General features: G+C 43.4%; 1 protein-coding gene and 1 pseudogene across 2 annotated transcripts in view; both read left to right on the plus strand.

Annotated features, from left to right (window-relative positions):
- Positions 1-824: 824 nt before the first annotated feature.
- On the plus strand, positions 825-47199 carry htr2cl1 (5-hydroxytryptamine (serotonin) receptor 2C, G protein-coupled-like 1; the record flags this gene model as incomplete). The annotated part of the gene is made up of 6 exons (XM_080450814.1): positions 825-1293; positions 16018-16218; positions 33749-33912; positions 34168-34333; positions 39855-40084; positions 46492-47199. The coding sequence occupies 6 exons, from the start codon at positions 825-827 to the stop codon at positions 47197-47199; spliced, it is 1938 nt and encodes a 645-aa protein (XP_080306940.1).
- Positions 47200-60120: 12921 nt separating this feature from the next.
- Positions 60121-72089, plus strand: part of LOC308102010 (actin-binding protein WASF3-like) — a 66400-nt pseudogene continuing 54431 nt past the window's right edge. The window contains exon 1 of the transcript XR_013934990.1: positions 60121-60257. The product of XR_013934990.1 is annotated as an actin-binding protein WASF3-like (transcript). The remainder of the gene's footprint in view (positions 60258-72089) is intronic.

Raw genomic sequence — 72089 nt, forward strand, 5'->3', positions numbered from 1 at the left:
GCAAGTTCATATTCTATACTAGTTCTACTCATTTAAATATCTTCTCTCTTTTTTACTTTCTCTTCCAGGTCTTGACCTCTAGCTGACATCCTGATATAAAGAAAAAGAAGAACAGGTTCAACCACCTGCAAAAACACTGTCTGCTACATTGTCCCTTATACCCAGCACTCCTATCGCTAATCGCTGTCAAACTGAAAAAGGATTCGATTAAAAAAGAAAAAGAGGAGGTGGCTAATTCACCATGAATCGCCTGGATCGTCCGGATTTTGGCTTCATTCTTGGGACTCGAGGCTGTCTGGGCCCAGAGGAACAGTGGTTTTATGACTGAGCCCTCATACTCTGCCAACGTGTCTCAGAGAACACCGTTGGACCTCGCTCACGGCCACAGTCACTGAGCAGATCGAGCCAAAAAATTAGTCTGTTTGGCGCGTGTGGAGCTAGCGCAGATTCAAACACAGGACACCTCAACTCCTTCCTCCCAACCCCTCCTTTCCTAGTCCCCTCCCCCTGCCACCCCCCCATCTAATCCTCCCTCCTCCCCTCTGTCATCTCTCCACAGTCTATTCGTAAAAAGCCTGTTGAGATCGAGGAACTCGTTGGGATTGGAACATTACAAACATTTGCTCAATAAGCCGACTCTCCTGTCGGCTCCCTTAATGCCGATTAGGGCGCCACCCCGCCCCTCTGCCTCCCTCCGCTGGTGACAGGGGGTGTAGTGCAGCCCGAAGTGCCGTCCGCCCTCCCCTCTCTCCCCGCCTCTCCGTCCGGTACGTCCGGCGAGTAGAGGGAGGGACCAAGGCGGGGGGGAGGGAACTCGGCGGCAAATGGGTGGCCCGGGAGGAAGAGCTCTCCTGGGCGGGTACGGCGGCTCCACCACCTCCTCCCTGGAGGTGGGCGGGTGGATGGCGTGGCCCGCCAGCAACAACAGCTCCCTGGACCTCAACCAGAGCTCCTCCCTGCCCTCCTGGGGAGTGGGCGTGGTGGGCGTGGTCAGCGGGATCGGCGCGGGCAGCCTCGCCGCCGGAGGCCCCCTCCTGCCCGACGCCAACCTCACCGCCCAGCACGGTGGCGGGGTGTCGCTGCAGGCGGCCATCAAGGAGAAGAACTGGCCGGCGCTGCTGATCCTGGTGATCATCGCGCTGACCGTGGGCGGCAACATCCTGGTGATCCTGGCCGTCTCCCTGGAGAAGAAGCTGCAGAACGCCACCAACTTCTTCCTGCGCTCGCTGGCCGTGGCCGACATGCTGGTGGGCATCCTGGTCATGCCCATATCGCTGATCAACATACTGTACGGTAAGACTACGTTACCCATGGTGCACCACCACTTTGTGCCTCATCATCATCATGTTGTGTTGCACAAGGAGTCACTCACAAGCAAGTGGTCACATACAGTATGCCGTTGCTGTCGGGCAGAAACCTCTTATCTCCATATTTTAACTTTTTGTGTTTTTTCGTAAATTAACGCCCTGCTTGAACATACTATACGCGTCACACGAAAGCACAAAAAGTAGCAGATCTGCAAGCTCGAGCTTGCAGATCTGCTACTTTTGCCATTTTTTTATTTGAATCCTGAAAAGTAACAGTTTTGGACATATGAGGTTTCCACCCGGCAGAGACGATATAAGTGTTTCCCAAACATTTTTAAGGGTCACCAGTAAATATCAATATCAAACTCTCCTTACAATGGTCAACAAATCGATAAAAACACAAGGACATAGAGGGGTATATATAGACAGGGAACTAACTACACACAGGTGAACTCAAAGTACAATCAACACAGGATAGGCTGGGATAGTGGGACTAACAGGACACAGTTAAGTAAGGTTAACAATAAACAGGGTGGTTAGACAAGATAGGTAACGGTTACAAGGGCAGACCGGAAGACATAAGAACATTACTGCAAAAATAAGATAGGCTTCACAAGAAACACATCAACAACCGCTAACACAGAACAAGAGGGCCAACAGAGACTAAATAAACACCTAAACCAAACAGAACAGTAAATGTCCAAAAACTGAGGAGTACGGCCTATGGCTAGGGGGCTGAGTAACGGGCCGTGACACAGAACAAAAATAGAGCTGAATAATTGAATAGTGGGCTTGATCTCTTGGCAGAACCCAGTCATGTTGCTGTCACAACTCTTTTTTGTTTTCTCCCCTCAAAACGTTGGCACATCCTGCTTTACATTCACCTACAACACACATGGGCAACAGACCATCTTAATACGACCTGTGACGTCCCTCAAAGGAATACAAAACAAGGCAGAGACATTCGTTTGTCTGGCTCTGCGAAACAGACTGCCTTGAGTCCATATTCATAGCATAGTGCAGTGTATTTCATTAGTGACCTATGAACTGGTGCATATTATCAGAAAACTGGCAAGATGTAAATAAGTAGGCTCATTTAAAACCTGCTTTGGAAGTGGATTGTTTTATAGAAGTAGTAATCTTTTCAATGTAACTTCAGAGTACACCAGAGTGACACATACTATCTAAAATTCATGTTATTTCAGTTATTTAAATTGTGGTCCTTCGTTTTCTTTTCAAATTAAGTATGGCCCTCTGGGGGAAAAAATGCTGCCCACCCCTAGAACTAGAAGCTTTTTCCAGACTTTCAAAATGTTCATCTCCTTCAGGAGATTTGAAATATTTAACTATAAAACAGTTTTAAATTAGGTCCTGTCATGTGTGATGCAAAGTGGGCTGACACAAACGCACCAACTTTGGAGAGTTGGGGACAATGGATGATATCATTCGTTTTGACATGGAACGTCCCTGTGTCAAGACCGATTCATGCTTAGTCGCTCTCTTAACAAGCTCTCTTGGGAGCTTGTATAGGTCTGCTATTTTCGGCACGGAGGAAACACTAAGGAGGCGAAGGAGAGTAGATTATAGGCTTCAGACGTCAACAGATTGAGCCCACACTGTTTCTCCACAAACAGTTACGGTATAATTACAATTGGTAGTGAATAGATCCAATCACAAAAGCTAGGAAACCAAGGATGCATGCACGCACGCAAGCGTCCGCGCGCGCGCGCACACACACACACACACACACACACACACACACACACACACACACACACACTTTATTTATGTCCACATAAACGGAAGTACAATAATGCCTTGTGCAAAGGACATGAACACTGCCAAGCAGTCAGACAATAGGAAAACAGCCAGTTACAAAGTGCATAGACGGCAGAACAATACAATATAGTTGACATACAGTACTTGTCAGACACAGCAGACATCAATCATGGATAAAGGAAACAACTCCTCATCCAAATTGAGTGTCTTCCTATAATATACTGAGCAGTACCTTGCTAACTGTTTGGCCCTCCATTTGGAGAGGCCGGTCATTTGAAGGCCCCTCACAAACAACCTGTGCACATGCCCTAGGCTACCAACGATAAAAACTAAAAGTTTACTCTAGCCTAGCTGTGAGATGGTCTGCTCTCTCTCTCACACACACACACACACACACACACACACACACACACACACACACACACACACACACACACACACACACACACACACACACACACACACACACAAATGTAAATTTGCCTTCATATTTACAGCAGCTGTCAAAACCCCATCCCACTGGCCAGCTGTCTCTATACAGTAGCACACCATAGCAAGCTTCCTCTCATTATGAGAAAGACCTTTCTCTCTGTAATTAGCGTAACAACCTCCACTTCCCCCGTTAGCGTGCAACGAGCTTCACACAGCCTTGCCATTTAAGCCTCAAGACCGAAGAACATGGAGGTATCATGTATGTATAGGTGCTTTATTGCCCTAATGCCACTTCATTACATTGACATTTATGTGTGTGGTGGCATTTGCGGTTCAGTTCTGTCGTTCTTTATGACCATGCAAGTTCCTTCCTACTAGTTGCGTCTTTTCACACCTACCAGTTTAATTGCTTCAACTACCGTACATGAGCCCTAGGGTCCCCTTTCTGCATGTGTTAGGCGAACATTCTGCAAAAAATGCTGATCTACATCTACAAGCTCACAAAGCGTTGCAATGTGACATGGTGTGAGCTTGAAGATTTGCTTATGGATATAAGCCCGTTTCTGACGACAGCAACGATATTGAACAGGGTAGCAGTAGATAGTGCAGCACAGCAATTATCTTTCTCTCTCTCTCTCTCTCTCTCTCCCTCTCTCTGTGTCTGTCTCTCTCTGTTTATCTGCTAGCTCAAGCTGTGCTTTCCGTTGATGGCTCCCTGTGTTCATCGACTTTAGACGCACAAACAGATATACAAAGAAATCTCTATTTTTCTCCATGTTTCCTTATCTCCTCTACCTTCTTACACATCATGTCCAGAAGCCTACTACCTCACTCGTGTTTCTCTCCTTTCAATGCATTCACTTACGCAAGCCCACAGCCCTGCAGCGTGCGTGCGTGCGTGCGTGTGTGTGTGAGACTGAACAAACAGTGTAAACCATCAGTGTGGTATTTATCTTCATCGATTGACTCAGTCACTGATGCTGTACACACACACACACACACACACACACACACACACACACACACACACACACACACACACACACACACACACACACACACACACACACACACACACACACACACACACACTAATCATAGGGGGGAATGATTTATCAAATGAATGTTTCTGCTATTATTCTACACAAAATGTTCGTTTGACATCACCACACACACAGTGGTTGAACCTGCTTAAATTACACTGTGTGTACATGTGTGTACATGCGTGCGTGTGTGTGTATGTGAGTATGGGTGTGTGTGTGTGTGTGTGTGTGTGTGTGTGTGTGTGTGTGTGTGTGTGTGAATGTTGTAAATGCACACCCTGTTAGGTATGAGTCATTAGTTGTGTCCAGAGGATCATTGATTAAAGTTGGAATGTGTTTTAAAGACCTATTGATCATTGCCAACTGTCAGTTCTTAATTGATGTAACCGCTGGTCATTCCAAAGTGCCGGTTAAAAAGAAACAGAGACTGGTCTTTTGCAGTTAGAGCTCTGACACTTTGGAATGCCCTGCCTGCGGACATCAGACCTGAGCACGTGCCTTGTTTTTAAATCTCTTTCTAAAACACACATTTACAAAGCTGTTTTAATCACTGAACCCTCCTAGATTTAATTTAATCACTTAAACCCAAGCATCCGTATTGTGGGGAAACTGAGACACCTTTCTGACGCCTAACAGAAAACTGAAAAGACACTAGAATAGAGCTCTGAGGGACTCCGCTCAACCATTATGGTTAAGTTGTATTGTCTCCGCCAAGCCGAACGGCCGAAGGCTGGAGACTATAATGTTTTCACTCCTGTCCGTCCATGTGTCCTTGTGTGTGTCAGTCTTTCTGTGAGCAGCTAATCTCTGGCACTGTTTGCTTTTGCCTATCCTTGTGAAAAGGATAGGCAAAATAAGCCATGGCTTCAGCCTACATCTTTTTGGTCTAAAACATATGATATGACATGACATGATATGATGAATATTGAATTTTCCTGTTATGACCAAAATAAATTACTACTGTTGGGTCGATTGGCATGAAACTTTGCACGCACACTCCCAGTAAGCCGATGAAGAACCTTCACAACCTTTGTTGGTTCAATTCGGCCTCATGGTGGCGCTACAATAGCCCACTTCACGTTTTGGCATAACTCTTGAACCGTAGGTCAACAATCAAAATATAGATTTTCCACCATTTCTTCCACTTTTTGTTACTACTACTCCTACAAATTGCGTCCTAACACTCACACCAATTGTTACACATGATCATGTGATCAGTCAGAATTTGCTAGCGTCTGCACGAACACAATTGGCCCGCGTGCGGGGGGAAGGAAGCCGGGCGGGCAGGTAATCCTATGGGCTGGGGCGGCACCTGTCAGCTGGGAGTGTTGGGCGGGAGGAGTAAGACGAAGGCTCTACGTCCTCCCGGTGGGGGCTCCTCACTGGCAGGTGAGTCAGTAGGATACAACAGCAGTAACAACACAGAAATATATGAGGGGGGAGGAGTCAATTGGCATGACGACTAAATTGGCGAGAAAAAGGGGTAAAAAGCAAAAAATATAAAACAAATTCTGAATACATTCCTATTGGCTATGAATGCCTTTGCAGGCCCTGAGTGCGTTCCATGCATGCGCACTCAAAGTAGGTGACGCACCATATTGTCTTTCTGTCAGTAACCTGCTCTGGTAGTGACGTCACACAGTCTATCCATTTTCTATTTAGAATTCAGTCTGGCATGGTAATACCCTCTGGGACACACAACCACCCCGGCCAATCGACAGAGAAAGCCAATTTGCCTTTTTTTATTGCCCCGGAGAACGGAGGAGAGAGCAAAGTTGGCAGCCAAGATTGCGGCCTTGAAAGACATTCAACCAGGCTCAGTTGGTGGCCTTGAATCACTGTCACCAGGCTGGTGTTGGCAGCCATGAGAGAAGAGATGGGGGGGGGGGGGTGTTTTTGGCAGTAATAGAGGAAATGAACTAGCTGGAACACGTGTAGAGAGAAAGAGAGAGAGAGAGAGAGATGGATGGAGAGAGACGGCAAGACCGCCCAGCCAGGGGTCCACTAGTAACAGCAGCAACACCTATTTCCTTCCGGCCTCGTTGTACAGTCTTTCCCAATCTTTCACAGAGGCAGCATCCAGACATTGACCCCCTAGAGCTGCGTACACACCCCATGTGTTCACCAAGGATCCTCGCTGGATCCCAAAAAGGAAAATTGGGAAAAGAGGTCCCGCGGTGCAGTCTCGAAGAAAGAGAAAAGAGAAAACCATAGGACAAGACAAAGAAGACTAGACTAAGACAACAAGAACTCAGTCACACTGTCAGCCAGTCACAACAGGAGAGAGTAGAAACTAAACAGCTCCTTCTAGGCGAGCCATCTAGAAGAGGATCTTTAGGTGTCTTGTCTTGTCTGTCTGTCTGTCTGTCTGTCTGTCTGTCTGTCTGTCTGTCTGTCTGTCTGTCTGAAAAAGTACTCAAATGTTTTACTTAAGTAAAAGTATAAATACTGCAATGTAAAAGTACTCTGTTACAAGTAAAAGTCCGGAATCCAAAATTTACTTGAGTAAAAGTACAAAAGTATTGATATCAAAATGTACTTGAAGTGCCAAAAGTAAATGTACTAAAATGTTTGAAAATAGCCGATCTACAAACTCCCAACGAGTCGCGATGCGACGCGTTGTGAGCTTGTAGATCTGCTATTTTCAAATAGCCTTGGTATAAAATGAGGCTAAAGTGGTTAATGTATGTTTTTCAACTTAATAATTTATATCTGCAAAGTAACTAGTAGCTAAAGTTTTCAAATGATTGTAGTGGAGTAAAAGTACAATATTTGCCTCTGAGATGTAGTGGCGTAGAAGTAAAAGTATAGACAATTGGAAATACTCCAGTAAAGTAAAAGTACCTCAAAATTGTACTTAAGTACAGTACTTGAGTAAATGTACTTAGTTACTTTGCACCACTGTCTGTCTGTGTCTGTCTGTCTGTCTGACTGTCTGCGCCTAAATTCACAAACCACTGCACTGATCAACGCCAAATTCCGTGTGCACGCCGCCAGTAGGGCAAAGAAGTACTTCCATGCATGTTTTGTGTTCTTGTGGACCCCGAGATCCTTACTCCTTAGTGAACACTGTAGAGAAAGACTGTGGGCCCACAAAGAGAGCAGCATCACAAAGCCCTGCCAGAGGCCCATCAGAGAGACCCTGTGGAAGGTTATCTATCAGCTGCCAACAAGAAACAAGACAACAGCCAGAGGCTACAAAAACAAGCCACCCGCACCAGCTAAGCATTTGGTTAAAAGAAGCTTGTGTGTGTGCGTGTGTGTGTGTGTGTGTGTGTGTGTGTGTGTGTGTGTGTGTGTGTGTGTGTGTGTGTGTGTGTGTGTGTGTGTGTGTGTGTGTGTGTGTGTGTGTGGGCGTGCGCGTGCGTGCGTGCGCACTCGTGTTTGTGTTAGTGTGTGTGCGCGCGTGTTTGTTTGTCTCTGTGTGTGTGTGTTAGTCTGTGTGTCTTTGTGTGTGTGCCCAGAGCTAATCTTGCAAACCGCTGGCTGGACCGATCCATGTGCACACTGCCAGTAGGTCACATTCGCAAACGTTTTATACTTTTTGGGCGGTGAAACCGCCCCTATAAGTGAGATTTGGAAAAATGTACAAATATCTTGCGCTGTGATCTGGGCCCAGGAAATTTGTACAATTATCCTGCGCTGTGATTGGCCAATCACAGTCTATTCAGGACTGTGATTGGCCAGTGTCACATGACACATGTGCATAGCCCTATATAAGAAACCATAACTTGAAAAAAACCATAAATTGGTTTTTTTCAAGTTATGGTTCCGTCCATCATAAAGAGTGTTTCAATAAATGTATTTATTTTTTGTACATGATTGGTTGACTCCATTCAGTATTGTGATTAGCTAGCAAGACACCGCCCACTTCACACAGGGTGTGATTTTTTTTTAAATATTCTTTTATATGTTATAATTGAAGTAAAGACGTGGCTCTGATAAGGCTGAAACCTTGCCCAAATTTGCAATATGTCAAAGACGACTGACATTATAGATTACTGACATCAACACATGAAGTCTGAGATGCAGACTTTTGTTATTATGCTACATAATCCTCCCCACACATTTCTGTGGTTTGCCACCCTACTGGCTCACCTGAGGATGGATGCAGTGCCTCAGTCCTACTCCTCCCCATTCAACACACCAAGCACCACACTGAATCATTGTCTTTCTGTCATTTACCCCGTTCCCTTATCGAAATCACATGGACTATATCCATTTAAAATGTACTATTCAGTCTGCCGTGGTGAGACCCTCTGGGACGCAACCAACCACCCCGAGCAATCTACAGTACAGAGCATGGCGCTTGGCTTGGTGATTGGCCCAGGGAACAGTGGAGGAAGTTAAGTTGTCAGCCGTTGAATGACAGTCACCAGGCTGAGTTGGAAGCCATGAGGGAAGAGATGGGGGGAGAAAAATATCTTTGGCAGTAATAGAGGAAATGTACCAGCTGGAGCAGAGAGAGCTAGAGCTAAATGGAGAGAGACAGGAAGACAGCCCAGCCAGGAGCCCACCAGTAACAGCTTCAACAACATTTCACTAGGAAGGACCACACTACAAATCAATAGTGTGTAAGTGTTTTTATTGAAGAGAACCGATGAAACGAATGAGGGACTTCGGGCTGAGTCTTCGATGCCGAGTCGTTGATGCAGAGTATTTGATGGCGAGTCTTCGATGCAGAGTCTTCGATGCAGAGTTGTTGATTCTGAGTCTTCGATGCCGAGTCGCTGATGCCAAGTCGTTGCTGCCGAGTATTTGATGGCGAGTCTTCGATGCCGAGTCATTGATTGCGAGTCTTCGATGGCGAGTCTTCGATGCCGAGTCGTTTATTGTGAGTCTTCGATAGCGAGTCTTCGATGGCGAGTCTTCGATGGCGAGTCTTCGATGGCGAGTCTTCGATGCCGAACTTGCTCTGTTGGGAAGCTTCAAAGGGGGCCCGCCGTAGCTCCCGGGCACGACGAAACCCCCCAGGGCCCTACAGAAAGGAAAGAGTAGGGGGCACAGTGTGGCGCAGTCGGTAGCGCTGTCGCCTCACAGCTAGAAGGTCCTGGGTTCGATTCCCGCAGGGGACGCTGTGGGCGCTGGGGGCATGTTATCTCCTCCACGTCATCAGTGCCCATACCCTAGGTGGGGTTGGCGAAAGGGCCTTTCTGTGCGGAGTTTGCATGTTCTCCCCGTGTCTCCTAGGGTAGGTACCCTCACAAAAACATGCAGTAATCCTGGACACTATACTGCCTCCCCCTGGCCAGCCCGGGGCGCCTGATGGAGGGGAACTGGTTGGAATAACGTGTTCCTTCCACACGCACAAGAAGAAGGTCAGTTGGCTCTCATGCATTGAAGGAGGCATGAGCTCGGCCCTGGCCTCCCTAGGTTGGCAGAGGGAAGGTAGTGCCCAGGATTACATAGACAATTGGCACTGGGTGTAAAAAATAGGGTTACAAAATCGTGGGATAAAAATTAAAAAAAAAAAAAAAAAGAAAGGAAAGAAAGAGTAGAGAGAAGGAATATGGAAAGTAGCGGGGTGGGTTGGAGGGTTGCAGAATGCGTGTGTGTGTGTGTGTGTGTGTGTGTGTGTGTGTGTGTGTGTGTGTGTGTGTGTGTGTGTGTGTGTGTGCGCGCGTGCACATATGTGAACACGCAAAAATAACTCAGACCCCTCTGAAGTTAACTGTACCCAGACCTGAGTGTATCATTCACTTCAACCTTTGACGTTGTATTTTATGCCTCTAGGCTTGCCAACGGCTGCTGTGCCAACCCTAAAAATTAATTGCACTATAATAGTGTGAACGGAAAGAGGACTCCCTTCTGGGAGTGCAGTGTTCTTGCGGGGCAATGGGGTACAATGAGCTCTTTAAGATGACCGTTAAGGGCTGCGTAGGTGAGAAGAAGCATTTTAAATTCCATTCTGGAGACTCAAATATGAGAGAAAAATTGTCTCTTTTCCTAGTTGTTGTCAGTACAACACGCCCAGCAGCACTCTGCACCAGATGGAGGGTCTTTAGAGACTTGCTGGGACAGCCTGATGAAAACAAATTGTAATAATCCAACCCGGAGGTAACAAATGCAGGAGGAAATACCGCTCTCTGCTCATCTATCATGCCTCGTCCCCCAAAGCAGGGTTGTACTGGGTTATTTTGAGGAGAATATGTTGGCACGAATGTATGAATAGTGTTATGATCTAATGCTAGAAATATTGTCCCGGCCAGGTTGATATAAAGAGATAGACTTGTGGAAAAAAACACTAAAAATGATGGCAAGAAGAGAAATAGTAGGCTAGTTTAGAAGAGAATACCTCTTACAGCATATACGACAGTACCACTGTACAGTAAATGTATGTTGCAGTATGATTGGAAAACCTGTCAGATTGGAAAAGGAGTGCTCGTTTTCTTCGAGTTAACCCCCCCCCAAAAAACAAGAAGGCCCCAGGAGCCGAGACAGGACGGGGGACGGGGGGAACGGGACCCCCGGGGGGGAGAGGCCCCCGAGGAGTCCCGTCAGCTTAGCGGTTTAGCTTGTGCCCCCCCCCCCCGCCCGGCCTTCATTTCACATGATTATAAAGTGTAATGTTTTGATGTAATTAATGTTTTTCCCCACACATGAATTAATGAATCACATAGCTGCTAATTATGTTTGTTGTTGTCAGCTGTGAGCAGAGCACTCGGTTTGTACCGCGGGGACATCAAAGCCTCCCACTTGCTCCGCCTCGCGCCGAAAAACAAGTTCACTCTTTTTTTAATCTGAACTGGTTTTCCAATCACACTGTGACATATACACTTGTTTTGGTTAAAGTAAAAAACCTGACCTTTGAAATGTCACACTGACAAAACATTGGGAGCAAGAGGTTATTCGGTTTTCTTCAGAATCAGTGTTTTCATCATCTCCTCAGGGGTCTGGGTCAGGCTACAATATCTCATTAACCCATTCAATCCGGGAACGCATCTGTGTCATTTTAGATTTGAGCGATAACCATTATTTTATCCTTTCGCTATTGCTAGGAGCTCCATTAAGTGTATCTGCTCTGTTTGTGTACAGTAGGTCTATGTACCAGGACCAGTACGGCGCAGAAATACACACTGACAGTATGGTGGTTATATTCCATTGGACATGCTTTTCCTGTGACAATGGTTTCTTTGTACATTGCTGTTCTTCATGTTTCCATTTCATCTTGCGTGCAGTGGGTGCACCGCACACTGCACTGACTGTCTTCTCTTGGGAGTCAGGCCTCTCTCAGCTGTGAGACAGTGCTCACCGAGTCTTTACATTGTCAAGGATTAACTTAGTTATCGATCAGTCACAGTGCTTAGGTATTCTGCCATTGTGTATTCTCTGTCTAGGGCCATAGCATTGCTCTGGTGTGTTATTTCTCTCTCTCTCTCTCTCTCTCTCTCTCTCTCTCTCTCTCTCTCTCTCTCTCTCTCTCTCTCTCTCTGTGTCTGTGTCTGTGTCTGTGTCTGTCTGTCTCTCTCAGTTCAGACTGCACAGAATCAAACTCCAATCTGGACAGGGAATCAGATTTGGGCTGCCAGTCTGAACAAATGCATGTATTTGGCCACGGACCCCTCATCTCAAAATATTTTGTTCCAGGGACCCCCAGAAGCAAAAAATATATATATTATTCAAAGATTTGCGCGAATGTTCAAGATTTTTCAAAAATAGCAGATCTTCAAGTGACGCACTATAGCTTGTACCTGCTATTTTTGAATAGCTAAAGTATAAAATACAGTTAAAGTGGTTAAAATCTAAAATGGTTACCTGCGCGCCGCGGGGGTTTACCGTTGCAGCATCAACACCCATCATGCTTGCCTCTGTAATTGTCTAGTGTCGGTCCATAACATGGCGGGGCCCTTATCCCAGAGCCTAGATGGAAACCTGTTCTGCCATTATGAATTAAAAACAAATTACAGTTAATAATTACAAAATATTTTAAGTATTGAGTTCCTTGGCCTGGTACCAGTGTACACAAGATACATAAAAGGTAAATAGTGCATTTATATAGCAACGGCGCTTTACAATGATTGTGCAACTCTGGGGGAGCCCGGGATCGAACTGAACAAGCGGCCACTCTACCTCCTGAGCCACTGACGCCCCTGATCAGCCTATTAGTTTGTGAGATTAGCTGCAGACTGACTGACTGACTGACAGACAGACAGACAGGATTGCAACGTTTTGAGACACAGAAAGAGAGGGAGAGAGATGGTGAGGGGGGGGGGGAGAGAGAGAGAGAGAGAGAGAGACAGACAGACAGACAGACAGACAGACAGACAGACAGACAGACAGACAGACGAGGAACATGACAGATGTGCTGTGTCATGTTGTGACCTCCATTCTGTGGTTGACCTCCCCCTTGGCACGCATACACATGCGCACATTTTCTCTCCTGCAAGGCATTAAGATGGTTCAGAGCCAGGGTAGAACCTCGTCCATATACCATGCGTATAAATATTCACACATTGCCTGAAGATACTGTCTGCGACTCCAGTTCAGTTGTTGGAGAGTAGCCTTGGCACTGCTATTTCTATTGAAGTGATTCATCAAATTGAAGTGACTCCTGCGCTGGGCATGCTACGCGCAGTGGTGTAAAGTAACTACTGTAAGTACATGTAGTCAAGTACTGTACTTAAGTACAATATTGAGGTATTTTTATTTTCCTGGAGTATTTCAAATGTTCTGTGCTTGTTCTACTACATCTCAGAGGCAAATATTATACTTTTACTCCACTACAATTATTTGACAGCTTTAGTTACTAGTTACTTTGCAGATTTTGATTATTATTACAAAACATACATTGCGCACTTCAGCCCTATATACATTTCGTCCATTTGAAAATCTAAGCTCCCAACACATCGCAATGCGATGCTTTTGAACTTGTAGATCAGCTATTTTCCCAACTTTTGCGTGACACTCCTGTACGATGAAGAAGGGCACTCATTTACGAAAAAAATAAGAAAAAGTTCAAGTATGGAAATAGGAGGTATATCTGCCCGACAGCGAGGATATTTGGATCACAGCCATCACCAGTTCTCAAGTTGTTTCATCTTTCAAGTACACTGTTAAATTGCTGATGAATAAATGTGCATCAATTAGCATCTCATTAGTAAAATTTAGAATGTGCGCATCATTAGCAATATTTTGACATGATGCTTATGATGTCTTAAAGTAGACAGTTGGTACACTAAGTACACATAATAAGTGTTCATTGAAGGCCATACACATGAATATGCATGAATACGCTCATACAAGTGTATGCTCATACACTCGTACACACACACACACACACACACACACACACACACACACACACACACACACACACACACACACACACACACACACACACACTCAAACACTGGAGGAGAGGAGAGGATACATTATTGCTATTAGATGAAAGCACCTGTTTTTCCAAAAGTATCTGGAAAAGTATCTAGAAATGTGGTTATCGCTTCCTCTCTCTCTCGCTCTCTCTCTCTCTCTTTCTCTCTCTGCTTTTCAATTACAATTTTAATGTGCATGCTCTCTCTTTCTCTCTCCGTCTTTCTCAATTATAAAAGTTAAATTTGACTTTCTGGCATGGGAAGTTAATCCACACTGCCAAATCATGAAGATGAAAACATTGCAACTATCAAAACACAAACAATTACAAAGACAGGCGACAAGTTATGAGAATCTAAGATTCAGAGTAATGCATGCAGAGTAAATTCCTGAGTGTTGATTTAAGTCTGAGCATGTAAATGGCAAATTTGTGTTTAAAATTGCCTTGAATGTGGACGTAACAAACGTAACATGCCCATAAATGGAGATTTTCAGTTTGCAGAGCGGTTGTCTGCTACTCATCTGTTTGACATTTTGTTGAAAATCACTTTGTTACAATTACTGTTCTTGAGAGTATGTATTTTTTTATATTTATTTTATCTTGAAAGTGCTTTTGATGTGGACGCCATCTTGGCAAGGATTTCCCCTTGTAAAAGTGATTTGTATCTTAATGGGTGTCTCTCTCTAGGCCGTCCTCTGACTAGCCCTTAATTCAGCCGTAAGTTAACACAGTAAAGTCGTCAGTGAAATTTTACTCAGACTTAAAGGCAAACTTACGCCTGATAACATACATAGCATATCATATACAGTATATATCTGCTGCTAACAGGGGTCATCGCCATGCTGGCTTGTCGTGGATATTTGCCATGGACATAAAAATGTGTAGAAAATTATATTACCAGAAACACACAAACCTTTACAACTCTGAGAGTGCACAAATGGAACCAAATGGACCCATAGGGTCCATTTGTGCAGAGCTATGGGGGTCCTTGAAAATTAAAAGTTAGAGAACCACTGTACCAGTGGAGTCCTAATGTGTCATACATAGTGTCATAGTAAATAAGTGACATGCATATTCTGAGGAAAACCTGGAGACTGAGACATTCAGTAATTGAGTCTTAACTCATTGAGTGCCATTAACGTGTTTCACGTGTTTTACTGCTATGGTGCAACGTGCCATTAACGTGTTTTTGAAAAAAATAGAAAAAAAGTAAATAAAATAAAAGAACCCAAGATATCATTATCTGAAGATTTGCAGCTCCATCCACTCCTTGTTTAACTTATAACTGAAAAAGGCTGTATCTCGCTTCCTAAGCACTTTTTTTTTTACTTAAAAAAAAATAATAAATCAAAATCGTACTGGCCAGAAAGAGCCAGAAATAATTCTGGCACTCAGTGAGTTAAGATCAAAATAATAATACAAAAAAAAGAATTACATTTTTTTTTTTGCGACAGACAAGGCCAAGTCTAGACACGGACACATTGATGACCCCTGGCTGCTAACACACCTTTATGTCTAACCTCATGTACTTACCGCACCATTATGTCTTACCTCAGGTATACAGTACTTACCGCACCGATAGATATAAATTATGTATATCATTTGTTTGTTTTATTGATCTCTCGCCCTCTCTTACCCCCTTGCACTGTTTTTTGCATTGTTTGTTTCCGCCCAAACAACGTCACTTGTGTAACTTAACACAGCACAACCATAGACATATAAAGGTTGCCTCCTCCGGCTCTGAGGCGTCTGTATCTCGGTCTGTATCACGGGCCAAGCGGGAAGCTTCCGCGTGCGTCACAGAAGGGGACGTTCGGTAGGCCACTGAATGTAGCGCTATTGTTGAAGGCTGCTATCTTTTTCAACACATTACAACACACTTTTAAATTGAGTGACTGTCTGTAGGCTATTTACATTTTACTCCATTATTTCCATTATTTGACGGGCGGGGCGGTTCTGGTTCGTATTTTGAAATAATCACGAGTGACGGGTCGGTCTACGGATCTGATTATTAACGGGCGGGGCGGGCACGGGTTCTCAAAATTGGACCCATGCAGGACTCTGGTCCAGACTATGATCTCTCTCTGTCCGTCTCTGGTCCAGACTATGACCGCTCTCTCTCTGTCCTCTCTCTCTCATCCAGACTACGCGTGGCCGCTGCCCAGCGCTCTGTGTCCCATCTGGATCTACCTGGACGTGCTGTTCTCCACGGCGTCCATCATGCACCTGTGTGCCATCTCCCTGGACAGATACGTGGCCATACGCAACCCCATCGAACACAGCCGCTTCAACTCCCGGACCAAGGCCATGATGAAGATCGCCGCGGTCTGGACCATCTCTATAGGTGAGGAGGGGTGTCAATGCACGCACGCACGCACGCACGCACGTACGTACAAAGGTCAAGTATCACATGAAAAGAGATACCAACAGGGATACAACAGATTAAAAAAGTAGCATATATCAATCAGGTATGTAAGAAAGATGTCAATTGCAATTTTTTCACAGGAGCCAAATTAACAGTGAAATGAAATAAGTAAACACAGGTGTTTCCAATTATAATTAAGGCCCTTCTCTCAACTTTAGTGTTGCTCTAGTCGGGTGGAAACCTCATTATGTCCAAAACTGTTATTTTTCAGCATTCAAATTCAGTGAGCCAACATGCACAGTAGCAGCAACCCAGCTAAGTCTGTTTGACTGGAATGGATCGTAAACCTTAATTAGTTGTCACCCCTGTGTTTACCCTTCTATTTCAGGCCAATTTGGCTGCCTGGAGAAATCACTATTTCTTCCATAATTACGAATACCTGGAGCACAAGGTGAGAAACAGCTTTTGTGTGCAAGGGCCAGGCAATTCTGTTTTGAATGGCCACTAGAGTGAGTCAATAATTGCTGCCCGGGGATCCATGTACATTTCTCCGTAAAGAAGTCAGAGATATTTATAATGAAGAAAAAATATGTCACATTTCACTCTCCCACACTCACTATTGCTGCAATCCGCACCAAACGTATTGGCACAAATGCTGTTCAGCGGTCTGCCATGACAATAGTCACCACCAGGGGGCTATGTGTCACCCCCGGGGCCCACAGGCACACCGTTGCTCCAATCCTCATCAACCTTGGTGGGCACAAACGCTGTTCAAAGGTCTGCCATGTGAATAGTCACAACCAAAGAAAAAATCTCAAGCTGTCCATTGTAACTTCACATCCATCTTTTTTCCAGCATAGTGGTGATGGGCATCATGCACTCGGCTATTTTCCAGAAGGCTTGAAAATTGTTGAAAACAATTTTTACTTTTACTTTGGTTCCTGAAGTATACAGTATTTTGATGCCAATACTTTTGCTCTTTTAGGGACCAGTCGAAATTTACATAAGGGGGGGCATGGAGGAAATGTATGTGCCCTGATCTAAAATGCCATGACCCTCCCTTTGACAAAAAAAAAAATCAATGACCCTCCCCAAGTGATTACAAAAAAAAGAGTAACCCTCCCCGCCTAGAAGTGTCACGATATATTGTGTCACGATATAGCCTATCGTGGTATTAAAATGTGATGATAGGTATTGTCATGATGTCATACTGTATCGTAATATTTTTTTAATCGTTTTTTTAATACAAAAAAAAAACTTTCTTTTTTTTTGCCGGTGAAAGTTAGGAGTTTTTACTGTATGATATGAAATGTAAAGCTTATCATAGTAATTATTAATCATGTCCTCCATCATATTCAAGGTATTTTGGAGAGAAATGAAACAGACTCCAGTCAGTCACTTTCAGTTTAAAGCACTGCAGAGGGGAGGTGTTGTGTGTCAGCTGATGCTCGTTGACGCTCGTTAATGTGACATGCATCTGCACTCTCAAATAGGCCTACATCTAATCTAAGATTGTATTATACTGTATCTGGTATTATAGATTTTTTTTAGCTGTTGGAAATAACTAGGCTGCACTTGGTTGGTAAAGTCCAGATGACAAAAATATGAGGTTTGTGGAATTTATAGTTATGCAGTCTTATATTATATTATATTTGTTATATTAGTGTCTATCTGTCCTCTGAAACAATGGGTTTATAGTTAGTGAGAACTTCACTTCTCCATTAAGCTTGCACAAATGTATTTATTTGTGTGTACAAAGCACTTAGTAATTGTTTCTAACTTGCTTTATAACGTTATTTATAAGATGATGGCCAATGTTGATGATACATGAGAAAAGAACATTAATAATATATCATATCGATATCATGCCCAACATCATGTATCGTATTGTGAAATTCTTGACACCCCTAACCCTCCCCATCAAATACAACATGACATTTAAAACTGATATGTCCAATGTTTTGCTTTCCACATTGATTAGAACATTGCTGTGCTAAATGCACAGTGTATCTGTAGTAGTGGTAGCAGAATGGATAGTGTTCTCATCTTACATGTGGGAAACCCATTGAATCCTGGTCAGATTGAAGAAAGTTGAATATTTGGTAACCAGTAGTTTAAAACTTTTGTCACTCTGCCCTTTTAATTATCAACTACAGTGACTACAACTACACTGTTGCCTACATAAAACAAATTAGGCTATCAATTATGGCCTGATGCTTCTGGTTTTACTTGTGGAGCTAGGCATCTATACACAACTGTCCATATAGATCCACATTAATCACATGCACAGAATTACTTCAAATTATTATGAATATCCAGTTATAGTAGGCCTATTTATAATGCATCTCTCCAATAACGCCTGTTGAAGTTTTGCTTAATTGTTCAACCACCATCGTTAAGACGCTGACTAGATTTGACTGGGTCGTTCACACTCGCTGTGCGTTGATGGCTTGTTAACGACCGTCATTGATTCTAAATAGACAAGGTGTTACTTGATTTGAATTCTTTGTATCCTTTGAAATGGAGAGGGGTCATTGACCACTGTTCTGCTGTACTAAAAAGGTATATAAAAAACGGACTATTTTATCAATTCAAAATTGCATGACCCTCCCTTGGATTCAAAGTAAAATTAGCTGACCCTCCCTTGGACCAAAATGAGAAAGGCATGACCCTCCCCTATTTTCCTCCATGCCCCCCCTTATGTAAATTTCGACTGGTCCCTTACTCAAGTCAAACATTTTAATACAGGCCTTTTACGAGTAAAGTTATAGTGTTATATTGCAATTCTTTGTTAAAACAATATATACTGTATGTGACTCAGTACAGTGATTTGAGACATTATGAAAAGTGCAGAATGTAACCTTTCAAATGACGTGTCATTCATTGAAATGGAAACATATTTGAAGAAGATTTTTTTTGAAGATATATATCTGAGTACTTCCTCTACCAGCGCTCACAGCTATATGTACCCTCAGAGGAGGGAGACATAATAAAAAGTGACTGGGTAGTTATTGGGTCCCTGAAAACTCTCATCTCTCTTTTCCTCTCTCTTGCTCTAATCCCTCCTAGGCTTGTTAGAGCAATTTTCTGCAACAAAGTAGCCTGGGGTATAGGGAGACACACACACGCACACACACACACACACACACACACACACACACACACACACACACACACACACACACACACACACACACACACACACACACACACACACACACACACAGTAGTGTCCATACATGGGTGCAGAATTAAAAGTTAGAGAACCACTGTACCAGTGGAGTCCTGATGTGTTATACATAGTGTCATAGTAAATAAGTGACATGCATATTCTGAGGAAAACCTGGAGACTGAGACATTCAGTAATTGAGTCTTAAGATAAAAATAAATTAAAAAAGTGGTAATCTCTCCCACTCTCTGTCTTTCTCAATTATAACAGTTTAATTTGTTTAAAGTAAAACCAAATTGCCTACTGTCAATCTACAGTAGGCAAGGCAGTTTTATTTGTACTAGATTTCCAGGCCTCTACGCTGCCTTCATATCCAGCCCTATATTGAGCAATGATCAGAGCAGTGGTCACAGAGTTATGGCCATTTGAAGCAAGCACTGCTGTAGTGGCCCATATACAATTTAGATTTTTCGGTGTGACTATTTTCATGGGCAGATCCCTGAACAGCGTTTGTGCCAAGTTTGGTCTGGATTGGAGGAACGGGGTACCTGTGGCCCCCGGGGGCCCCCAACATGGCCCCTGGATCCGGAAGCGCCATGAAAGACGGCCGCATTCGTACAAGCTCCGTAGCATCGCAACGTTTTTCCATCTTTTTAGTATTTTTTAGCCTTCTCTTTTTTCCCTACACCGTCGCGTGTCTAAGGAGTTATGACAGACAAGCACTTATGGACATCAGCACAGCGATTACACACAGAATTCCGGACTTTTTTGCCGAAAACCTCCCGCTCGGCTGGGGGGGGGGTGGGGTACCCTTTGTTCCGGCCGGATCAACAACATACCCCCGTCGAAAAAGACCGTGGCGGCGAGGCACTAGAGCGGGTCTTCTCGTAAGAACAACAAAACGTGGATATAAACCTGCACTGCCTTCAATCCTGCTAGCGAACGTTAGATCTCTGTGTGAATCAAGAACAGTGACCACTATGGACGACTTACTGGCGCGCGTTAAATACAACGCAGAGACGAGGAGGACCTGTGTTGTTGTGCTAACAGAGACGTGGCTAACGGAGTTAGCATCTGATTCTTCTATCACTCCTCCTGGCTTCACCGCGTATAGGAAAGACAGAGACCCTGTACTGAGCGGTAAGCAACGTGGGGGGGGAGTTTGTGCCTTGATCAACAACAACTGGTGCAAAGATGTTAAAATCCTAGACAGTCACTGCTCACCAGACCTTGAACTTTTAATCATAGCCTGCCGTCCTTTCTACCTACCACGCGACTTCAGCATCGTGATTGTAGCCGTTGTTTACATTCATCCTGGAGCTAATAAGGACACAGCTATGAGGGAATTACACCAGGCGATCAGTGCACAAGAAAATCGCCACCCGGACTGCGCAGTCATCTGCCTAGGCGACTTCAACCGGACAGACTTAAAAAAGGTCTTTCCCAAATTCCACCAGCATGTCGCCTGCAGTACCCGTGGTGACAATATTCTTGACCACTGCTACACGCCCTTCAAGGATGGATACAAAGCTCTCCGCCGCCCACCGCTAGGAAGCTCTGACCACGACGCCATCCAGCTGCTACCTGCCTACAAACAGAGGCTAAAAAGGGAGCCGGTCGTTGAGAAGGAAATCCGAATCTGGTCTGAGGACACAGACGCTATGCTACAATCCTGCTTCTACCAGACTGACTGGGGGATGTTTAAGAACGCCGCTGGGAATAACATCAACGAACTCTCAGACTCAGTCACTGGCTTTATCAGCAAGTGCATAGATGACATAGTCCCAAAAAAGACAGTTCGGATCTATCCCAATCAGAAACCATGGATGGACAGCGGAGTACGTGCACATCTGCATGAACGGGACGCTGGTTTCAAATCTGGCGACGTGGAAACGCGCAACACGACGCGCGCGGCCCTAAACAGCGCCATCAGGAAGGCGAAAAAGGCCTACACAAAAAAGATGCAAGACAAACTCAGCAGTGGCGACATCAGGAGCACATGGCAGGCAGTACACACCTTGACAGACTGCAAAACAAGAACCAGAAGCGAGGTGAACCCGCCTGCCTCCCTCCCCAACGAACTGAACACTTTCTACGGCCGGTTTGAGATCAGCTCCAACCGCGGCAGCCAAGCGGGGCCATCAGCAGCACCAGCAGAGGAGAACCCTCCTCTAACCATCTCGGAGAGAGAAGTGCGTACAGCCTTCACACGGGTCAACATCCACAAGGCAGCCGGACCTGATGGGATTCCAGGCCGGGTCCTTAAGACATGTGCAGACCAGCTGGCGGGTGTCTTCGCTGACATCTTTAACCTCTCCCTCTCCCTGGCTGTGGTCCCTGCAGGGTTCAAAATGTCAACCATTGTGCCCATTCCCAAAAAGGCCAAAGTGACATGCCTGAACGACTGGAGACCTGTTGCTCTCACCCCGATCGTCAGCAAGTGTTTCGAGAAACTGGTGAGGGAATACATCAGCTCCACGCTACCTGCCTCGCTGGATCCGTGGCAGTATGCATACCGCAAAAACAGATCCACCGACGACGCTATTGCCATGGCTCTCCACACCATCCTCTCGCACATGGACAACAAGCTGCTGAAGGACAAATATGTACGTATGCTGTTCGTGGACTACAGCTCAGCATTCAACACCATTGTCCCAGCAATACTTGACAAAAAGCTCAGACACCTAGGGCTACACCCAAGCATGTGCGACTGGATACAGGACTTCTTGTCCAACCGACATCAGGTGGTGAGAATGGGCAGCATCACATCCGACCCCCTGACCCTCAACACCGGAGCACCCCAGGGATGCGTGCTGAGCCCTCTCCTCTACTCCCTGTACACGTATGACTGCATAGCCACACATGTCTCCAACACCATCATAAAGTACGCGGACGACACGACAGTGATAGGCCGAATCGTCAACAACGACGAGTCTGACTACAGAGAGGAGATCAAATCACTGGCACACTGGTGCCGTGAGAACAACCTCTCTCTTAACGTCGACAAGACCAAAGAACTGATCGTGGACTTCAGGAGGCCGCGGAGAGACCATGCGCCCATCCTCATCGACGGTGCTGCAGTGGAAAGGGTCAGCGAGTTCAAGTTCCTCGGAGTACACATCGAGGAGGACCTCAAATGGGAGACGCACTCCACACACGTGAGGAAAAAGGCTCAGCAGCGACTGTACTGGCTCCGCCGCCTGAAGAAGCTCGGAGTAGGACGTCGCATCCTCAGGCTGTACTACAACAGTTCTGTCGAAGGCATCCTAACAGGCTGTGTCACGGCCTGGTACGGGAACTGCACTGCCCGAGAAAAGGTCAGCCTACAACGAGTAGTGCGATCGGCAGAGCGGATAATGGGAATCGAGCTCCCAGCGCTCCAGGAACTGTACAAAAAGCGGTGCGTGGTCAAAGCCAAGCGCATCATCAAGGACAAGCACCACCCAAGTCATAGACTGTTCAACCCCCTACAACGACCGCGACCGGGCAAGGGGCTCTACCGCAGTATCAAGAGTTCCACCACCAGATTTTGGTGTAGTTTCAATCCAGCCGCTGTCAGAATGCTGAATGGGGCATAAGCCTGGATGAGTTCAGCAGCCTGACAGCAGGCGGCGCAGACTTTTCTGGCTCTTCCTGAACACACCTGTGGATTATACCAGGGACAATGACTTGGACTTTAGCCCCCCCCTCGGACACACCTGTGGACTACACCAGGTACAAATGACTTTTTGTTGCACTCCCTCATGGAGCTACATGCGGATTATACTAGGGTCAGTCCACTCTAGGTGGACACGCACTGACCTTTTGCACCTTAATCCCTTGTATAACGCACTGACTTTTTTTGGGTCTTTTTATTGTGCTCCTTAAGCACCTTAACGTCCTTTGTCTATCATGCACAGTATAAGTATAACATGCACAGTACAATACATTGCTGCTATGCTCAGGCACCTTAGTTTAGTTTTTTTAGTTTTATTTATTATCTCAGGTAATTTGTAAATATGTAGATAACTTGTCTGGCCTTCTGTTGCTCTCTTGTTTTTGATCTCCTTCCCACCTGCCCCCCACCCTCTTCTTCTCCCCCCCCCCTCTTCTTTCTATGGAAACTAACGTTGCGATGGGAACGATGTACAAAAAAGAATTTCACCCACTTTTTTACCTTGTAAACCTGTGATGTGACAATAAAACTGATTCTGATTCTGATTCTGATTCTGGTATGACTCTTCTGCTGGCTAGACCCCTGAACATGGTTCCCACAGAGTAGCCCTTGTGGATCCGCATGGGGCCCCAGGTATGGCTATTCTGATGGCAGACACCTGAACGGACATAATCGTCTTTGTTGGGTGGAAACGTCATTATGTCCAAAACTGTTCCTTTTCAGGATTCAAATTCAAAAATAGCAAAAGTAGCAGATCTACAAGCTCAAAACACATCGCTTTCACGCCGCGTTTCGAGCTTGTAGATCTGCTACTTTTGATGCGTTTGTGTGACGCTGTAGTATGTAGGGCGTTAGTTTACGGGGGGAAAAAATTGAATACGGGGGATAGGGGGTTTCTGCCCGACAACAGCGATATGTAAAAGCACTCATAGGGCTGCTTTCAAACCATCTAGCTCAGTGGTTCTCAAACTTTTTCATGTCAAGGACCCCCAAATTGACACTTATTAGCTCGCGGACCCCCATTTGAAAAGATATGCCAGTGACCCCCATCAGAGAAGATTTTTACGGCTCTGGCAGTGACTCTCAACCATTTTAATTTCAAGGACCCCCAGTTTGACATGCATTAGGCTACGGACCCCCATTTAATGGCATTTCCATCTCTGGGACCCCAATTTATATTGTAAAATTAATGTTAATTTAACTCTGAGAGTGTACAAATGGAACCAAATGGACCCGGTTCCATTTGTACACTCAGAGTTATAGACCCATAAGGGTCCATTTGGTTCCTAACTATCCATCATTTAGTTGGGGACCCCCTGGAACTCCCTCAAGGACTCCTGGGGTTCCCCGGATCATTTGAGAACCAATGATCTAGCTATCTCTCTTTTTCCCTGCCTGCCTCTCCGCTGGGCCACCAGTGTTGAGGGGTCTGGGGTCTCTCAATTGGCTTGTGTTGTGGCAAATCAATGCACATGATTATCAGTCTCCTCACGGCTCCTGAAGGAGAGGAAAAAGAGAGTTTCTGTGATGCATAGAGGACAGGCCCCAGGTGTGTTTGTGTGTGGTTGTACTAGAGGAGAAGGAAGGGAAGTCCCGCACATTGTGTCTTAGCTCCCAGTACAAAATGTATTAAAAAGCTTGACAACGTTTCAACCCAAGCAGGTCTTCATCAGGTCTGATGCAATACCCCACCAAAAAAACAATCCTGACACTCCCAATATGACCGACTGTCTTTGCATTGGTTCTGCAATGCTGTTGTTGTTTTTGTTCGTTTTTTCTCTGTGTTGTTTCAACCCAGTTTATGAATAAAACAGGGCCTTGAGCCTGGACTTAAAGGATTCAACAGAAGGAGCAGATCTGATAGGGAGGGGGAATGCTGTTCCACAGTCTAGTGTAGGTGTAGGGATAGATGTATGGGGCGGCATCTTATTAAGAGAGTTATAAACAAACAGGAGAATATAAAAATCAAGTCTTTAACCTATTAAGACCTGGAACGCATCTGTGTCATTTTTAGATTTGAGTACCGCGCTACGAGCTTGTAGATCTGATATTTTTGAGGGAAAAAAATGAAAATGTGTGAAAATCTTTGAATATTACTTTTAAAGCAAACATTTTTAACTCCAATCTTTGCTTCTGGGGGTCCCTGGAACAAAATAGTTTGAGATGGGGGTTCCGCTGCCAAATACGTATCATTTTGGGGGTCCTTGACAATTATGAAATAGTTTGAAAACCACTGATATAGCAACATATTTTTTTTAAACTGTAAACTGTGGGATTTAGAAGACATTTTGTAGAATCGGAACCTCAGGCCTTAACAGGTTAAACCGTACTCTCAGCCAGTGGAGAGAGGCCAAGACAGGGGATATGATGGACATTTACGGGTCCTTTTAGTGTGTACTCTGTCAGAGTAAAGAGAAAGCACTGCAAAGCGGAATGACCGCAACACTCCAGATTAAATAAAAGTCACTTAAACGAGGGTTGTGTTGCGCACCAAAAAACGGACTAAGACTTTATTGCTGTTACCATGGATAAAGTAAATTCGACAGTGGTGAGTGACTTTCATGTTTACAAGTACGTATATCTCGCTGGCTGGTGCTACTGTTGTTGTTGGGGTGGCTGGGGTCATAAACAAAACACGAACGACTAGTTGCATCGGGAGGCGTTGTGAGCTTGTAGATCTGCTATTTTCAAATAGCTGATGTATATGTTAGAGTGCTCATGTGGCCCATAGTCGCTTGACTCGCTTCTTTTGGGCTGGTTTTCCTAGACCTGGTTGCTTGTTTTTCCTCACAACACTGGCACTGATGATAACTAGACGGCAGCCGTCATAGAATCAAAATGACCCCGCTGGGAGTGGTGGTGGCGTTTGTGGTAGAGTGAGCATGGGTTTGTATAAAGAGAGATAGCGCATTTGCGGTAGAGTGAGCATGGGTTTATATAAAGAGAGAGAGCACATTTGCGGTAGAGTGAGCATGGGGTTGTATAAAGAGAGATAGCGCATTTGCGGTAGAGTGAGCATGGGTTTATATACAGAGAGAGAGCACATTTGCGGTAGAGTGAGCATGGGGTTGTATAAAGAGAGAGAGGCATTTGCGGTAGAGTGAGCATGGGTTTGTATAAAGAAAGAGCGCATTTCACACACAGATCATTCATAGGGGAAAAACTAAACGAGTCATTAGAGTCATCTTGTCTCAAGTCGAGTCGAGTCGGGAGTCATTGGCTAGCAAGTCCGAGTCGAGTCTCAAGTCTCGTTGGTCTTTTACCTTCCAAGTCCGAGTCGAGTCGCAAGTCTTTACCTTCAAAGTCCGAGTCGAGTCGCAAGTCGTCAAATATGCGACTCGAGTCAGACTCGAGTCGAGTCACTATGACTCGAGTCCAATTGTCTGTCTCAACCTAACAGGTCTTCCTCAGCGTTGACGACAACCACGATGCACGGCACACATCTATTGTGTGCTGGCTGTTTTCTCTTCTCAATGAACAAATCAACACTGAGGATTTTACTGTGTAATAAGACAAACACAGGGTGAATGCATCAGAACTATGTAATTAAATAACAAACATTTGAAGCATTTGAAGTGGCTGCAAACACTCTCCATTGTGTAGTAATATCAACTATTATTATATTAAATCTAATATTTAATCACACACACACACACCCCAGACACACTTCAAGGTGGTAGATTAATTTCCATATGAACTTCACGCTGGTCACCTTGAGACAAATGTCAACGTTGCATAATAGCTGCAGATAAGGTCAGAGGTCAGAATTGTGTGTGTGTGTGTGTGTGTGTGTGTGTGTGTGTGTGTGTGTGTGTGTGTGTGTGTGTGTGTGTGTGTGTGTGTGTGTGTGTGTGTGTGTGTGTCTGTGTCTGTGTGTGTGTGTGTGTGTGTGTGTGTGTGTAAACCTGTAGTAGCCTCTTCTAAACCAGAGAGTGAGGTGTGAAGTATTATTGAGGTAATGAAGGCAACTAGACTTCTGTCTGCTGACTGACTGAGTTATCTATCCTGATTGGATTAAATTGGTATCCCGAGCTGAAAATGCATTTTCTGTTCATTAAAGAGCTGGAGAGACATGGAGACTCCTGTCGCTGAACAAACACTCTATACACTCGCAACGAGTACTATCAGAATATAGAGCTATTTAACACTTATTTTAGCCAAAGAAAAGCACTTACCCTACCTTTAAATTGCCCATAATACGATATTGGGGTATTTGCTTTTGGCGTGAGTTGAAGATTATTCCATGAAGCTGGAGCATCAAAACAAACAACAGACTTTCCAAGTTGAGCCTGTACTTATGGAAAGTTTTAGCCAATCATTTGATCTCCAGCAACAGCTGAGTAATAGACTGTGTCAAGTGGTATACGAGTTGGCAGCATTTCTATAAATTGCATCACTATAATCCAGAACTGACATGAAAAATTGCTTCAACAATCCCCTTTTCTGCAAATCTTAAAAGTATAAATACATATTTTTTTCTGTTGCAGTTTGCTAGTGAGATTGGCTATGAGGTTTTTAAATGTAAACTCTTCATCCAGCCAGATTCAGAGATATTGTCTATAAGCCTGAGAGAGTACAAATGGAACCAAATGGACTGGTTCCATTTGTTCACTCTCAGAGTTATGGGGGTCCTTGACATTAAAAATGTTTGTGAACCACTGGTGGAAACAATTATAATGTTTCTAGCCCCAGAAAATAGCATATATTTAGTTTTAAGCATAAATACACCAGTATTTATGCTACACAGACAGAAGAAAACAAAGCGAAATACACACGCGCACGCACGCACGCACGCACGCACGCACGCACGCACGCACGCACGCACGCACGCACGCACGCACGCACGCACGCACAGACAGACAGACAGACAGACAGACAGACAGACAGACAGACAGACAGACAGACAGAGACACACACACACACACACACACACACACACACACACACACACACACACACACACACACACACACACACACACACACACACATACACACACACACACACACACATCCCTCTAAGCCATGCAATGAAATTCAAATGGCCCTAAACCGCTTTGAACCTGTGATGTTCCAGGGAGGGATTGAGCGGTCGTTCCAACTAGTACATCTGCCAGCAGAGTATAAACAGCCCCTGCTGTTTTGAACCATTCATAAACACAATGATCAAATGCATTGCCTTACAGAGCCATATTGGACTATCTGGAAGCAAACAAAGAAGTACAGAAGCACTATATTATCGTGCCGCTGTGGTTGTTTTATGTGAAGGCTTCAGCATTTTGTTTGGTTTCATTCCAGCCAGAGAAGCTTGACAGAACACACATGCATACTCCTTGCCTCTTATTCACACAGTAACAGTACCGTCCATTACAACTTCTACTGTTGGTCACTCACTGGGAGCTGACCAGTACAACCACAGTCTTCTACTGTTGGTCACTGGGAGCTGACCAGTACAACCACTGTCTTCTACTGTTGGTCACTGGGAGCTGACCAGTGCAACCACAGTCTTCTACTGTTGGTCACTGGGAGCTGACCAGTACAACCACTGTCTTCTACTGTTGGTCACTGGGAGCTGACCAGTACAACCACTGTCTTCTACTGATGGTAACTGGGAACTCACAAGTGACAGAAACTCACACACACTGGCCCTCATTTATCAACGTACACCAACGTCGAAGTCACATTTATCAACGAATCCTACACAGCTGATCCCAGTGTACATTTGGTCCCAGGCTTGATAAATGTCACGGCTGAAACCTAGCGTCATTTAAATAACACGCCCTTAAATATTCTCAAAATGCCCCGATTTTACGACATGAAGAAGAACCAGAATACGACCAAAGACATCAAAAGCCAATAAGAAAGAGTTTCCCCCGCCTGCCTCGCCACACACGCACACTCACCCCTCTCTCTCTCTCTCTCTCTCTCTCTCTCTCTCTCTCTCACACACACACACACACACACACACACATGCCCGCCCAGCTGTGTTTTTCATGTATTGTAATCCGTACCGTAGCGGTACAATCTTTGTCACGTAGGCTTGTAGCCTACATGAATGCGCTCGCAGAAGCGCTGTTTATTTTGAAAATAGCAGATCTACAAGCTCACAACGCGTCGCGATGCGACCCGTTTTTGAGCTTGCAGATCTGCTATTTTAAAATAGCCAATGCAACTGAATGACTGTTAAAGCAGTTTGTTTAAATTACTTTATAAAATGTGATATTTTCACAGGGATTATTTATTAGTGTAGATATACATTTAGGAGTGGATTATGTGTCCAGATGCCTGTCAGACAGTCAGACAATGCTGCTCCGCAGGTCTAGAATGGAATAAACGGGCGCAGCCAACGTCAACAACTGGTCTCGACCAGGATGAAGCCCACGTCAGGATATATTGATAAATGCCGAAAGGTGCGGTGATCTCGCTGTACGCCCATTATTTGGGCTGCACCGCGTTGATAAATGAGGGCCAATGAGTTTAAATTATAGAATAATGAAGCCTTATAAGTGCATTATGAAAATGATTATAATGCATTATATTCACTCCTGCACAGTGTTACCATTATATAAGTAGTAGCCTAGTAGGCCTACTGCGGAGAAGGGAAAAAAATTGCACCCAAAAATCTGAGTGGGCCTCTGTTTCAATGGGCATGACACCACTGTCTCCCACTGAACTGCACAACACTCTCATTTTTCCATCCACCGATAATGACACTCCAGTGTAAACGCAAAGGCATATAGGTAGCCACGAGAGCCGAGCAGGGAGTAATAATTGTCCATAAATAGTAAAAAAAAAAAAAAAAAAAAAACATAATTTAAAAACAAAACTCCTAATACCACTGCCATCAATGTAGCATCCGAGGTGTATATGAGCTTAGACTTTAAGGACAAAAACTCAGACGCTCTTTGGAGCTCAAATCACAACACTGTCACCCTCTGAACATGTCACAAGTCTGCGCTCTCTATCAGGCATCAATATTACATTACATTTTACATTACAGTTTAGCAGACGCTTTTATCCAAAGCGATTTACAATAAGTGCATTCAACATAGGTATTATGTTAAAGCTCTGTGCCTACACTTATGTGACATTAAAGTTATGAATCTGATACAACACGCGTGGTGTATGACGGATTATCATTAGGATAGCAGCATTCAAGAGTCCCTGCATTCGGCTTCATCAAACAACTTCTTTTTACCTTATTTTTTTTGAAAAATGGAATTGCTGCCTGGACAATTTTCAACAATTAGAACAATGAGGTACTTTATTCACCCCCACAAAAGTTCAGCTCATAATCCATTGCACATATGGGACTACAGACCTACAGGCTGATGCAGGTATAACGGCTCTTCGTTGCATTCCTTTCATGGTGTTAAACATCCTGTTTAACATTGATTGCTTCAATTAAATTATCAACACTGGCAGGCACCAGATCATGCGAGCGGAGTGGAGCGGGTGGAAATGCCGCTCGGCGCTCCAGGGGGTTGGTTTCACACTTGCTATTCTCTCATTTTGACCCCCCTCCGCGCTCCGCTCCCCGTCGCTCCGTCGCTCACGTTGATTTGCGCACCTCTCACTCCATGCTCCGCCGCTCAACAGTAAAAAAGAAAAAAGTAGCGCAGCGGTGCGCTGTGCACTGCTGGATGTCTGTGTGTCTCTGAGTCCGTGCGACCGGGCATGCTCAAACATTCGGTGCGCGGCCCCCGCCGGAGCGGCTTGGAGCGGCAGGCGGTCCTCGCTCAGAGTAGCGCTCCAACCTTTTTATAAACATGACATGGGTCTTTATTAGGAGCTACGCTAAAATACTGTATATAAAATACTAATTGACAATAGTCTTGTCAATTAGGCCCGTTGTCCTTTAACACATTGCCTGCCAAGGACGCAGATCTGCGGTCTATTAAATACATCACTTGCCCGCCAAGAACGCAGATCTGCGTTCTATTTAATTTTTTGTATTAATTTTATTTCATTTTATTAATATTAAATTTAATTTTAATTCCACAAGGGGCGCTCTAACACAGCTTAGGAAATATCCCTCGTCACTCAGAGAAGCAGTAGACGGATGTGACGTCATTCCAAAAAAACACACATAGCCCCAAAATGGCCGATCGCGGGTGGAATGTTGTTGTTCCAGTGGATACACGGTTCCCTCCGCCAACCCACGGGGACTTTTTTATTTTTATTTTTGTACACAACGTGGCTTCCACGGCGTTTCGACTATCGTCTATTTAAGGTAATTACGCTGGCAACTGGATAAAAAACGGATGTTTAATATCAAGGTGGGTAATGTCTTAAAATGCATGCATGCAACTGTAAACACTCAGAACACAAATTGTAAACACAACTACAAGCTATTTGAAAGGTTTTTCACCAGTGTGGATGCGCTGGTGTTTCTTCATGTTACCTAACTCACTGAAACTCTTGTTGCATCGTTTACAGTGGAAAGGTTTCTCACCAGTGTGGATGCGCTGGTGTGCTTTCAGGCTAACTAACCTACTGAAACTCTTGTTACATTGTTTACAGAGGAAAGGTTTCTCACCAGTGTGGACACGCTGGTGTGTCGTCAGATTACTTAACACGCTGAAACTCCGGTCACACTGTTTACAGTGGTAAGGTTTCTCCCCAGTGTGGACACGCCAGTGTTTCTTCAGACTAGCTAACTCTGAAACTCTTGCCACAGTGTTTACAGTGGTAAGGTTTCTCCCCAGTGTGGGTACGCTGGTGTGTCTTCAAGTTAGCTAACCAACAAAAACCCTTGTCACACTGATCACAATGGAAAGGTTTTTCTCCAGTGTGGAGAAGAAGGTGTTGCTGAAGGTTCTGTAATGCACGGAAACTCCTGTCACACTGTTTACAATAGAAAGGTTTCTCTCGCGTGTGGAAACGGTGGTGCCGCTGCAGGCTAGGTGATGTACTGAAACTCTTGTCGCACTGTTTACAGCAGTAAGGTTTCTCCCCAGTGTGGATACGCTGGTGTCGCTTGAGGCTACCCACATCAGTGAAACTCTTGTTGCACTGTTTACAATAGAAAGGTTTCTCACCCGTGTGGATGCGCTGGTGCCTCCCCAGGCTGCTTAACACCCTGAAACTCTTGTTACATTGATTACAGCGGAATGGTAGTTCGCCCGTGTGGATACGCTGGTGTATCCTCAGACTACTTAACTCAGTGAATCTCTTGTCACACCGTTTACAGTGGAAAGGTTTTTCTCCAGTGTGTTCTCCAGTGTGGGTACGCTGGTGTGTCCTCAGAGCCATTGACGCACTGAAACTCTTGCCACACCCTTTACAGTGGTAAGGCTTTTCCCCAGTGTGGACACGCTGGTGTAACTTCAAGGCACCTATCCAACTGAAACTCTTGTCACACTGATCGCAGTGGAACGGCCTCTCTCCAGTGTGGACGACATGGTGCGTCTTCAGGTAGCATAAAAGACTAAAACGCTTGCCACACTGTTCGCAGTGAAAAGGTTTTTCCCGGTGTGGAGATGGTGGTGTCGCCGCAGGCTTTGCGCTGTACTGAAACTCTTGTCACACTGTTTACAGATGTGGGTTTTCTGTCCTGTGTAAGACGGCTGTTGTGTCTTTACTTCTCCTGGTTGAGTTAAAGTCTTGGTAAACTGTTGATGACTGTAAGATCTTGGTTCATCTGTGTCTCCTTGTTCCTGGCTGGTTAAAGAAGTGATTATTTGCTGACCAGCCGCTGAGGGCTTCTGTCCATTCCTCAGCGTTTGCCTCACTAAGGACATATCGCCCTTATATATTACTCGCTGCCCGTTTCTCTGTGTCTATTCTCTTCACACCCACTCCTTATTCATCTCCGTCAACTCTCTCAGGACCCTACGTCTGTCGATGAAGTGAAGATCTTCACACCTTATATTTACTGACCAGAAGCTCTGGTCAGTAAATAAACTGTTGCTATGCGGCCGTGGAATGCAGATTTGCGCAGGCTGTCGTCCCTCCATATTTGAGCAAGACTAATCTCTCAAGAACAGATTCTGCACTGCGTTGGAATCTGTCGGGGAGGTTCGTCATAACAAGTGCGCATGGGCGTGCCTTCAGATCAGGAAGCGGGCCGCGCTTTACCCAATCAAATGTAGTGGGCGGGATTCACGTGTCCGTCCATCCTTCCCCCCTCGAAACAAACCGAAACTAATTTAACAATAACGTCCGCGGAGCAGACAAAACCACGGAAAGATATTCACATTTTAACTTACTCTTTCATCATAGAAACAAGTGGGCTTATAACCAAAACCATCCATGTTCTCTGGGAGAAGTGGTGTTAGTGTTCCGTGTAGAAATATTGTTAGTGGGAATGAAAACATAGTCGCACCAACCGGAAGTGACGCGCTGAAGGCATACAAAACACCGGTTTCCTTTGCGCTCTGGCTCTACGTTTTCTTCCGCCCAGAGCCAACAGACATAGAACAAACAGCAGAGGGCGCTGTTTTTCATTTTCAGTTGGCGATGGGTTCCCAGATTGGAGCAAGACTGACGTCATCACTATGACGTCGTCACTATGACATCATCACGAATATGACGTCATCACTATGACGTCATCACTGTGACATCATCACCATAACGGCAGAGATCACTGATTGCATTCCATTTTCACAGATTAGTTTGGATTGATACTGTACTAGCTTTATGTGTAGGAATTACATATCTCTCTCTCTCTCTCTCTGTGTCCAGGTGTGTCCATGCCTATCCCAGTCATCGGCCTGCATAACAAGGACAAGGTGTTCGTCAACGGCAGCTGTGTTCTCAACGAGAAGCACTTCATGCTGATTGGCTCCTTCGTGGCCTTCTTCATCCCATTGGTCATCATGGTGGTGTCCTACTGCCTCACCATACAGGTGTGTGTGTGTGTGTGTGTGTGTGTGTGTGTGTGTGTGTGTGTGTGTGCGTGTGCGTGTGCGTGTGCGTGAGTGTGTGTGTGTGTGTGTGTGTGTAGTGAGAAAACAAATACTTTCTCACTACACAATCACAGTCCTCTCCTCTCCTCTCCTTTCCTCTCCTCTCCTCTCCTCTCCTCTCCTCTCCTCTCCTCTCCTCTCCTCTCCTTTCCTCTTTTCCTCTCCTCTCCTCTCCTCTCCTCTATCATCCCGCAGGTCCTCCAGCGGCAGGCGACCGTCTTCCTGTACGAGAGCAGAAAGACGTCCACCTCCCAGCAGCCTTTGCACCCGGCGGCCACACCCAGCAGACTCCAGCCCCCGTCCTCCTCCTCCACCTTCCATCTGCCTCAGATCAGCACAATCACTCCTCCGGAGCCAATAGGTATTCATTCATTCTTTTCATCTATTCAGATTAAGGTTGGAAATTGCTTTCCGCGGAGAGCCATGAGACAATGGAAATCGCTCTGCTACACCTTCCTCCATGACTGCATAACGTTAACCCATTAAGACCTGAGGCCGATTCTACAAATGCCTTACTTATGTCAGTATAGTTCTCAAACTTTCTTGTGCCAAGGACCCGCAAAATGATATGTATTTGGCCACGGACCCCCATCTGATACCAGGGACTCGCAGACAATGCCGTCTGCGATTTCCCTAAATTTAGAGTAGCCATTTTACCCCCTTTTTCTCCCCAAATGAGTCGTCGTGCCAATTAATTCCTCCCGCACACATTTCTGTGTTGTCACTGCTGTCGTTTCCTACTGGCTCACCTGCCAGTGAGGAGCCCCCACCGGGAGGACGTAGGGCCTTCGTCCTACTCCCCTCGCCCAACACTCCCTGCTGTATTGTCTAGACGCCCAACAAAGCCGGATGCACCACGGTGGACTCGAAAAAACGTAATTTTTCCAACCTGCCAGTATATCTCCCTTTCATTAGGACGGATTGGATTCTCAGTACAACATCCCTGTAGGCGAAGGACGATTATGATTATCAGCTCTTATGATCCGCCGCGCTGGCTCCAAGCTGCTCTTTTTTTTTTATATATCAGCACGGTCTCATTATTTTCCTCTTTTCCCTTTTACTGGCGTTTGCGTCTCCTCCAGCTGGAGAGCTCTTTAACCCTTTCAATCCGGGAACACATCTGTCGTGTCATTTTAAGATTTCTTTGGCCATTCAAAAATAGCAGATATACAAGCTCATAGTGCGGCACCGAGTGCCGCGCTATGAGCTTGTAGATCTGCAATGTTTTGAAAAATCTTGAACGTTTGTGCAAATCTTGAATATATATATATTTCTAAAGCGAACATTTGTAACTCAAATCTTTGCTTCTGGGGATTCTACAAATGTCTTCTAAATCCTAACATTTAAAAAAAAAACATATGTTGCTATATCAGTGGTGCTCAAACCTTTTCATGTCAAGGAACCCCAAAATTATATGTATTTGGCCGTGGACCCCCATCTGAAAATATTTTGTTCCAGGGTCCCCCCAGAAGCAAAGATTTGAGTTACAAACAAGTTTAAAAAGATATATACATTTAAAGATTTGCCAAACATTTACAGATCTACGAGCTTGTATGTATGCTATTTTTGAATAGCCAAAGAAATCTATAACAATGACACAGTCTATGCTTTCCCAGTCCTAATGGATTAAATTGATGTCTGATGAAATACCGCAGAGATGATTGTTGGTGCTGCTCTCTATGTGGTAGTGACAGCAGGGAATCCAATGCTAGCATTTACTGTAGAACAAAACCAATTCCTCCCCTTGATGAATTCACAAGGCAGGCTCACATGGTGAGTTCTGAAGGTGTGTCTTGTGGAGGGATGTTTTCATTATGGGCTGGGTGAATAATTCTGTCCATTTTTCTTTTGTGTGGTTCACCTTCTCTCCTCTCCTCTCCTCTCCTCTCCTCTCCTCTCCTCTCCTCTCCTCTCCTCTCCTCTCCTCTCCTCTTCTCCGTTCTCATCTCCTCAAAAACATTGAAAATAGCTGATCTACAAGCTCACAATGTGTATTTACATTGCCATGCGTTGTGAGCTTATACTGTATCGGATCTTTTCGAATAGTTTAGTTTAGTTTAAATATAGTATTTACAGTGGTTAAAGTGATTTTTGTCTCCGCCAGGCCGAAAGGCATGGCGAGAGTATGTTTTACCCCCTGTCCGTGTGTCCGTTTGTTTGTGTGTCCGTGTGTCCGTCCGTCCATCTGTCTGTGAACAGCTGATCTCAGGCACCGTTGGCCCGGTCGCTGCGAAACTGTGCACACACACTCCCTGGATGCCAATTCAGAACCTCTGACCCAAATTTTTCACATGGGCCTGTTATAGCGCCACCAGGAGGCCGATTTGTGCAAAACATATTTTTTGACAGTACTCCTACAGATTTTGTCCAAAAATCACGCATATCGGTACACAGTATCTCTATAGTCTTTAAACGAAACGAGTCTTTCAGATTTCTCATATTCCATCCTGATTGGCTAAAAATGTCTTCCAAAGTTTGCAGGAGTGCTCCGTTTTGAACAAAATGCCTCAAATCATGAACACAGCATGCACTTTCCGTGAAATTTTGCACGCACATTCCCATTAGGCCGAGGAAGAACTACCATTTGAAATTTTTCAAATCAGCCTCATGGTGGCGCTATAACAGGCCGATTCGTGTTTTTACCTATAATTGCACCGATCTGTGTAAAACTTTGTATGCACACTCCCTAGAGGTCAAGGAAAAACCTTTGCCACATCTGCCTTTTATAGCGCCACCAGGAGGCCGACTTCAGTAAAACACAATCTTTTATACTACTCCTTCCAATTTTATCCAAATTTCACGCAAATCGGTACACATGATCTCTATAGTCATGTGATCACGACGGATGTGTTTAATTTTTCATATTCCATACTGATTGGCTAAGATTGACATCTAAAGTTTGCATTATTGGCTTGTTTTGAACAAAATTCCGCAAATCATGAACGCACCGTCCAATTGCGCTCAAACTTTGCACGCACATTCACACTATGTTGAGGAACAAATGCCACCCTTTTAACATTGGCCTGTTATAGCGCCACCAACAGGTCTAATTTGGCGAAAAACATGTTTTTAACAAAATGCCTCAAATCATGAATGCAGTCAGTGTCCGATTGTCGTGCAAGGCCTAAGAAGAAATGGCACCCTTTTCACGTTGGCCTATTATAGCGCCACCAGGAGGCCACAATAGCCTACCTGACCTGGCGGAGACCTGTGCTCCGAGGAGCACTTTTTCTAGTTCCTCATGGACCCCAGTTTGAGAACCACTGGTGTATATTATAAAGAAGTTCATCCAATCCAATGTTATATTTTCAACATGCACAAATAGAACCAGAACCACATGTTGTGTAAAGCTTGTGTTTTCCACATTTTTTGTATACTTTTTATACTTCTACTCCACTACATCTCAAAGGCAAATATTGTACTTTTTATTTTCACTCCCCTACAATTATTTGACAGCAACTGCAGATTTATATTACTTGAGGTTCGGGCCGATATGCGGCCCTCACACCTACATCGCACCGCCGATCCGACCGATATGGCCATATATGGAGATCTCTAATGTAATCAGTATCAGTATATGCCCATATAGAGCACCGAAGTCTGGCGTAATTTACACATCCTAGGTCTACCTGGTTCGCGGTTTTCCACCCCCATTCTGAATCCCCATAGACGTATTTAATATCGCGTCAAATAAGAACTGTGTTGCAAAAATAAACAAATGACCCCGGTGGTTTTACTGTCTGATGAAATACCGCAGAGATGATTGTTGGTGCTGCTCTCTATGTGGTAGTGACAGCAGGGAATCCAATGCTAGCATTTACTGTAGAACAAAACCAATTCCTCCCCTTGATGAATTCACAAGGCAGGCTCACATGGTGAGTTCTGAAGGTGTGTCTTGTGGAGGGATGTTTTCATTATGGGCTGGGTGAATAATTCTGTCCATTTTTCTTTTGTGTGGTTCACCTTCTCTCCTCTCCTCTCCTCTCCTCTCCTCTCCTCTCCTCTCCTCTCCTCTCCTCTCCTCTCCTCTCCTCTCCTCTTCTCCGTTCTCATCTCCTCAAAAACATTGAAAATAGCTGATCTACAAGCTCACAATGTGTATTTACATTGCCATGCGTTGTGAGCTTATACTGTATCGGATCTTTTCGAATAGTTTAGTTTAGTTTAAATATAGTATTTACAGTGGTTAAAGTGATTTTTGTCTCCGCCAGGCCGAAAGGCATGGCGAGAGTATGTTTTACCCCCTGTCCGTGTGTCCGTTTGTTTGTGTGTCCGTGTGTCCGTCCGTCCATCTGTCTGTGAACAGCTGATCTCAGGCACCGTTGGCCCGGTCGCTGCGAAACTGTGCACACACACTCCCTGGATGCCAATTCAGAACCTCTGACCCAAATTTTTCACATGGGCCTGTTATAGCGCCACCAGGAGGCCGATTTGTGCAAAACATATTTTTTGACAGTACTCCTACAGATTTTGTCCAAAAATCACGCATATCGGTACACAGTATCTCTATAGTCTTTAAACGAAACGAGTCTTTCAGATTTCTCATATTCCATCCTGATTGGCTAAAAATGTCTTCCAAAGTTTGCAGGAGTGCTCCGTTTTGAACAAAATGCCTCAAATCATGAACACAGCATGCACTTTCCGTGAAATTTTGCACGCACATTCCCATTAGGCCGAGGAAGAACTACCATTTGAAATTTTTCAAATCAGCCTCATGGTGGCGCTATAACAGGCCGATTCGTGTTTTTACCTATAATTGCACCGATCTGTGTAAAACTTTGTATGCACACTCCCTAGAGGTCAAGGAAAAACCTTTGCCACATCTGCCTTTTATAGCGCCACCAGGAGGCCGACTTCAGTAAAACACAATCTTTTATACTACTCCTTCCAATTTTATCCAAATTTCACGCAAATCGGTACACATGATCTCTATAGTCATGTGATCACGACGGATGTGTTTAATTTTTCATATTCCATACTGATTGGCTAAGATTGACATCTAAAGTTTGCATTATTGGCTTGTTTTGAACAAAATTCCGCAAATCATGAACGCACCGTCCAATTGCGCTCAAACTTTGCACGCACATTCACACTATGTTGAGGAACAAATGCCACCCTTTTAACATTGGCCTGTTATAGCGCCACCAACAGGTCTAATTTGGCGAAAAACATGTTTTTAACAAAATGCCTCAAATCATGAATGCAGTCAGTGTCCGATTGTCGTGCAAGGCCTAAGAAGAAATGGCACCCTTTTCACGTTGGCCTATTATAGCGCCACCAGGAGGCCACAATAGCCTACCTGACCTGGCGGAGACCTGTGCTCCGAGGAGCACTTTTTCTAGTTCCTCATGGACCCCAGTTTGAGAACCACTGGTGTATATTATAAAGAAGTTCATCCAATCCAATGTTATATTTTCAACATGCACAAATAGAACCAGAACCACATGTTGTGTAAAGCTTGTGTTTTCCATGTTTTTGCACCATGAAACATTTGTCAGGGGGTGTAACAGTTAATTGATTTAATTGATTATACAAAATTATCGATTTTAGTGTTTTTTCCTTCAAATCTTTTTAAATGTAGTGAAAATAGCAGATCTACAAGCTCACAACATGTCGCAGCACAACGCGTTGAGAGCTTCTAGATCGGCTAGTTTCACTGTTGTATGACAAAGTATTAAATATGGCTAGTCAATTATTTAAATAATTAGAATTGTTTTACGTTGATTCCTCGACATTAAAACAAACAAAAAAACACACATCAGAAACACGCGCTTCTTGATTATTCGATTAATTGGAAAAGTAATCGATACAACAATCGCTGACAAAATAATCGCGATAGTTTCCAGCCCTACTACAATTGTGTCGTTTGGCCCCTCCCACAGAGACTCATGCCCCTCCCACCCCGGGCAGGCGGAACACGGTGGGCTGCCTGAAGGGGGCGGAGCATGGCATGCTGCTGAGCGTGTCGCCGACCAGCAGCATCAACATCCTGCCGGAGGCGTCCTCCCAGCTCAACTCGCCGGCCGCCGGGGCCGGCAAGGGCGAGCACGCCAGTTGCCCCGGGCGACGGGGGATGATGCAGGCCATCAAGAACGAGAGGCGGGCCTCCAAGGTGAGAGGAGTCACACCATTCAGTATACCAAATATACAACCTTTTGACATCATTGCTGTCGGGCAGAAAAATCTCCATATTTTAACTTTTTGTGTTTTTTCGTGAATTAACGGCCTACTTGATCATACTACAGCGTCACACAAAAGCATCAAAAGTAGCAAATCCACAAGCTTGTAGATCTGCTACTTTTGAATTTGAATCCTGAAAAGTAACAGTTTTGAACACATGAGGTTTCCTCTCGACAGAGACGATACGATATATATACGTATGAGACTTTATGAGGTTATTAGCAGTGGTGGACAGTAATGAAGTACATTTACATGAGTACTAATACGTAATCACAATTTTGAATATTACATTTTTTTTTACATTACTTTTTATACTTCTACTCCACTACATCTCAGAGGCAAATATTGTACTTTTTATTTTCACTCCCCTACAATTATTTGACAGCAACTTTGCAGATTTATATTAGTTGAGGTTCGGGCCGATATGCGGCCCTCACACCTACATCGCACCGCCGATCTGACCGATATGCCCATATATGGAGATCTCTAATGTAATCAGTATCAGTATATGCCCATATAGAGCACCGAAGTCTGGCGTAATTTACACATCCTAGGTCTACCTGGTTCGCGGTTTTCCACCCCCATTCTGAATCCCCATAGACGTATTTAATATCGCGTCAAATAAGAACTGTGTTGCAAAAATAAACAAATGACCCCGGTGGTTTTACTCTTATGGATATGAAGCATCAACTGACGGTGAGAAAACGATAATGTTACTTCCGCCGAATTAGTTAAATTTTCGCCAGAAACAGACTGTATCAAATAATTTTATAAGTGACTGACTATCATAAACGATACAGAACCTCCTCCCTGACAATATCGCCGAGACAGTTTGTTTATTTTTGCCAGACCCAGGGGGTCAGGCTTACATGAGGCTTTGTCTGTCCCTCTTTTCCTCCCGGTCAACGTTTTTCCTCCCGGTTCAATGTTTTTCCTCCCGGTCCCTCTTTTTGATTGGCCAAGCTTAGCGTGACGTAGTGCTCTGATCTTCAGATTTCAACTTATAAAGTGGTTTGTAGGTGTGTTACGTCCTAGGAATTTATTCTGGGTCTGGCAGAACCAGGTCTCTTGGTCTTGTTGGACCACACCTCTTATATGAGACGATTCTAAGATGACCCAATGTTATTCTCCATAGCGAAATTACTTTACGAACCTGGAGATGAACGAGTGACGTCAGGACTTCTGTACTCTATATGGGCATGGTTGTGTCTGAGTCATGGTGACGCCCGCCAACCCTTTGGCCAATTTGAATGTAGGATTATTAATTAATGTGTGGATGTGGGAAGAGAAGGATAGTTTGCTGTCCCTCAGATGTCTGCAGAACTAAAGTCTCACACGCCAGTCCATTTAATCCAATGGGATTAACACTGTACAAGGAGAAATGTTTCCACACTGGAAAGCAAGCATCATTCTGCAGTGACGGTGCAGCTTGTTTAGGCCTGCAGCTTGCAGTTGTGGCTGCTAATCGTATAAACTGATTATACCTGCTGGGAAAAGCAAGCTCACTGCAGTCAAACTTGAATTAAGCCCACCAGAGTTTTCATAATTATCTCCAAATAGAAAATGTGCTTACAGACAGTTTTAAAGTATGAAAGTGTTAGAGCGGTTATTCTCAACCTTTGGTGGGCCCCTATTCAATATCCATATCCATTTCCCTCACCACCTAATTAAAATGTTGACGAAGGTTCAGCTCTGAAAAATGTTTGTTTATTTATTACTGTGTTGCTTTTTATCATTTAATGTAAAAAGCATCTCCTTGAATGCCGAATAACAGATTTGATATCAAACTGGACTGTTTGATATGGTTATTACCCTACCCAGGGAGGCAAACAACTCTAATTCGATCCCATTACTGAGGCACTAGAGGCAATCAAAAGGCGATAATTTGTTGCAAGTACCAAACAACAAGCATTCTTATTAATGGTTCCACTGTAAAATACAGAAGAGCATTCTGGACTCCTCAAAGCTGTGGTTTGCAAATCTGCGTCTAGCCCGCCACAGTGGATTCCTTTTCAGGGTGCCTTATACTGTTGTAATGTAAAATGTCAAGCTTTTTACTTTACCAAGATTAAGTTGATGCACAAACACACACACACACACACACACACACACACACACACACACACACACACACACACACACACACACACACGCACACACACACACACACACACACACACACACACCCGCTGAATCCACAATTGCACAACTATTGAAAATCGTGTTTGTTTGTTTGTTTGTTTTTTGCTGGCACTGGAATCACATTATCAAACTGATGCGTTGATAATGGATAGTATGGTTGAGCAACATTGTGCCTGCTGAGGAAGGAACTAATTAAAAATGTTTCCATAATATTGACTGAATAAATATGCCACATTTAGGGTGAAAATGGTGACCCATACCGAATGTGACTCCGACGGTGCAGTCGAGAAGATCAAGAAACATTGCTTCTATCGACGGGTCGAGAGCTGTAGTTCCAATCAATCACACATCTTCATGACGGTGTTTGAGAACGCTCGTCCGAACTGCAGTTTTCAGGGACAGCGGAACTTGCGACTAACGTCTGACAACAACTCTTCTGGGAAATACACCTCAGGCCTAGTTATTGATTGATTGCTCTTTTATGGCGGTTTTGAAGGAGGGTACGGCGAGTCACACTTTTTGATGGCTTTTGGTAGGGCATTCCAAATTTTGGTGACATAATAGTACAACGAATGTAACCCCATGTTTGTGCCGAATCTGGGTTGAACGAGATCGGTGGAGCTCCCATGACAAAAAAGACTAAAGACACGCACATCCCTTAACCTGCAACGGCTGGTTGCAGGATCAAAACTTCAAACAGTTGAAACACAAATATCATCCGCACACCAGTATTATGCTCACATGTTGTGGGATTTATTCGGTAACATTTCGATGAGATGATGAGATGAGATGAGATATACTTTATTAATCCCCGAAGGGAAATTGAGGCGTTACAGCAGCATAATGTGACAAAATAAACAAATAATCTACCAGACAAACATAAATCACATCGAGGCGGGGAAACTCTTCCTCAGACCTTAATGATACTCAGTGCAAACACAGACAGCTTAAATGCAGTGTGTGATGATCCCATTCAGCCATCAATCAGTCCTTAGTGCTTTATGACATTGATAATACTGAAAAAGGTCCCAATACATTTATTACACGTAATATGTACAATACAACACAATCTTGTTGCCCAAAAGTTTCAAACAGACATTAGAAATACACAAAAGGACTCAGGCTGTATTAGCCTGGCGTAGACAGACTATATCACTGCGTGGATATGAGTCTGGTGCTTCTATGAGGACGTTTTTTTCCCAAGGGGGCGGGATCAAAACAATGACTCGCGACGCAATTGGTTAGACCTACAAACCAACTACCAATTACAGTCTCCCATATTCGAATACTGGGCCCTGATTGTTATTTTTTTGCATTCGCAGATTCGTCTGGTCCCAGGCTAAGGCTGTATAGCCGTCTTAAAGCTAGAGAGGCACCTCTTGTCTACTCTACAGGGAAGGTCAAGGAGATACTCTACTAACGCATGGGGAACCCAGGGGACAGAGGTTGTACCAGTAAACACAGGCACTAGTAGTCATCCCACACATCCTTCCACATGTGCAAAATTACATTAAAATGACAGATCTTTACGTCACTTTACTAATGTCTATGGCAGTGAATAGCTAGTAAACACGCATAATGGAATCAGCTTACGCCCACGTGTGATTTATCAGGCAGGTGTACCCTGTCAATTGCAGCGTAAGAATTGTCGGCTGTTGATAAATGTGGCTGAGCCTCACTCCACCTGTTTTTCGACATGAGGAAGCGGAATACAGCCGAGAAGAGGAACTTTTCCGACATGTGAAGTTACCCCACCAATCATCTCCGTGGATTCACACTCTGCTACACAGCGCACACGCCGATCATATATGCGTGGAATGGCACATGCTATTTGCATACACAGGGCACAGACCCTCACAGACGCATCCAATAAGAAAATATAACACAAATAAAACAAAAATACGACGGCATTCGTAACAGCGCAAGTCCAGTCATCTATAAAGTGTCACGTTATGTCAGAAGAATGCGGTCTGTGGAAAACAAAAATGAAACATAATGTTTTAAAGTCTAGCCATAAGTAAACATAATAAAGTAATATGTCCTCAACGAAAACCTGAATCATTAATTAAATAATAAATAGTCTGTTCCCGTAGGCCTACATTGTTGAATGACACTAATTGCATTGTCATGATTGGAATACGTTTGGGTTTTAATTTAACCCCCGAGCAGTTGGCGTGGAGACGCGGACACTCTGCTGTTTTGCATAATAAAGGAGTCCTGCGTCCTCCCGTGGCCGTGGCACCACGTTTATGAGAGATAGCCTGGGGATTTGAACGTTTATGTAGTGATTGATTCATGCGTAAACATTAATGGATGAAGGCTGGTGTGTGGTGGGCGTCGACTGGTCCTGCGGCCCAAACCCACAATGAAGATCACTTGCGCTAGGCAAAGTCAGCCACGGCATTCGAGCGTCGGGTTTATCCTTAAACGAGGTTGCACATAACTCCAGAAAGACTTGGCCTACTGTAGGCTACCCAAGTTGGGAGACTTCACTCTTTCATGTCATGAAAATATTGCAGAGCAGCGGTCCCCAAAAAACTCTCGTGTGTATAGTATACGCTCAACAGAGCCAGTAAAGCACGTGTTTAAATGTCTGAATGATTAAGCATCTAACTTGTAACATTGTAAATATGTTATATTGTTTTTAATTGCTCGATTTTAATTGCTTGTACACTAGGAAATATCCTACCAATTTCATTTGACACATCGTCGATGTATGCCCTTACAAAATATATTTTTTGTTTTATAGCTATAAATTTTTTGAGTGAATACATGTTTAGATGCCTGTCAGATGGTCAGACAATGCTGCTCCGCAGCAGACGTGAGATTTGAGAAGTGAGATTCGAGCGTGCCGTACGCTCAAGTCAAAGTCACGATAGATTGATAAATCCCGAGAGTGACGGTGATCTCGGCGCACACCCGTTTTCGGTCTGCGCAAGCTTGATAAATGAGGGCCAATGAGCTTTGGGTCATTTTAACTTGCGATATCTAGAGTAAAACGTTGGGTTTCCTTGAAAGGAATCCATTGCATTTGTTGTCAAGCTATTGAAAATAGTGTTTTGATGAACGAGACAGATAGACACAGACAGACCTTTGTCACTCTCTTCCTGTCGTCAGTACCACCCCTGTTGAGAAGCTTTAGAGAATGAGTGTCACTTCAATTGTGTTGTACTCCTCCAGTCTGACATGTTTTGCCTGTTTTACAAGCCTTCAGTCTATTATGTGCTCTTGTCTGCCACTCTTCTTTGCAAGAACATTTTCTTGTGGTGTTCTGTACTAAGAAAAGAAAAGAAAATAAAGAAAATATACTGGTGTCTTAAACGACATTGGAGACATACAGTAAATTCTAGAAGGAATCTGTGTTCCCCTTTAAAGAAGAGGAGCCATTTCAAGTGCATCTTATTAAATTTATGTTATTATCAGTATTCATCAATACAGTTTATAATGCCTCATAAACACAGCACTAAAGAGGGCTTTAAAATCCCCCCTGTGACGAAACCCACACATTTCACCTGCATGGGGAGCATTTGTAAGAGCCTCCTCCGCATCTCATTAAAGGCATTTCACATTTTGATGAAGGAGGTTTAGAGCACTTTGGATTGTCTCAAGATGATTCCAAAAACACATATTTAATTACTTATTTTCTTTTTTTTTTTTGCTTTTCTTTTCCATTTCCTTCTGTTTTATTCTTCTTTTCCCCAAGTAATGGACTGTATTGACACCACATTCAACCACATGAACCCTAGTGTCCCTATTCTGGGCACGTTATATTAGGCATTTTTGTGAGCTTAGCCATTTTCAGCGAAGAGATTAGGATTAGAGGGGGTAAAAGGAGCAGATAGACCTGCTCCTTTTATAGACCCTGTATGGACCCCTGGAGGACTCTGGTCAATGAAGTATATCGTTATTGTCGGGAGAAACCTCTTATTTCCATGTTCTAACTTTTTTGTGTTGTTTCGTAGATTAATGCCCTACTTGATCATACTACAGCGTCACACAAAAGCATCAAAATTATCAGATCTACAAGCTCGAAACGTAGCGCAAAGCGACGCGTTTTGAGCTTGTAGATCTGCTACTTTTGCTAGTTTTGAATTTGAATCCTGAAAAGTCCTAGTTTTGGAACATATGAGGTTTCCACCCGACAGAGACGATACCGGAAAAAGTGACGAATTCCTCTCCTGCCCCCTCCCTCCCCAGGTCCTGGGCATCGTGTTCTTCCTCTTCCTCATCATGTGGTGCCCCTTCTTCATCACCAACGTCACCTTCGTGCTGTGCCGCGGCTCCTGCGACGACGGCCTGCTGGGCGAGCTGCTCAACGTGTTCGTGTGGGTGGGCTACATCTCGTCGGGGGTCAACCCCCTGGTGTACACTCTGTTCAACAAGACCTACCGCCGGGCCTTCTCCAGCTACATCCGCTGCCGCTACAACACGGGCGGCGGCGCCAACAACAACGCGGCCGTGCTGAGCAGGACCCTGATGGTGCCGTGTCGCGACCCTCCGTCGCACTCGGTCACGACCCCCCTGTTGGCCGGCAGGAAGGGGGGAGGAGGAGACGACGGGGGCGGGGGAGGGGACGTGGACAGGAACAGTAACTGTCGCAATGGCGGCGGAGGGGGGAAGGGCGGGGACAACGGGAGCGCCGGGCTGCCATTGGCGGTGATGGAGGACCCGGAGGGGGAGGAGCTTGTCACGGACAACGGGGGGATGCGGGTGGGACTCGGGTCGGAGGAGGAGGCGGGGCCGCTGCTGTCGTCGTCGCGGTGGAGACACGGGTCGGAGTCGCAGCGGAGCGCTTCCGGAGCCATGTCGGAGACGGACGCAGAGGAGCCCGACACGGAGATGGAGCAGATGTCGGTCATCAGCCACGCCGGCTCCGCCTCGCGAGAACGCACCAGCAGTGTGTGATTGGTCGAAAGGAGTGAAGTGGGGGGGGATGTTGCTGCATTTCATGATAACCTGGCACTTGGGGAAAAAAAGTTTTAAATTGGCTTTAACTATTGGCCAGTCTCCTTACGTTCCAGGCATGAGAACAGTTGGTACTTGTAGTAATTTGTCTCGACGTTTTATCTTTGATGCAAGGCTTTATACCCCCAATTTAAAGTGCACTAGAAAAGCAATGATCAAAGACTTGTGGCTGTGGGTAGACAGCAGGCAGTAGCCTATATATATATATGGAGAAAGCATAAGATCCAAGTTCAATATCTGGGTTAGCAGAAGAAACGAACACAGAAGGAGTCTTTTACGTGCTCTGTTAAGGGATGAAGAACAATGTTTCAGTGATGTTTACGTTTTCGTTTTTTTTTGTGCTAGTATGTTATCACGTATGTGTAAAACCAGGCCTGTTGAGAAGTATCTGCAAGACCCAGCATCCAGTGTAAAATAAAAAATAAAAATAAAGAGTACAGTGAAGTGTTATCAAAATGTAGTGCACATCGTAGAGGAATAAGGAACCTTTTGAGACACAGACAGTCATGTTAAAGCAAATGACACTGTATAGAGTCCCAATGAACAGGTTATGGGTTCAAGCCCCAGCCACCAAGGTCATGGGAGATACACATTTTTGCCTATAGAGTCATGCCTTCACACACAGTCAAAATGCAGTCTGAGTTTACTTACAGTGATTCCAGAAGACGGGACAAAAACATGATTTATTTTCATGCTGTGCAACCACAAAAAAGTGAACCACAGCTCAAGAAATAATGAACACTATCTTTTGCTGATCTGTACAGAAGCCACACTAAGCCCAGAGATTTTTTTGTTTACTTTCTTTTCCTTTTAAATTCAGTCAACTTTTCCAAGGTTGCAGTCAGAGTCTTTCTGAATGGACCCACATTGAAGGAATGTACAATGGAACAACAGCATCATTTACAGATCAAACTGTGACTGTGATCCCACTGGTCTCTGGTGGAGTCACATTGCCATCTAGTGGTCAGTGAGGAGCACCACACCCAGGGAGGTCCGCTCCCATTGAAATAAATGGGGGGGGGGCAACCCAGCAACCCAAATGTCAGGCTCTGGTCTATTAGCAGCCATCCTCCAACCCCATTATTCACTACTACCACCACCAATAATAATACCAATTGCCGCCACCCTTAAAGGAGTAGTTCACCCAAAAAATTACATATTTTCTATCAATTATACACCCCATGAAGCATTGAATTCATGGAGATCGCATTACTAAGCCAATATTTTGATAACCGGCGGTACCGGATAAACCGCCGGTTATCAAATTATTCTCCATGAATTCAATGCTTGATGGGGTGTGTAATTGATACAAAATACGTATTTTTTTCGGTGAACTACTCCTTAAACCACATACCACCACCACCCCTACCCCAGGACAATCCCCCCTACGTCAGTATCAACTCCCTTAACGCACCATACTACCATCAACACGTGTCACCACCCATACCCCAGCAGCACTACCCTTACCCCTCTACTACCATGCCTACCACACTAACAACCCCTACCCCACCTTAACACACTGCCGCCACCCTACCCCTGTTCCTCACTCACATGTAGAGCTCCATTTTTCTGCCAACCCTAAAGCCAACTACTAATACAACCACACTGACGTAGGGTCCAGGCACCGTACAACTTAGCGTCACTGTTTCCAATTCTGCTCAGAATTCACCAAAACCTCATGATCAATGACGGCTATTTCATCCTGTGCTGTGGCATTTTCATTCCATTTTTTCACGAATTAACCTCGCTCACTCTGTCTTTATCTAAGTGTAATATCATTTTCACCTTAAATGCCAATGTTCTTCCAGTCAGAATATCTGTTAATATACAATATATAAAATGTGGCACTCATCTTGTAACTAACACATTTCCCACCTATAACATCTTTTAAATGAAGGGGCATGTCACTTAAATAAACATTAATAATACATTTGAAATTCAAGGGTACATAGTGATTAAACATACTTCTCCTGAGCACACAGTCTGATCTCACAGGTGATGAATAGGAATGTGCGTCTCTTGCCCTCGGCAGGATTAACCCATTCATTGAATTGTGCATTGATAGTTTTTGTCGCATTCCTAAGCCAATAATTTGAATAATTAATATTTGAATAATTAATATAATTTGCCCAATACCACCACTTATTCGGGATAAAACCTTCGCAGAAAATAGCAGATCCACAAGCTCTCAACACGTAACGTAGGTTGTGGCACGTTGAGAGCTTGTCGATCGACTATTTTCAGCAAAAATATTCAATGTAGAGCGAAAACAGAAAGTACACTAACATAGAGCTCTGAGGGACTCTGAGGTTTAACTGGTTAAGAACCCAATTCTCGGGGCTAACATTTGGTGAAAATCACAGCTCTAGAAGCTCATCGCGAGTCGCGACGCGGTGTGAGCTCGTAGATCGGCTATTTTCGGCCAAGAGATTTGTTGTGGAGGCGGCGAAAAAGAAGCAGGCCTAGTAAAAGACCCCTGGGTAACTCCAGTCAACAAAGTATATAAGGTTAAACTTCTCTGAATTGTGTTTAGACTCTAAACTCTTTGGCAGTATTTCCTCCCGACTTATCCTCCCGGTAACGCTCCAGATGATAACGTTATGACAGATGGCCTTCGAATACCATCGATCAAACAGACAGGAAGTCTGTGATGCTGACAGACAGTTCTTTGTGTGCTTTACCTCTTTATGACACCTGCCAGGCCTTTGAGTTTGACAGAATGGCATCAGTCCATGACAACCGAATGTATCTTCTTTGTTTTTTTGGGGGGCAATCCTGAAAGCCTGACTTTGTCTGTCACCCAGCAGTCAGGAGCGGCCATAGCTGAGTGATTAGTGAGCCCGCCTAGGGAGCCAGAGGCCCTGGTTGCCCCAGGTACGATTCCAGGCCAAGCCAGCAAATGTGTCGATGAAATGAAATTTGTCCCTGAGCAAGACACTTAACCCCTAATTGCTCACAGGCCCTCATTGGAAACAAGACCGCAAGGACTTTCATGAAAGGACCTGTTAAAGGAATTATCCTTATCCTAGAACAACTCACGACCCACTTTATAGATCACAACCTGCCAGGATCAAAACAGCAGCTTTATTCACTGTGGCTCTTATCAACTGAAACAATGGTGACAGTCGTAGGGTTTCATTCTGAAGCCTTATATTGTTCATTTCTACTGAAACAAACAAACAAACAAAAAAACTCAAACAAACAAAAGAATAATGGTAATTATTGCATTTAAACTTATTCCATAAGCGCTGACCCATCACTGATACAGCTGCCCTACCCACACCGACAACAACCAGCACCTGAATGTAAGACTACAAACCCATTACCCAACTCACCCACCCACTCCGCCCCCCATACTCAAAATGCAAAAGTCGAAGCCTGCAAATAGACCAATCTTGTCCTGGGCCAGGATGTGTGCAGCCAGCCGCCTGCAGCATGTTATTAGAATGAACTACTATTCATTTTAATTCCATGCACTGATGACTATTTATAGCAACAACAACACTATTTGTACGCTATGGACTGATGGAGTGGTGTTGGTTCACAGTCACCGTATTTCTCTCTCCACGAGGAGAGGTCTAAATGAGCTAATTATCTTGTTGGCCAGCAGCCAGCGCCGAGATTCAGCTTAGAAATGTAGAGCGTTTGAAAAAAACAGCGTTCACAAGGTCTTCTCTCTGCCTCCTCTCTGAATTTATCGAATTCTCTGGATTACTTGAACGGGTAGGAAGAGGGTGGGCGGACGGGTGGGAGGGAGGAAGGGAAGGCAGAGAACAAAACAACCAAAAGAAAAAGACTGATATTACAAAAAAGAAATGAATGGAACGAAATGAACAAACCAGCAATCAAACAAAATCACAGAGCATATGAAATGAAAATAGCAAATCAGTTGCTTCAAGCGAGCCTTTGAATGCGAAGCAGACAAAAGATCATTGCAGCAAAATGGCAGGTCGACATGAGGACATGCGAGAGGACATTCTGAACCCCTGACACCGGTAGTTAGCCTACCGATGAAAACAAAGAGCAAAGAGTTACGGCGAGTCCAGCCAAACTATGTTGCAATGTAATATCTGTGTGTTACCTGTGTACCTGTGTGTGTGTGTGTGTGTGTGTGTGTGTGTGTGTGTGTGTGTGTGTGTGTGTGTGTGTGTGTGTGTGTGTGTGTGTGTGTGTGTGTGTGTGTGTGTGTGTGTGTGTGTGTGTGCGTGCGTGCGTGCGTGCGTGCGTGCGTGCGTGCGTGCGTGCGTGCGTGCGTGCGTGCGTGCGTGCGTGCACCAGACCTGGCTCCAATTGCTGAACTGAAATCGATTCAGTCGCAAATACATGTATTGATCTTGTCTGGCACAAAGGAGTGACTCACAGCTCATGCTCGCCCACACGTGACCCTCCAGCTCACGCACCGTTCCAGGCAGACTAATGCAGTCGCTCCAAGATATGGCAATCTGGAAGGTTTTTTCCACATGGTAATTTGATCCAGGTCTGCAGTGTATAGAACTAGATTGTGCTATTTATTGACAGAGTCCCGTTAACATGAATTGAGTTAATTTAACCAGGCTTTGCAGAGCGCGAAAGCCTCTTGCGTGTTTGATGCTGTGCAAATTTTGACATTTTTGGAGGGGGCTATTCTTTCATTATTCATGCATTAAAAGGGACTGATTGTATGACGGACAATAATATTGCTAAATTAGTTTTTTATCACTCGAAAGGAACATCCAAATCAAATCAAGGAGCTGGACAACATTAGACACAGTGAACATTCTATATTAGCCATGAAAGTGTATTCCATAAATACATGTTTTATAAAGGAGTATCTGTGTCGAGAGAGAAGACAATTCATGGTCAGACTGCTGCAGCAGGAGTTGAAGTCAAGGTTTCTCAGAGCCAGCTGGTAGCACGCCTGCAAAATTAGTGAAAAAAGAAGGGGAACAAAATAATAATAATAATAATAATAATAGATTTTATTTGTAACGCACTTTTCATTTACAGGAAATCTCAAAGTGCTACAGAAGGCAATTGCATAAAAACAGAAACATCACACCAGTAAAAGAAAACAATAACTAGGAAACTAGAAGAAAACAAGAATTAAAAACATTAAAAACATGGGGACAGAAAACCAGCTATAAAAATGCTTTGCTAAAAAGGTAGGTCTTTAGTCCTCTCTTAAAACAATCAACTGACTGTGGAGCTCTCAGGTGGACAGGGAGGGCGTTCCACAGTTCGGGGGCGGCCGAGCAGAAAGCCCGGTCGCCCATGGTACGAAGCTTTGCCTTGTGGGTTTTGAGGAGGTATGTGTTTGAAGAGCGGGTGTTGCGGGTTGAGGTTTGTAGGGGGACTAATTCCTTGAGGTAGGAAGGAGCGTTGCCGTGGATGCACTGATGTGTCAGAAGGGATACCTTGTATTGGATTCTGAAGCAGACGGGAAGCCAGTGGAGTGAACGGAGGATGGGTGTGATGTGTTCATGTTTACGCACTCTCATCAGGATCCTAGCCGCGCTGTTCTGAATGTACTGGAGCCTTTGAAGGCTCTTGCTAGGGATCCCGATGAGAAGTGCGTTACAGTAGTCCAGCCTGGAGGAGACGAAGGCGTGGACAAGTTTCTCTGAATCTGCTGGTGTGAGTGTGGGGCGGAGTTTTGAAATGTTACGGAGGTGAAAGAATGAAGTTTTGCAAATGTGTTTGATGTGGGATTCAAAGTTCAGATGGGGATCCATTTTTACTCCCAGGTTAGTGACCACTGGTGAGAGGGGAAGGTCCTGCCCGGAGAAGCTGATGCTGGTTATGGGTGATGTTTTTATTTGGTGTGGGGTGCCTATGAGTATTATTTCGGTTTTTGAACTGTTTAACTGCAGAAAGTTGTTTTTCATCCACTCCTTTATCTCCTCCAGGCAGGTGGTGAGGGTGGATAAGGGCGGTGGTGGAGGTGAAGATGATGATGATGGCGGAGTGGCAGAGTGGTTGGTTTTTATATACAGTTGCGTGTCATCAGCATAGCAATGGAAAGATACTCCATGCTTGCTGATGACACGCCCAAGGGGTAGCAGATACAGAGTGAACAGGGTGGGGCCGAGGACAGATCCCTGGGGGACACCGCAGGTGACAGGCTGGGTGCGGGATTTTGAACCTCCCAGGGAGATGTATAACAAAACACACTGAGTAGATAAAGCTGGACTCAATACCATCCTTGGAGCATCCCATTTTTTAACATCCCCCTCCTTTGCTTGAATCAGATCCTTTTGAAGGTGACAGAATGCATAAGGACATGTGACGTCAGTCGCTTCAATTGTAATCTCAGTGCATTCAGTACTCTTCAACTGAGGTCATCACAGTGAGCACTGTGACGAGCTTTATAAGGCCCTCAACTGTAGAGTGAGTCACCAGACTTTATTGCGGTCAAACTGTCAAAAATGGCAATGACAGTGAGTGGACACCCTGGTACAGTGGTTCTCAAACATTTTAACCCATTAAGACCTGAGGCCGATTCAAAAATAATGTCTAAATCCTAAACAGTTTTTTGAAAAATAAAAAAATGTAAAAAATATGAACAATATTTGGTTCCAGGGACCCCCAGAAGCAAAGATTTGAGTACAAATGTGCGCTTAAAAAAATATACATATTCAAAGATTTGAACAAATATTCATGATTTTCTTTTAAATAGCCAAAGAAATGACACAAATGCGTTCCCGGTCTTAATGGATTAATTTCAAGGAACTTAACTCTGTGAGTGTACAAATGGAACCAAATGGACCCTCAAGGATCCATTCGGTTCCATTTGTACACTCAGAGTTACAGACCTGTAAAGGTCCATTTGGACTGTCCCTGGACCCCACTTTCAGAACCCCTGCCCTGGTATACTATATATATTTTTTTTTGTAGCAAAACAAGCTTTTCACCTTTTTTTTTTACCCCAATATAGTATGACTCTGTCAATAAATGGCTCTAAAAAAATAACCAGAAACCAGTTGTACAAGAGTCTGGGCTAGACGTTTGAGAATGTATCTAGTCAGTTGCATAATAAACATGAACGCATCCTTATTAACCACTTAAGCCCTACAGACAAATAGTGAAAATATCCTATCTACGAGTTTGTAGATCGGCTATTTTCGCAGAATGTTCGCCTATTTTTTCTGAATGTTTGCCTATCATGACATGCCCAGAATAGGGACATTAGGGTTAATGAATCCTCTCAAGACAGATTCTGCCCTAAACATGTGTTGTTGTTGTTAGTAGGAATAAACACAGAAGCACCCGGGAGGAAGTGGACTAAGAAAGGGGAGGAGCCAAACCGAGTTCCTGTCTCTACACAAAAAAGGAGGTGGGAAACTAAGGGAAACAAGTGTTTTTTTTTACCAAATGGGTTCCCAAATTGGGATTCATGTGGTTTAGAAACAAAGAGTTCAGGAATGCATGTACTGTATATGAAACGGATGCATTCTGGTATGTAAACACACAGGAAAAGGTCAGCAGAATGCATCCAGAGTAGATGCATTCTGGAATTGACATAACCCTAGAACTTCCATGTCCAATAATGTGCTGATCAACAGATCAGTGGTAACTTCATCACTTTAATCAGTGGTAACTTAATCACTTAAATCAGTGGTAACTTAATCACTTTAAACCCTATGCATTGTTCACCGAGGGCCCCCAAGGGTCTATCCTCGGCCCACTCCTTTTTTTTTTCATCTAGCCTACACCAAATCTCTTTGCCGAAAATAGCCGAAAATAGTCTATAAGCTCACAACACGTCGCAACGCGACGTGTTGAGAGCTTATAGATCGGCTATTTTCACCAAACGTTCAGCTATTATGAACGTGCCTAGAATAGGGACGCTAGGGGTTAATGTGGTTAATAAGACAGGTTTGCCCGTCTCTTGTACAAGCGATGGCGTCTGGGATCGGTAACTTTACGTTATACAATTGCTGTGTTTTGTTTTGTTTAGTTTTTCTTTTATTTACCATTTTTAATTGTGAATGTATGTCTACAAACACGTCTTCTTGAAATTTATACTATGACTATGCCATCATCCACACAATGTATATTTTTTATTTATATTTCTTTGTGATGCTGCTTTTTATTTATTAAAATATTATTATAATGTGTGCACACGTCTTTTATTGTTCCGGGATGTATTCAAACAACTGTTCCCTGGCAATAGACAACATTAATGTACGAACAAAATTTTACATGAGCATGCTTTTACTTAAAATTGAGGCATTTACCAGACACTCTTAATCCAGAGCGATTTACAGTAAGCAAGGTGAACACAAGGTAATACATCAAATGCTATCTCACATTAGGAACAGCTTAGTTGTATCATAACAAAGGCTGTTTGGTCTTTACAAAAAGCATGATTAAAGGTAGGGCCAGTGATAGTTTTTGGTTAAAACAAAAACTGTTTTGTTAAAATGTTTTAGAACTATAATTGCTATTGAATGTTTGTTCAGTAACAGGCGTCTCCCTGTCTCTCCAGCTCTTTAATAAACAGAAAATACATTTTCAGGCTGGTGACACATTTCAGCCGGCCATTTATCAGCTTCATCTGTATAGTGTTCCAGTTCCAATTTTGTCTGCTCATTTCTTTGTGTCATCACTTCCAATTTCACTTGTTATAATCTGTATCCTGTCTGAGTTCTCTATCCTGATTGGATAAAATTGCTATCCTGACCTGCATTTTCTGTTTGATAAAGAGCTGGAGAGACAGGGAGATTCCTGTTACTGAACAAACACTCTAGCAATCAGAATATAGAGCTAATTAATACACATTTTAACCAAAGAAAATCACTTACCCTACCTTTAAGTATCTAGCGGCTACAGAAACTGTCCAGGTAGAGGTTCAACCCCATCACATAAACATTACAGATTACATGTACTATAATCTGCTCATATTCCAAATTGCTCTGGATAAGCGTCAACAAGATGCTTGGATGTAAAATGTAGAGGTGGAAGAAGTACACAGATTTTATTTTCTTAAGTAAAAGTAGAAATACCACACTGTTACAAGTAAAATGCGCTGTATTAAAATTGTAGTTGAGTAAAAGTACAAAAGCGTTGGCATGAAAATATACTTACTATACCAAAGTAAAAGTAGGTAAAAATACGCACAATTTACGCATTTAGCTGTTCACCCAAAAAATGACTTATTTTCTATAAATTGCACACCCCATGAAGCCTTGAATTCATGGAGAGGTTTTTGTTTTTTTGTCGCGTTCCTAAGCCAATGATTTGATGACTGGAGGAGTCTCTGGTAGGAGTCTCCTATTGACCGATGACCCGATCATCAAATGATTGGCTTAGGAATGCGACAAAAACAAAAACCTCTCCATGAATTCAAGGCTTCATGGGGTGTGCAATTGACAGAAAATAAGTAGGCTAATAGGCTCTATGCACAGCAGCCATATTGGAAAGAAATTGGGCCTCTCCCTTACTTCCTTCACAGGTGTTACCAGTGATTCTAATGAAGGCTCTGTTCCATTCAGTGTAGGACAGTGGTTCTCAAACCTTTTAATTTTTAATGGACCCCCATAACTCTGAGAGTGTACAAATGGTTCCATTTGTACACCCGCAAGAGGCCATTTAGAACCCCCTCAAGGAACCATGAGGGTCCCTGGACCACACTTTGAGACCCACTAGTGTAGCAGAGTGTTTCCAGTGAGCCAACATGCACAATATCAGCACCCTGACTCTGTCTGAACAGAGTGGAACAGAGCCTTCATTAGTATCATTAGTATCATTGGTAACACTTGTGAGGGAAGTAAGAGGAGGCCCAATGTCTTTCCAATATGGTTGCTGTGCATAGAGCCTACAGTATGTTTTGGGTGAACTACTCCTTTAAGTTGAGCGTTGACAACTTCAGCACCCTGGACAGCGACAGACTTATAGTAACACTCAAGTTATGAACAGTGGTGGAAAAGGTACTCACATTTTTTTACTTAAGTAAATGTATCAACAATACTCAATTCAAACAACTGTATCATTTGTGCAGTGGTTAAAAGACAACATACAGTCACACTCACAATAATATAGATACCCAGGTCACTATAAAAACACTAACTACATTTAAAACCACTATTTAAAAGCATGATAAAATAATATAAATGATATGCAACCTATGTGTTTACTAGCGTCCATCAAGTGGAAGGAGAGTCTGTTGTTAAATAGTAAAAATGTTTTGTAATAATTTCAAAATCTACAAAGTAACTAGTACTGTAACTGAAGTTTTCAAATAATTGTAGTGGAGTAAATATTTGCGTCTGAGATGTAGTGGAGTAGAAGTAAAAGTACTGAAAATTGGAAATACTTCAGTAAAGTAAAAATACCTCAAAATTGTACTAAATGTACCTGGCTGTCTACCAAATATCCCAAACATAGAGCAACAGCGCCGCTGAGCGGTGGAAGAGAAGAATAGCACAAAGAGCTCACAATCGTTCAAAACCTAATTACGCAATCTGTCTGCGTGGCCTTAGATAAGTCAGTGGTGGAAAATAACTAAGTAAGTAGGCTACATTTACTGAAGTACTGTACTTCAGTACAATTTTTTACTTTACTGGAGTATTTCCAATTTACAGTAGCCTACTTTCACTTCTAGGCTACTCCACTACATCTCAGAGGCAAATATTGTACTTTTACTCCACTACAATTATTTGAAACCTTTAGTTACTAGCTAATTTGTAGATTTTGATTATTATTACAAAACATGCATTAACCACTTCAACCCTAATTTGAAAATAGCCAATCTAAGCTCACAATGCATTGCAATGAGATGCATTGTGAGCTTGTAAATCTGCTTTTTTCTAAATATTTTTATAAATTTGAAAACTTTTGTACTTTTACTCAAGTACATGTAACAGAGTATTTGTATTTCAACATTGCAGTATTTGTACTTTTTCCACCACGCCTTTGATCATCTTGTGTGTGTACTTGGGTTTCTCCACGTGGTCCCATAGCCCGCAGGGATGGTCACGTTGTGATTGGTGGAGAAGGTCATCATTGTTCGAATAATTTGTCTAATTATCATGGCAATTATAGGCCTACTCGTTTGTAGAAACAAGAAAACAATTATGAATCCTTCTTGTGTTGAGTTGAACCTCGAGCTTGTGTGTGTGTGTGTGTGTGTGTGTGTGTGTGTGTGTGTGTGTGTGTGTGTGTGTGTGTGTGTGTGTGTGTGTGTGTGTGTGTGTGTGTGTGTGTGTGTGTGTGTGTGTGTGTATTTTTTAGCCCCTCACTTATTAAATAAATTACATGTCAGGCCCAATACTTCTTCAGCATTCTACAAATTGCTACAAAACCTGTGATATCCAGTCATTTCGGGGAGAAACAAGAAATTAAAGGGTAAATTTATGTCTGATAAATCATTGGGTCTCAAAGTGGGGTACAGGGTCCCCAGCAACATGTGTTAATACAGCATCACAATAATCAACTTCATCCATTTATACGTTGGCTATTCAAAAATTGCAGATCTACAAGCTCAAAGCTTGTATGTGAATTTTTAAAAAATATATCGAAAATATTTTTTAATAATTTTCTTTATAACATAGCTAGGCCTGAATCTTCTCTTCTACGGGATGGGGGTCCCTGGCACAGACAGATGGGGGTCCGTAGCCAAATAGGCTACATATTATTTTGTGGGTCCTTGACATGAAAAAGTTTGAGAACTGCTTTGCATTATGTCCAGCCATTTTCTCCAAAGCAACGATGACCACATACAGTACATTGGAATAGAATGGGGGTGTTTGTTGGTCACAATCATTTTAACTACTTTGAGCATATTTTATACTTTGGCTATTCAAAATAGCGGATCTACAAGCTCATAGCTGTCACTTCGTGCCGCGCTACGAGCTTGTAGATCTGGAGAAAAAAAGTTAAATCATGAAAATTGGTGCAAATCTTTGAATATAATATAAAGCAAACATTTTTAACTCAAATATTTCCAGGTGTGCACAAAATATTTTTGAGACTGGGGTGCGCAGCCAAATGCATATGATTCTGGGGGGTCCTTGAGATTAAAAAGCTTGAGAACCACTGATATAATAGGCCTATACTTTACATTATGTCCAACCACTTTCCCCAAAGCAATGACCACATCATTGGAACAGAATAGAACAGACTGGGTGTTGGTCTCGGGCTCTCGGCTATCATCGGCTCTTTCGGGTCGCGCACGCGCAGTAGCCTAGCCATGGATCACACGACGGTCGTCTGTCATGACAGTCATGGATGAACTTCAACATGGTGTTTGCATTGTTTCTCCTTTGGCCCGTACATATACATAAACGTTCACATTTCAAATATAAAGGGCTTATCCTATGGCCACGGATGTTACAATTATGTACGGGTTCTCAAAAGTATCCGTATCTTCCGTATTGTTCAATAGAAAGCATTTGAATCTGATCGGCGACCATTTTGTAACGTATCAGAGTGCAATACACCTCCCAACCAATAGGGTTACGTGGTTGAAATTATGGAGGAAATATGGAGAAAATGTGCACCGATCAGATTAAAATGCTTTTTATTGAACAATACGGAATATTCGAGTACGTTTGAGGTGCCGTATGTAATTGTAACATCCGTGGCCATGGGGTAAGCACTTTATAATTGAAATACGAACGTGTATGTAGATGTACGGGACAAAAAGGAAGAAAGTGCAAACACCAGGTTGAAGTTCATCCATGACTGTTATGATGGGACAGTCATGAATCAGGGCTAGGAATAGCCTAGTGGCAGACCCTGGTAAACGAAACGCTGCCTGCATCTCTTTGCTGCCTTGGAAACGAAACGACGTGACATACATGTTCTCACTTCAAAGGCTCTCCTCCTCCTCCTCCTCCTTCCATCCCTCGATCCCTGCTTCTCCCATCATCACCAGCGAGAGGAAAACATGGACATTCTAATATGAAACCCAGACGAGGAGAGGAATAGAAGAGAAGACAAGACACGCACCGACTATTATAGAACACAGAGATAATACGAGAGAGAGATCGGCTCTTCTATAAGCGGCACCCGGCCAGGTAAAGAGCTGCTTTAATCCGCTTTGCATTGCAATGTGTGACAGCCATGGTATGTGTGCGTGCGTGTGTGTGTGTGTGTGTATGCTATAAAGCGTGTGTGTTTGTGTATTATCATGCACGTTGTGTCGTTGTCAGTGCCACGCATTTCGCGTCTGATCTTTAAAAAAATACAACATTCCAGCGGTTTTTTTTTTTGCAGTCACTACAGCACAAGGTTAGAATTAGAAACGATCATAACGTCCATCATTGCTTGTTGGAGATCGCTCCGTGCAGAATCTTTCATTCGTGATTCCATTTTGTCTGCGTGATTCGGCCGGGATTCGAACCGATCGCACACACAGGTGTCACAGATGAGCCCATCATGACCTCACCGGCCCCGATCAGCACGAATCCACAGTATATAGTGAATAGGAGTGGCAGTGGCTTGTGTGACAGAAAAAAAAGGCTTGTGGTTGTGGTGGGTTTTAGTGGCTGTAGGGTTCAGTAGATCACTGGATTAGGGCTGCTGTAGTGATCCAGTGTTCCATTCATCCAGTCAGTGCGATCATCACGTCACCCACTCGACCCTGCAAATCCACCCATTAAATGTTCATTTAATGCTGCAATCTTTCCTTGTTGTATGCCCCACATATTATTTTTAACCAATCTGGTAGAAGAGCATTGGTTCTCAAAGTGGGGTCCGGGGACCCCCAGGGGTCCTTGGGGGGGTTCCAGGGGGCAAGCAAAATGTGTTAATATAGAATCACAATACGTTTAACCTTTTTTACTTTGGCTATTCAAAAATAGCAGATCTACAAGCTCATAGCCCGGCGCTATTAGCTTGTAGATCTGCTATTTTAGAAATAAACTTGAACATTTTTGCAAATCTTTGAATATATATATTTGTTAAAGCAAACATTTGTAACTCAAAAATATTTGTCCCTGCAACTCGTTTTTTTTTAGATGGGGGTCCACAGCCAGATACATATAATTTTGGGGGTCCTTGACATGAAAAAGTTTGAGAACCAATGTGGTAGAGTGTGTTAACCACTTAGAGTGTGTCAACCATCTAGAGATTATCAAGTCTGGAACCTGAGATTGTCTCTGCATTTGCACAGAATTTTTCCCTTCAACACCAAAATCTCTTTGCCATAAATAGCTGATCTACAGGTTCACACTTCACATGCATCACAACGGCGATGCATTGTGAGCTTGTAGATCTGCTATTTTTTGGCCTATATGGATGCTGGGGTTCAAGTGGTTTATTACAATATGGCTAGCTAGTACATCATCGGCAGTGGTTGGATGTGGTCTCCCTTTACTCCTCTGTTGAGAACTGTAGACCCTGGTCGGGTAGAACCCATACTGTAGGCCTTACTGGTTGACAAGTAATACTGCCTGAAGCTCATATAAGCACAGCCTCTCCCCTGGGCCAAGCTAGGGCACAGCCTCTCCCCTGGGCCAAGCTAGGGATTCTGTCTTAAGTTGGAAGAGTGGAAGAAGTTTGATCTTCGACATGGGAGAGACCCAGTTTTTGAATACAAATGGCACCAAATGGACCCACATTTTGGTCTCAAATGGTTAAATTATAATACCGAGGAGGATTCACTGTGTGTCACCCAGTGGCGTAAAGTAACTAAGTACATTTACTCAAGTACTGTACTTAAGTACAATTCTGAGGTATTTTGACTTTACTGGAGTATTTCAAATTGTCAGTACTTTTACTTCTACTCCACTACATCTCAGAGGCAAATATTCTACTTTTACTCCACTACAATTATTTGAGAACTTTAGTTACTTGTTACTTTGTAGATTTTTTTTATTATTACAAAACATACATTAACCACTTCATTCCGGCCATTTGAAAATGCATTGTGAGCTTGTAGATCTGCTATTTTCAAAACATTTTTATACATGTTATACATGTGCAAACTTGTGTAATGGGACATTCTGCATAACGAGTACTTTCTACTTTTGGCACTTTAAGTAGATTTTGAAACCAATACTTTTGTACTTTTAATCAAGTAAATGTTGAATTCTGGACTTTCACTTGTAACAGAGTATTTCTACTTTGCAATATTGATACTTTTACTTAAGTACAATAATGGAGTACTTTTTCCACCACTGGCATTGTCACCACACTGCCAACTTTTCGGTAGTCACGCTCTAAAACTGAAGGGGACATGGTGTTGTTTTTGCCATGGCCCTGGCCTCTTCAGTGATTGTTCTTATTGTGGTGGTGTTGTTGCTGTTATGTTGTTGGGTGGTGTATGGTGTTCCCTACTGTTTGCTGGCTGCTTCCCGCTCAGCCTGTTAACCAGCCTGTTGGAACGTTGTATCCATGGGACTGTATTCATTATTGAATCTATAGGGGCCTGTTTGTTGTGGATGTGGAGAGATTATAATGGTCATATTGTTGCAACTCCATTACAGAGTGAACACAAACAAAGGGTGGTTTGTTGTGGCGAGGTTTAAACGAAAATATGGGCAGTTGAGTTTGTTTGGTTGCTATCTATCTATCTATCTATCTATCTATCTATCTATCTATCTATCTATCTATCTATCTATCTATCTATCTACTGTATCTACAGCAGTGGTTCTCAAACCTTTTCATGTCAAGGACCCCCAAAATGATATGTATTTGGCCGCAGGCCCAAAATATTTTGTTCCAGGGACCCCCAGAAACAAAGATTTGAGTAACAAATGTTCGCTTTAAAGAATATAATTCAAATTTTTGCACAAATGTTCAAGATTGTTCAAAAATAGCAGATCCACAAGCTCATAGCGCTATGAGCTTGTCTATATACCAAAGTATAGAATATGGATAAGGGGTTGAAATGATTGTGACACTTTATTAACTAATTTGGCTGGGGACCCCCTGGAACCCCCTGGTACCCCCCCCCCCCCCCCCCAAGGACCCATGTGGGTCCCCGGACCCCACTTTGAGAACCAATGATCTACAGTATCTATCTATCTATCTATCTATCTATCTATCTATCTATCTATCTATCTATCTATTAGTGATGTGCGGGTCGGGTTTTTTCATGACCCGCCCCGCCCCAACCCGCGACGGAACGCGACCCGCCTCAACCCGCCCCGCGAACCCATATATAAATCTATGGCTCAACCCGCCCCGCGACCCGCGGTGGGAATATATATATATATTATATAGCGCTCTTTTAAGTACCCAAAGTCCCTTTAAATGTCTACAGTAGCACAACATTGTCATGGGCTGAATAAACAAGCATGTTGGTCAAAATAGGTTTTTTTTTTTTTTTTTTCGTGGAGAGCGGCTGACCCGCTCACCCTCAGCCCGCATAATTTTCTCTGAAATCCTGACTCGACCTACCCGCGCCGCGGGTTGACCCGCGGGTCCCGCGGGTTACGGGTCGACCCGCTCATCACTACTATCTATCTATCTATCTATCTATCTATCTATCTATCTATCTATCTATCTATCTATCTATCTATCTATCTATCTATCTATCTATCTATCTATCTATCTATCTATCTATCTATCTTTGATTGTTCTACCGATTGTGATATTTATTGATCTAACTATCTATAAAGCAGTAATGTAATGTTAACTCTAACGTGAGCAGTATTGAAGTGGCACACTCATTCTGTCTACAGCAGGTTAAGTAATTCTGTTTCAGCGTAGTCACTTTATTTAATAATACCATAACGGGCCTATATATACTGTGAGATGCCCAAACCACTCGGATGATTAAATTAGTTGTTATGTCTGGGACAGCAGTTTGTATGCTGTTTGATGTTTAATGTGATCCGTCGCTAATCAGGTTTCATTAAAGTGAAAGATGGAGGGATAGACGCAAATTGATGAAAACGCCACCAGTCACATACTATATCACTCCATCAGCTAAATGGATGTGTACACCTGGTAATCAAAAGAGTCTGGAACCCACGTATTTCATTCCTTACTGATCATTGTCAAACCAATGCAATATTATTTGATGCACAACTCGGTGGTTCTCAACTTTTTCATGTCATGGACCCCGATATGTATTTGGCCGCAGACCCCATCTGGAAAGATTTTGTGTCGGGACCCATTTTCAATATTTTTCAAAAAGGGTAAAAAAAAAATACAGATGTAAAAACTTGCAGTTAAGCTTGTAGATCTGCTATTTTTGAATAGCACAACATATAAATGGATAAAGTGGAACCCCCCCCAAGGACCCCTGGGGGGACCCCACTTTGAGAACCATTGGCATAGCAAATGAATCTCTCCGGAGTAGGGCTACAGCACTGTACACTCTCTGTAACTGCGCCTCACAAAAGTTGTGACAGTCACAGGAAGCTGTCATCTCTTTGTTTGCCATTTCCGTTCACGAAAATACATTTTAAAGTATTAAAAATATATATTTTTGAATTTGCATTTCTGCTAAGCAGCAAGCCACATAGGCTTCAACTAATTTGATTACAGTAGGACTAATTTATGTGACTCTGCAAAGGCGAAATGTAAGTGTGTGTGTGTGTGTGTGTGTGTGTGTGTGTGTGTGTGTGTGTGTGTGTGTGTGTGTGTGTGTGTGTGTGTGTGTGTGTGTGTGTGTGTGTGTGTGTGTGTGTGTGTGTGTGTGTGTGTGTGTGTGTGTGTGTGTGTGTGTGTGTGTGTGTGTGTGTGTGTGTGTGTGTGTGGGGAATTGCTTTATTTTCCCAAACACTGTTAATAGGTGGAAGCATTTGAAACAGTGTGAGCCAACAGTCTTTCTCAGGAGACTAGGCTACAGCTAATTGTAGTGATACAATGAGGTCACACACATACCGAAGGTCTTGCTAGAAAGCGTGATACGCAGCTCAACTCATTAGGAATATTTAAATATAGTTTCATTTACCCTCAGCCCCATGAATTATGAGGCATTAAGCCCTATCTTATTATAGTTTTCTAGTTGTAAAATGTTTGAATCTTTTTTTCCCCCCATAATGACATGCCTTTAAATATGGACGCCAGAGTAAATGACGCACACGTTATTTATGGTTCACTTAGCCTATTTTGTCTATAGTGCAATTCCTGAAGTTTTATTTATAAACACAGCTTATGAAGTGAGCTTTGGAGTACCCTTCTTCTCTCTGTCCATTCATTGCGTTGAAGCCTGTCCACTTGAACTGTGCAGAACTGGGTTGGCAGGAAATTCAGGGCAAAGCTATCTCGACAAAGGCTACCGCTGTTGCCCGCAGGCAGATCTGATGGTACTAGAGACATTGGGACTGGATAAAGTGCAGGACAGATTAACAGTAGGGTTGGAGGGTTGGAGGTACTTCAATGCACTTCATTCACAAATTGCATTTTCCCGCAAGTTAACCCTTTCTATCCGGGAACGCATCGGAGTCATTTTACATTATTTTATACTTTGTCTTTTGCTATTCAAAAATAGCAGATATACAATCTCATAGTGCTGCACCGAGTGCCGCACTATGAGCTTGTAGAGCTCATAGTGACTTGAAAAATCTTGAAAATGTGTGCAAATCGATGAATATATATATATTTTAAAGGGAACATTTTTGACTCAAATCTTTGCTTATGGGGGTCCATGGAACAAAATATTTTCAGATGGGGGTCAGCGGCCAAATACATATATATCATTTTGGGGGTCCTTGACATGAAAAAGTTTGAGAACCACTGATATAGCAATCAGCAATAGTTTTTTTTCTTCTGAAAAATGTCCCCGGACTGAAGGGGTTAAACACTGTTGGCACCAGATGGCTGTTGACTTTATAACATGATTGGGAGGGGGCGTTATGTGCTGCTAATGCTGGCAGGTGCACTTGTTTTCTCTCTCTGCACTTCTAATTGAATTGTCAGAATTTCAATAGACTTTTTCATGGCAGCCATATTGATGTAAATAATTGTGTACATTACTTCCTTCACAGGTGTTACCAGTGACACTAATTAAGGCTCTATTCCATTTAGCCCTTTTTCCAGTGAGCCAACATGCACCCTGACTCTGTTTGACCTGAATGTATCAGAGCCTTAATGCATTAAGACCGGGAACGCATCTGTGTCATTTTAACATTTTTTTGGCTATTCAAAAACTAGCAGATAATGCGAACATTTCTAACTCCGATCTGTGCTTCTTGGGGGTCCCTGGAACAACATATTTTGTGATGAGGGTCCGTGGCCAAATACATATCATTTGGGGGGTCCTTGACATGGAAAAGTTGGAGCACTACTGATCAACATACTGTTAGACCCATTAAGACCGGGAACGCATCTACAAATGTCTTCTAAATCATAACAGCTTTCTGAAAAACGTATGTTTCTATATCAGTGGTTCTGAAACTTTTTCATGTCAAGGACCACCCAAAATGATATGTGTTTGGCCGCCGACCCCCATATCAAAATATCTTTGTTCCAGGGACCCCCCAGAAGCAAAGATTTGAGTTACAAATGTTGGCTTTAAAAATATATATATTCAAAGATGTGCACACATTTTCAAAATTTTTCAAAAAATAGCAGATCAGCAAGCTCAGTGTATTCTATGCTATTTTTGAATAGTCAAAGTTTTAAATAATGGTTATAGCTAAAATTCAAAAGGACACAGATACGTTCCCGGATTGAATGGTTTAATTAGCATCATTAGTAACATTACACAACACAAACTATTTGTCTATAGGGCTGCCATGAAAAAAAGACCTAATCAGTCCACCCTCAAACCAAGGATGCTGTCCTGTTCAGTCTGTTAACATATCATTTTCAAGATTGAATGATTCAACATCGAACAAATAGCTTGTTCCTGTCGGATTTTTAAATGTAATTGAATCCGACTTGACTCCCAAGTACGACCACATGATCATCACGTCAACAAATATCAAAGACGGAACGCATCGCAAATTAGCAAACTCATGCGCCGAATTGACCCTCGGCGCTCAGACCGACGCGCAAAGGGATAATGAACAGAGAGAAGGTCACGAGATATAAACCCAGACAGACAGGGGGGATTATAAGACCCTGACACGAAGCGGAGGCAATCTTTATCACCCTGAAGGGGTTTTATTTCCCAACAATGACCTGCTCGCCCATTCATTATCTCGCTTGTTACATGCTGTTTAGTAAAGCATAATAATACATTGACACACAATGTAACAACAAATGATTATATTGACTTTTAAAAGGATTGTATTGCTTGCGTCATGACAGATCGTGCCAGGGGCATCCAGTGCAACAGGTCTGCTCTCAAAACTCTGGCACTAGGAAGGAAGTGTTGATTAACCTATTCAATCCAGGAACGCATCTGTATCATTTTAGATTTGAGCTATAACCATTATTTTATACTTTGGCTATTCAAAAATAGCAGATATACAAGCTCATAGCGCGGCACCGAATACCGCACTATGAAATTGTAGAGCTGCTATTTTTGAAAAATCTTGAACCTTTTGTGCAAATATTTGAATATATATATATATATATTTTAAAGTGAACATATTTGACTCAAATCTTTGCTTCTGGGGATTCTACAAATGTCTTCTAAATCCTAACAGTTTAAAAAAAATACATATACTTATGTTGCTATAATATTAGTGGTTCTCAAACTTTTTTCATGTCAAGGACCACCCAAAATGATATGTATTTGTCTGCAGACCCCCCCCCCTCCCATCTTAGAATATTTTGTTCCAGGGACCCCCAGAAGCAAAGATTTGAGTTAAAAATGTAACGCGGCACTGAAGCTCTATGAGCTTGTAGATCTGCTATTTTGAATATGTTTTTACATTTTTCTCTTTTTTTACATTTTTAACTCAAATCTTTGCATCTGGGCGTCCCTGGAACTAAATAATTTTGAGATGGGTCACACACAGAGCTCACACACTGAAATACTCATGAACAAACAAACACAGCATGCTGGAATATGGACCAGAGACATGGATGTGCCTGAACTGAGTAGAAACATGAGTGTGTTTATTATGCTCACATACTGTTTTTATTCATGCTCACACGCAGAAATGCACAAGTGCACAAGTGCACGCGCGCACACACACACACACACACACACACACACACACACACACACACACACACACACACACACACACACACACACACACACACACACACACACACACACACACACACACACACACACACACACACACACACACACACACACACACATACATACACACACACACACACACACACACACACAGTTGACCGGTCGATGCACTTCCACATGTGCATTGACCGTTGGAATATGCAGGGAGTGAGGAAGCCAATTATTCTTCACTTTCCCCAAATTTAAGCAGTTTATTAGCATTTTCACCGCAGGCTATGGGATCTATATTCACAGTCCCCGCAGGCTATGGGATCTGTAATTACGGTCGCGTTCCTATATTGGATTGGATGGATGGTGGGTGGAAATGCGGGGATGGACTAGTAGAATATAAAGCAAACAGATACAGATTTGTGTTACTCGGTTGTGTGATTCTGCATATGTTTTGGAATCAATGATTCCCAATTCCAGATAGGAACAAATGGTACTACTGCCAGGTTTTCATCCTACCAGGTATAGTTAGTCCACCATTCGATGGCTAGAATCACAACCTGGACACCGGGTGAATGCCATTAAGATGCTGGTAGCATAGGAAAACCCGCAGTACCACTGCTTTAGCCTTTAGACCAGTGGTTCTCAATCATTTAAATTTCAAGGACCCCCAAATTGACACTTATTAGCCCGCCGACCCCCATTTGAAAAGATATACCAGTGGCCCCCATAAGAGAAGATTTTTACGGCTCTAGCAGTGATTTTCAACCATTTTAATTGCAAGGACCCCCAGTTTGACATGCATTAGGCTACGGACCCCCATTTAATGTCATTTCTACAGTATCTATCTGGGACCCCAATTCATATCGTAAAATCAATGTTAATTTAACTCTGAGAGTGTACAAATGCGGGTCCATTTGGTTCCATTTGTACACTCTCTGAGTTACAGACCCATAAGGGCCCATTTGGTTCCTAACTATCTATCATTTAGCTGGGGACCCCCTGGAACTCCCTCAAGGACCCCTGGGGGTCCCCGGACCCCACTTTGAGAACCACTGCTTTAGACAACATCTGAGTTCATGCTTTTTTCATGTGGAGAACACACTTCTTTATATAGGCCCTGTCCAAATACTACCGTACAAGATGGATTGCACATGCTGTACTGTACAATGCATCTTAAATTATAAAAACAAGACGTGAGCCTCTTTTATGTTTTTCTATCTGCGTGAGTTCAGACCTGATGAAATCCACAGTGAGGTATTTCCCCACTTCACAAAGATGTGAAATCCGAGTACAATGGGTTGATTACGGCCTTTGTCTCTTTGCCTCATCTGCTGTTTGTTATAGTAAATCTATTGGCTCCAGCCTTTGTATTTGTCTCTCTGGTTGCTCATGTTTGGCTGGTGCTGAGCAGTATCTCTGGGAGAAGCAGAGAGAAAGAGGAGATATGGATTACTGCCGCAATGCCAGAGCTCTGAGTCGTCATAACTTCATTAATTTGCACACATTACTTAATTTAAAAGGTTAATTGTTTCTTTCTTTCCATTATCCCCCAGAGTCTCCAATCACATTAAAAACCCCACTTTAATCTCATGTACTGTATGTAGGAGGGTAGCGCTCTACAATTAAGCCTCGTTCAATTGTGTAATTATGTTGTATGAATGAATCACGCCAATTTGAGTTGATTATAGAATAATCACATATCAGCAGTACTGAAACCAGAGACCTCATTAAAAAAAGAAACTTAAACAAAACAAAAACTAGAGGGTGTCAAAAAAGTACTAATTAAGCCATACAAAAAAAATATATATATAATTAAAAAAATCTAAACAAACATTGTTGAAAATGGTCACCTATATAATGACATTCCCAAAATAGGTACACCATGTTGAAAGTGGCTAATGAATGTTTTGCTGCAGACAAGAAAACGTGTCTATAATCAGCGCCGATCTAAAATCAGACAAATCTGAAACAAATACAAAAAGGGTTAGAGGGTAGAGAAAATATCTACTCTGTCGGGTGGAAATGAACCTCATATGGCATGAAACAGTTATTTTTCAGGATTCAAATAAAAACGTATAAAAAGTAGCAGATCTACAAGCTTGAAACGCGACACTGCTACTTTTTATGCTTTTGTGTGACGCTATTGTATGATCACGTTACGAAAAAACATAAAAAAGTTAAAGTATAGGTTTTTCCCCACAGCAATGATATATGCATGAAAGAACTGAATTTGAGGTTAAATGCGAACATATAAGTTGGCCATCCCCTGAGGGACCCCAAATGATGCCCAAGACTGAAACATAATATCATTTAGAACACCGCTCTAGTGGTCAAAATAGTTTAAATGTTGATGAGAGGATTCCAAATTCTCCCAACAAGAGCTCTCTCTGTTCCCCCACATCAAGACAAATAGCCAGAACACACAGTAGCCAAGCTGTCTTCATCATCATCTGCCATTATCTATAACAAACTTTAACATTTTAGTGCTAGCGGCTACAGCCCTGTAGAGGGGTGTCATCATGTTGAAAACAAGTTGCCTTTTGAGATACAAGTTCCTCAGCTGACTTGACTGTCTGTTGCTTGAGGAGTTTATCATCTGCCCTGTGAGGCTACCGGTTGGAATAAGAACTGTGTTCTCTAATAGAAGCTACAGGCTGGTTGGAATAAGAACGGTGTTCTCTAATAGAAGCTACAGGCCGGTTGGAATAGAAATGGCCATTTGGAGACATTATTAACCGGTAACCGTTAGGCCTTACCGGTTAATTAACCATTAACTATTTTGGGGCTAGTGAAAGTTGCAGGTATGGTGTGTGTGATATGAAATGTGAGCTTACCACAATCACAGTAATCCTTCAGCGCATCACTTCCGGTTGGTGCGACTATGTTTTCATTCCCACTAACAATATTTCTACACGGAACACTAACACCACTTCTCCCAGAGAACATGGATCGTTTTGGTTATAAGCCCACTTGTTTCTATGATGAAAGAGTAAGTTAAAATGTGAATATCTTTCCGTGGTTTTGTCTGCTCCGCGGACGCTATTGTTAAATTAGTTTCGGTTTGTTTCGAGGGGGGAAGGATGGACGGACACGTGAATCCCGCCCACTACATTTGATTGGGTAAAGCGCGGCCCGCTTCCTGATCTGAAGGCACGCCCATGCACACATGTTATGACGAACCTCACCGACAGATTCCAACGCAGTGCAGAATCTGTTCTTGAGAGATTAATTCTAAGATAGCATCTTTCTTTCTTCTTTTTTTACGGTTAACCATTAACCGCTAGTAGTAACCAGAGCCATTCAAGGAGAGTTGCGTCACCTCCGTTCACTTAATTTACCAATGGGTTACCAATTTCTTAACGGTTAACGGTTGGCCATCACTATGTCGTAATAAGAACTGTGTTCTCTAATAGAAGCTATCGGTTGGAATAAGAAATGTGTTCTCTGATAGAAGCTATCGGTTGGAATAAGAAATGTGTTCTCTGATAGAAGCTATCGGTTGGAATAAGAAATGTGTTCTCTGATAGAAGCTACCGGTTAGAATAAGAACTGTGTTCTCTGATAGAAGCTACCGGTTAGAATAAGAACTGTGTTCTCTGATAGAAGAAGCAGAGTGTGATTAGAATTCCAGATGACGAACTACGTCTATATTCCAGGAGAGCCTCTTGTTCCCCTGGGTAAAAACTGCATTAACGCTAATACCTTTTGCAGACTTTTACACACACATGCTGTAGACCAGGGGTCTCTGATGTTGTTCAGGCCAAGGACCCCTTAGCTGAGAGAGAGAGAGAGAGAGAGAGATGAAGCAGGGAGCCCCATTACATAGGCTATTGGATTTATGTTAAATGTGTGTTTT

This window comes from Gymnoscopelus braueri (genome assembly GCF_963280865.1).
Source record: "Gymnoscopelus braueri genome assembly, chromosome: 15".
In the NCBI taxonomy this organism is placed as follows: Eukaryota; Metazoa; Chordata; class Actinopteri; order Myctophiformes; family Myctophidae; genus Gymnoscopelus; species Gymnoscopelus braueri.